At 44.2% G+C, this 60,948-nt stretch overlaps 1 protein-coding gene across 1 annotated transcript; it reads left to right on the forward strand.

Moving 5' to 3' along the window:
* Window positions 1–41,836: 41,836 nt before the first annotated feature.
* LOC118366581 (epidermal growth factor-like protein 6) lies at window positions 41,837–58,843 on the forward strand. Its single transcript, XM_052492988.1, has 12 exons — window positions 41,837–42,104; window positions 44,994–45,100; window positions 45,786–45,878; window positions 46,270–46,389; window positions 46,832–46,951; window positions 48,158–48,292; window positions 48,388–48,510; window positions 51,965–52,210; window positions 57,425–57,499; window positions 57,588–57,683; window positions 57,919–58,181; window positions 58,392–58,843. The coding sequence occupies exons 1-12, from the start codon at window positions 42,031–42,033 to the stop codon at window positions 58,497–58,499; spliced, it is 1,560 nt and encodes a 519-aa protein (XP_052348948.1). The 5' UTR covers window positions 41,837–42,030; the 3' UTR covers window positions 58,500–58,843.
* Window positions 58,844–60,948: the final 2,105 nt, after the last annotated feature.

The following is a 60,948-nucleotide window of genomic DNA, read 5'->3' on the forward strand; positions in this document are numbered from 1 at the left end:
ACCTAGCACTGTTGTTTGATTAGCTGTGTTTCTGTAGTACAGACACCTAGCACTGTTGTTTGGTTAGCAGTGTTGCTGTAGCGCAGGCACCTAGCGCTGTTGTTTGGTTAGCAGTGTTTCTGTAGTACAGACACCTGGCACTGTTGTTTGATTAGCAGTGTTTCTGTAGTACAGGCACCTGGCACTGTTGTTTGATTAGCAGTGTTTCTGTAGTACAGACACCTAGCACTGTTGTTTGGTTAGCAGTGTTGCTGTAGCGCAGGCACCTAGCGCTGTTGTTTGGTTAGCTGTGTTTCTGTAGTACAGACACCTAGCACTGTTGTTTGGTTAGCAGTGTTTCTGTAGTACAGGTACCTAGCGCTGTTGTTTGGTTAGCAGTGTTTCTGTAGTACAGGTACCTAGCGCTGTTTGGTTAGCAGTGTTTCTGTTGCACATGAGAGTTTGAAAAACAAATGGCCACTGGACTGATGCAAATAATCATGATATCATTCTGCCAGGTAAGCATAGCCTACTTTGTCGCTAGTTAACATTTCATTGAGAAGGTTTTTGGAAAGCCTTTCCATCTATCAGAAGCCAGTTAGGCCTATTACTAGCATCACTATATCCTGTTCCTTAATTGTTTGAAACGTGGACATTTACTTCATATTATGATGCATGTCTTAGGTAGCCTATTGCCAAAATCCCATTGAAAATGTGAAGAAATAATAGTTGATCACTGGCTCCTGAGTGGCACAGTGGTATAAGGCACTGCATTGCAGTGCTAGGGGCATCACTACAGACACCCTGGTTCGAATCCAGACTGTATCATAACTGGCTGTGATTGGGGTCCCATAGGGCAGTGCTCAATTAGCCCAGCGTCGTCTGGGTTTGGCCGGTGTAGGCCGTCATTGTAAATAAGAATGTGTAACTGACTTGCCTAGTTAAATAAAGGTAAAATCTAAACAAATGTAGCTGAACGTTTCCATTTTGTTCCATGAGCCTTATTTTTCATTAAAAATGGACCTGATTTTTAAGGGTTGATGATCAATGTTTTCCCTCATCGCTATTATTTGATCCTATTATAAGTACCTCCACTACGCTACATTGATACACATTGTGGTGAGTAAGAGGTGGGTATACGCAATGCCCTCTGAAAAATACATGGGTGTATCGGTGTATACACTCCACTGTCCCTGAAGAATGTTAAGGTGAAAGAGGCAATTTACCAATCCAGGTAGGCAGACGTCTCTGCAGGTATAACACACATCTGGTATGGGCGGCATTTAGAAACTGGACAACAATTGTGGACAACAATAATGGACAACAATTGTGGACAACAATAATGGACAACAATTGTGGACAACAATAATGGACAACAATTGTGACAACAATAATGGACAACAATTGTGACAACAATAATGGACAACAATTGTGACAACAATAATGGACAACAATTGTGACAACAATAATGGACAACAATAATGGACAACATTTTACATTTAAGTCATTTAGCAGACGCTCTTATCCAGAGCGACTTACACAATTGTGGACAACAATTGTGCTGAAGTTGTGATTACTTTGGCTTTGTATTATAAAATACAAAAATCTGTTATGTTCGTCACTAAAGTGACTCAAAATCATAACGCTCTCAAATGACACAATTCAGCCAATAAGGAATACATTGTGTCATTATACACATTGCCAGAATGTGTACGGCAGTGTGCAATGGAAACATCCCCTGACTATGAGAGAAACACGACTTACAATACCCATCTAACCTTTGAGGAAATGCCATTGTTGAAATGCCTTATTCTCCTCGTCTGAACATACACTCGCATTGTACATGCCCAAAGACATTCATCCATTGATGAGTAATTATGATGGTTATGAAACTAAAATTAGCAGAGAGTTTTACTGTTGGCTTCAGTAGTTGTTTATAGGCAGATGGCTTTATCTACACGCATGGGAAACCCAGAGAGCCCATGTTTGTTTATGTTCGAGTGTGGGTTTCCATCTGGGTTGTATTTCATGGGAAAAACAGGTTTCTCAAGGACACTGTCTCAACAACACAAAGCTATTCTTGTCTCCATTTAGCCTACCACAATTTGATAATGATCAACATTAGTTGATTAACATTTGTTGAAATGAGTGGTATTCACAGTACACTCACTGCACTGTAGTCATTGAAAGTGGGGACACGGTCAAGTTAAATAAAGGTTAAATATATATCTTTTCTTTAAATTGGATAATTAGGGCAACACCTCTAGTTGTACTAGTTAGACTGGCCTCATCAATGATTAACCCAGTCAATGGGCAGGGGTGGGAAAGAGTCCTGAAATTTTACTGAAATCAAATCAACTTTTATTGGTCGTGTACACATATTTCTGCAGATGTTTATCGCAGGTGCAGCGAAATGCTGATGTTTCTAGCTCCAACAGTGCTAATACAAAACAAATATACATAAATACCCTAAATCTAAATAAAGAAATGAAGAAACATCAGAACGAGCAATGTCAGAGTCCGGAATGTACATTTCTATGTATATAATGGTGTGTATAGACATTTTCGACATTATAGGAATAGAAAAGGTGTATACAGCAGTAGTTGTATAGGATGATCCTTGACTAGAATACAAGATATACATATGAAGTGGACAGCAGTAGTTATATAGGATGATCTTTGACTAGAATACAGTATATACATATGAAGTAGACAGCAGTAGTTATATAAGATGAACCATGATTACAATACAGTAGATACATATGAAGTGGACAGCAGTAGTTATATAGGATGAACCATGACTAGAATACAGTATATACATATGAAGTGGACAGCAGTAGTTATATAGGATGAACCATGACTACAATACAGTAGATACATATGAAGTGGACAGCAGTAGTTATATAGGATGAACCATGACTACAATACAGTATATACATATGAAGTGGGTAAAACAGTAATGTAAACAGTATTAAAGTGACCAGTATTCAATGACTATGTACGTAGGGCAACAGTCTCTAAGGTGCAGAGTAGAGTACCGGGTGGTAGCCGGCTAGTAACAGTGACTAAGATTCAGGTCAGGGTACTGAGTGGAGGCCGGCTAGGTGGTGACTGGAGATAGAAGCTGTTTCTCAGTCTCTCAGTCCCAGCGTTGATGCAGCTGTACTGCCTTCACCTTCTAGTAGCATGGTGAACAGACCGTGGCTTGGATGGCTGAGGTCCTTGATGATCTTCTTGGACCTTCCTGTGAACACCGGGTGCTGTAGGTGTCCTGGATAGTCCTATTCCTGTCCTGACAGACGATCATAGAAAACACATCCTATTAGGATTACTGTTATTTTATAGATTTTTCTTCAAACTAGTTCAGTCCTCACGTAATTAGTAATGCAAGGGAAATGTGTTTGTTTTTTGTCGGTGAGTAACATTCTAGCCAAACATTCTAATGTACTGTCTTCGCAATAGATTTCTATCTCGCTCAGTGCACTGGTTAATTGATCAGAGGGTTTTTAGATGAAATAAACAATGCACTTCTACCAGTGAAAAGCCCTTGCCCAGGGGAAGTGGATAACTAGCTGCGTGAGATGAGAGCACTCAGCACGAGAGGGTGCTTCTGAATCAGTTTCAGTTTACCTCGATCCAAACGCTGACTCGTACTACTGCGGTGAAACCATCAGCACCGGGTCAAGGGTCGTACCACACAAAAAGGCCATGGCCATTTAACATATTCATTGACTGGCTGACAACATAGAGTATGTCACAGAGACTATAATAAAATGACAGTGCTATGTATTCTGATTTATGTTCAACCTTCTTTATATATTCAAGAGTAATGGCTACATTAATTTGTATTAGACTACTTTTTGACCCTTGTTATAAAAACTGTACTGAAAGTGGATCAATTTATTCTTTAAATCACATGATTCAACCTAATGCCACCTTGTTTACTGCCAATATCTTTGTGTGCAGAATTTGATACTCAGGTGTTGCACAGCTAAGGAATGCTCAACACAGTTATTTAATAATTTGATAGCCGGTTATTATGTTTTGTTTGGCTTGGTAATAACAGGGCCATGAGGATGGCATAAAGGCAGAGAGACCTCCCCAAGCTGTTTGTTAATTCTCTGTAGGCTGCAGGGGAATATAAAGAATAGACTATTACAGGCCAACAGAGCTTCCTCTCACAGGAAGCTACTCCCACAATCCTTTTCCCCAAAGGTACAGAATGAGCAGAGAAGTCAAACAGTTCCCAACAATTGCCTCCAGCTCACCAGAGAATACACTGCACACTAACATTCTGGAGGGGACCTTGACCAGAAAACCAGTTTCATATCTTTGATAAAATATTCAACAGTGCATTTACATGTAATCTATTAAGGTTTACTAAAGCATACACAATCACTGGGGCTACTGGAATATTTTGAATAATATTTTACAATGTCAAGTCAACGTGTAAAAAGACTCCATATATTTCATACTATGGTCCAAAAGTTGGTATTTCCAAGTGATTTCTTTCAGTGTTTTTTTCCCAGACGGTGATGTGATCACATAGCTATCTCACTGTGGACTGACGCCCATGCCCATATTAGGACGTGGGAGACAAAAAAAACAGACCTTTTTTCTGTAGAGGAATTTGTCTGTTTCTCTATTGATCTGTCCACACACAAAGGTAGCCTGTTTCTGAATGGTTCGAGTGACAAACACTGATCCTGTGCACCCAATCAGAAGGAGGAGGTGTGAAAACACTGGAAAATGACTTCTTAAGGATGGGAGAGCAGTAAAAAATCAAATCAATCAAATCAAATGTATTTGTCACATACACATGGTCAGCAGATGTCAATGCGAGTGTAGCGAAATGCTTGTGTTTCTAGTTCCGACAATGCAGTAATAACCAAAGAGTAATCTAACCTAACAATTCCAAAACTACTACCTTATACACACAAGTGTAAGGGGATAAAGAATATGTACAGAAAAGATATATGAATGAGTGATGGTACAGAGCGGCATAGGCAAGATGCAGTAATGGTATCGAGTACAGTATATACATATGAGATGAGTAATGTAGGGTATGTAAACAAAGTGGCATAGTTTAAAGTGGCTAGTGATATATGTGTTACATAAAGATGCAGTAGATGGTATAGGGTACAGTAAATACATATACATATGAGATGAGTAATGTAGGGTATGTAAACATTATATTAAGTAGCATTGTTTAAAGTGGCTAGTGATACATTTTACATCAATTTCCATCAATTCCCATTATTAAAGTGGCTGGAGTTGAGTCAGTGTGTTGGCAGCAGCCACTCAATGTTAGTGGTGGCTGTTTAACAGTCTGATGGGCTTGAGATAGAAGCTGTTTTTCAGTCTCTCAGTCCCTGCTTTGATGCACCTGTACTGACCTCGCCTTCTGGATGATAGCAGGGTGAACAGGCAGTGGCTTGGATGGTTGTTGTCCTTGATGATCTTTATGGCCTTCCTGTGACATTGGCTGGAGTAGGTGTCTTGGAGGGCAGGTAGTTTGCCCCTGGTGATGCGGTGTGCAGACCTCACTACCCTCTGGAGAGCCTTACGGTTGTGGGTGGAGCAGTTGCCGTACCAGGCGGTGATACAGCCCGACAGGATGCTATCGATTGTGCATCAAATCAAATCAAATGTATTTATATAGCCCTTCGTACATCAGCTGATATCTCAAAGTGCTGTACAGAAACCCGGCCTAAAACCTCAAACAGCAAGCAATGCAGGTGTAGAAGCACGGTGGCTAGGAAAAACTCCCTAGAAAGGCCAAAACCTAGGAAGAAACCTAGAGAGGAACCAGTCTATGTGGGGTGGCCAGTCCTCTTCTGGTTGTGCCGGGTGGAGATTATAACAGAACATGGCCAAGATGTTAAAATGTTCATAAATGACCAGCATGGTCGAATAATAATAAGGCAGAACAGTTGAAACTGGAGCAGCAGCATGGCCAGGTAGCCTGGGGACAGCAAGGAGTCATCATGTCAGGTAGTCCTGGGGCATGGTCCTAGGGCTCAGGTCCTCCGAGAGAGAGAAAGAAAGAGAGAAGGAGAGAATTAGAGAACGCACACTTAGATTCACACAGGACACCGAATAGGACAGGAGAAGTAATCCAGATATAACAAACTGACCCTAGCCCCCCGACACATAAACTACTGCAGCATAAATACTGGAGGCTGAGACAGGAGGGGTCAGGAGACACTGTGGCCCCATCCGAGGACACCCCCGGACAGGGCCAAACAGGAAGGATATAACCCCACCCACTTTGCCAAAGCACAGCCCCCACACCACTAGAAGTTTGTAGAAGTGTAGAAGTGTAGAAGTTTGTGATTGCTTTTGCTGACAAGCCTAATTTCTTCAGCCTCCTGAGGTTGAAGAGGCGCTGCTGCGCCTTCTTCACGACGCTGTCTGTGTCGGCGGACCAATTCATTTTGTCCGTGATGTGTACGCCGAGGAACTAAAAACTTACTACCCTCTCCACTACTGTCCCATCGATGTCGATAGTGGGGTGCTCCCTCTGCTGTTTCCTGAAGTCCACAATCATCTCCTTTTGATTTGTTGACGTTGAGTGTGAGGTTATTTTCCTGACACCACACTCCGAGGGCCTTCACCTCCTCCCTGTAGGCCGTCTCGTCGTTGTTGGTAATCAAGCCTACCACGGTAGTGTCGTCCGCAAACTTGATGATTGAGTTGGAGGCGTGCGTGGCCACACAGTCATGGGTGAACAGGGAGTACAGGAGAGGGCTCAGAACGCACCCTTGTGGTGCACCAGTGTTGAGGATCAGCGGGGTGGAGATGTTGTTACCTACCCTCACTACCTGGGGGCGGCCTGTCAGGAAGTCCAGTACCCAGTTGCACAGGGCGGGGTCGAGACCCAGGGTCTCGAGCTTGATGACGAGTTTGGAGGGTACTATGGTGTTAAATGCTGAGCTGCAGTCGATGAACAGCATTCTCACATAGGTATTCCTCTTGTCCAGATGGGTTAGGGCAGTGTGCAGTGTAGTTGAGATTGCATCGTCTGTGGACCTATTTGGGCGGTAAGCAAATTGGAGTGGGTCTAGGGTGTCAGGTAGGGTGGAGGTGATATGGTCCTTGACTAGGCTCTCAAAGCACTTCATGATGACGGAAGTGAGTGCTACGGGGCGGTATTCGTTTAGCTCAGTTACCTTAGCTTTCTTGGGAACAGGGACAATGGTGGCCCTCTTGAAGTATGTGGGAACAGCAGACTGGGATAAGGCTTGATTGAATATGTCCGTAAACACACCAGCCAGCTGGTCTGCGCATGCTCTGAGGACGCGGCTGGGGATGCCGTCTGGGCCTGCAGCCTTGCGAGGGTTAACACGTTTAAATGTTTTCCTCACGTCGGCTGCAGTGAAGGAGAGTCTGCAGATTTTGGTTGTGGCACTGTATTGTCCTCAAAGTGGGCAAAAAAGTTGTTTAGTCTGCCTGGGAACAAGACATCCTGATCCGTGACGAGGCTGGTTTTCTTTTGTAATCCGTGATTGACTGTAGACCCTGCCACATACCTCTTGTGTCTGAGCCATTGAATTGTCACTCAACTTTGTCTCTATACTGATGCTTAGCTTGTTTGATTGCCTTGCTTAGGGAATAGCTATACTGTTTGTATTCGGTCATGTTTCCGGTCACCTTTCCCTGATTAAAAGCAGTGGTTCGCGCTTTCAGTTTCACACGAATGCTGCCACCAATCCACGGTTTCTGGTTTGGAAATGTTTTAATCGTTGCTATGGGAACGGCATCATCAATGCACTTTCTAATGAACTCGCTCACCGAATCAGCGTATTCGTCAATGTTGTTGTTGGACACAATGCCGAACATATCCCAATCCACGTGATTAAAGCAGTCTTGAAGTGTGAAATCAGATTGGTCGGACCAGCGTTGAACAGAGCTGAGCGTGGGAGCTTCTTGTTTTAGTTTCTGTCTGTAGGCAGGAGGCAACAAAATGGAGTCGTGGTCAGCTTTTCCAAAAGGAGGGCGGGGGAGGGCCTTATATGTGTCACGGAAGTTAGAATAGCAATGATCCAAGGTTTTACCAGCCCTGGTTGCGCAATCGATATGCTGATACAATTTAGGGAGTCTTGTTTTCAGATTAGCCTTGTTAAAATCCCCAGCTACAATGAATGCAGCCTCAGGATATGTGGTTTCCAGTTTGCAAAGAGTCAAGCGAAGCGAGGCGGCCATCTCTGTCGGCGCCGGAAGTACTCTGTACAGTTTATGATGGAGACCTATATTTCCCTCACCAACTTTAAACATCAACTATCTGAGCAGCTAACCGATCACTGCAGCTGTACATAGTCCATCTGTAAATAGCCCACCCAATCTACCTTCCTCATCCCCATACTGTTTTTATTTGATTAACTTTTCTGCTCTTTTGCACACCAGTATCTCTACTTGCACATCATCTGCTCATTTATCACTCCAGTGTTAATCTGCTAAATTGTAATTATTCGCTCCTATGGCCTATTTATTGCCTACCTCCTCATGCCTTTTGCTCACACTGTATATAGTATTTTTTTTTTCTACTGTGTCATTGACTTGTTTATTGTGTTATTGGCTTGTTTATTGTTTACTCCATGTGTAACTCTGTGTTGTTGTCTGTATCACACTGCTTTGCTTTATCTTTGCCAGGTCGCAGTTGCAAATGAGAACTTGTTCTCAACTGGCCTACCTGGTTAAATAAAGGTGAAAAAAAAATAAAAAAAATAAACATGATTCCATGTTGTTGTCATTGTATCAATTTTATTAATGTCTGAAGCCAGTGTTTCTGTTTCCTGAGTGTTATCATATATACTGTCCAGCTATCCAGCCTCTGGGAGTTTACTCCAGCTCCTATTGCAGAAATTAATCCAAATGAGTCAAGTTATATACTGTTATATACTGTATATAATACCATGTAATGATACATATCTGGCCATATGGCAACACTATATGTTTTTAAAATGTTATTTCATTTATTTTATTTATTTAACCTTTATGTAACTAGGCAAGTCAGTTATGAACAAATTCTTATTTACAATGACGGTCTACCAAAAGGCAAAAGGCCTCCTGCGGGGACGGGGGCTGGGATTAAAAAAACAGAAAAAACCAAAAAAATAGGACAAAACACACATCACGACAAGAGAGACAACACAACACTACACTAAGACAACAACATAGCATGGCAGCAACACACAACAACACAACACTACACTAAGACAACAACATAGCATGGCAGCAACACAACACTACACTAAGACAACAACATAGCATGGCAGCAACACACAACAACACAACACTACACTAAGACAACAACATAGCATGGCAGCAACACAACACTACACTAAGACAACAACATAGCATGGCAGCAACACACAACAACACAACACTACACTAAGACAACAACATAGCATGGCAGCAACACAACACTACACTAAGACAACAACATAGCATGGCAGCAACACACAACAACACAACACTACACTAAGACAACAACATAGCATGGCAGCAACACGCGACAATACAACACTACACTAAGACAACAACATAGCATGGCAGCAACACACAACAACACAACACTACACTAAGACAACAACATAGCATGGCAGCAACACACAACAACACAACACTACACTAAGACAACAACATAGCATGGCAGCAACACACAACAACACAACACTACACTAAGACAACAACATAGCATGGCAGCAACACAACACTACACTAAGACAACTACATAGCATGGCAGCAACACAACACTACACTAAGACAACAACATAGCATGGCAGCAACACGCGACAACACAACACTACACTAAGACAACAACATAGCATGGCAGCAACACACAACACAACACTACACTAAGACAACAACATAGCATGGCAGCAACACAACACTACACTAAGACAACAACATAGCATGGCAGCAACACAACACTACACTAAGACAACAACATAGCATGGCAGCAACACGCGACAACACAACACTACACTAAGACAACAACATAGCATGGCAGCAACACGCGACAACACAACACTACACTAAGACAACAACATAGCATGGCAGCAACACACGACAACACAACACTACACTAAGACAACAACATAGCATGGCAGCAACACACGACAACACAACACTACACCAAGAGAACAACATAGCATGGCAGCAACACGCGGCAACACAACACTACACTAAGACAACAACATAGCATGGCAGCAACACACGAAAACACAACACTACACTAAGACAACAACATAGCATGGCAGCAACACACGACAACACAACACTACACTAAGACAACAACATAGCATGGCAGCAACACACGACAACACAACACTACACTAAGACAACAACATAGCATGGCAGCAACACAACACTACACTAAGACAACAACATAGCATGGCAGCAACACAACACTACACTAAGGCAACAACATAGCATGGCAGCAACACACGACAACACAACACTACACTAAGACAACAACATAGCATGGCAGCAACAAAACACTACACTAAGACAACAACATAGCATGGCAGCAACACGCGACAACACAACACTACACTAAGACAACAACATAGCATGGCAGCAACACACGACAACACAACACTACACTAAGACAACAACATAGCATGGCAGCAACACAACACTACACTAAGACAACAACATAGCATGGCAGCAACACGCGACAACACAACACTACACTAAGACAACAACATAGCATGGCAGCAACACAACACTACACTAAGACAACAACATAGCATGGCAGCAACACGCGACAACACAACACTACACTAAGACAACAACATAGCATGGCAGCAACACGCGACAACACAACACTACACTAAGACAACAACATAGCATGGCAGCAACACGCGACAACACAACACTACACTAAGACAACAACATAGCATGGCAGCAACACACGACAACACAACACTACACTAAGACAACAACATAGCATGGCAGCAACACAACACTACACTAAGACAACAACATAGCATGGCAGCAACACAACACTACACTAAGGCAACAACATAGCATGGCAGCAACACACGACAACACAACACTACACTAAGACAACAACATAGCATGGCAGCAACACAACACTACACTAAGACAACAACATAGCATGGCAGCAACACAACACTACACTAAGACAACAACATAGCATGGCAGCAACACAACACTACACTAAGACAACAACATAGCATGGCAGCAACACAACACTACACTAAGACAACAACATAGCATGGCAGCAACACGCGACAACACAAAGGGACAAAGGGATTTCTGACTGAGTAAGATGTCGTGTCAGACCTGTTTCCTTAGGGCTACATAAGACATAAGACTGTTGAAAGTGGGCTAATCTTTGGTTTGTAACTTGCTAGAAGTCTTAAAAAGATGGAAGTGGCTTCTATCTACCATACAGAAGAATGCTCTCAAACAATGTTAAAGTCTGCTGCATATTTTTTAATTTGACCTTTATTTAACTAGGCAATCAGTTAAGAACAAATTCTTATTTTCAATGATGGCCTAGGAACAGTGGGTTAACTAACTGCCTGTTCAGGGGCAGAACGACAGACTTTGGGGATTTGATCTTGCAACCTTCCAGTTACTAGTCCAACGCTCTAACCACTAGGCTACAACCACAGTAAAGGCTCCTGAAGTATGGTACTGTGGAATTCTGTGGAATCTCTTTGGGAGAAATATTCCTTGGAAATCAGCTATTGCCAGTGGAGTCTTCATCAGATTAGCCAAGCAGACATTTCCTTGTTGAACTGAGAGAGATGCAGCTGGTGCAAAGTGACATTTGCATGCAACCTTTCATCTGAAGGAAATTTGCCCTGCTGAGAGCAGTAGCACTCCAGCTGTGAACCTGGCACACACACACACTCACGCAGGCAGGCACTCACGCACACTTACACGCACACACACCCACTTACTCGTGCACAGTTAAAATCAAAATCAAATCAAATTTTATTTGTCACATACACATGGTTAGCAGATGTTAAATGCGAGTGTAGCGAAATGCTTGTGCTTCTAGTTCCGACAATGCAGTGATAACCAACAAGTAATCTAACAATTCCAAAACTACTGTCTTATACACAGTGTAAGGGGATAAGGAACATGTACATAAGGATATATGAATGAGTGATGGTACAGAGCAGCATACAGTAGATGGTATCGAGTACAGTATATACATATGAGATGAGTGTGTAGACAAAGTAAACAAAGTGGCATAGTTAAAGTGGCTAGTGATACATGTATTACATAAGGATGCAGTCGATGATGTAGAGTACAGTATATACATATGCATATGAGATGAATAATGTAGGGTAAGTAACATTATATAGGTAGCATTGTTTAAAGTGGCTAGTGATATATTTACATAATTCCCATCAATTCCCATTATTAAAATGGCTGGAGTTGGGTCAGTGTCAATGACAGTGTGTTGGCAGCAGCCACTCACTGTTAGTGGTGGCTGTTTAACAGTCTGATGGCCTTGAGATAGAAGATGTTTTTCAGTCTCTCGGTCCCAGCTTTGATGCACCTGTACTGACCTCGCCTTCTGGATGATAGCGGGGTGAACAGGCAGTGGTTCGGGTGGTTGATGTCCTTGATGATCTTTATGGCCTTCCTGTAACAACGGGTGGTGTAGGTGTCCTGGAGGGCAGGTAGTTTGCCCCGGTGATGCGTTGTGCAGTCCTCACTACCCTCTGGAGAGCCTTACGGTTGAGGCGGAGCAGTTGCCGTACCAGGCGGTGATACAGCCCGCCAGGATGCTCTCGATTGTGCATCTGTAGAAGTTTGTGAGTGCTTTTGGTGACAAGCCAAATTTCTTCAGCCTCCTGAGGTTGAATAGGCGCTGCTGCGCCTTCTTCACGGCAGCTGTCAGTGTGAGTGGACCAATTTAGTTTGTCTGTGATGTGTATGCCGAGGAACTTAAAACTAGCTACCCTCTCCACTACTGTTCCATCGATGTGGATAGGGGGTGTTCCCTCTGCTGTTTCCTGAAGTCCACAATCATCTCCTTAGTTTTGTTGACGTTGAGTGTGAGGTTATTTTCCTGACACCACACTCCGAGGGCCCTCACCTCCTCCCTGTAGGCCGTCTCGTCGTTGTTGGTAATCAAGCCTACCACTGTTGTGTCGTCCGCAAACTTGATGATTGAGTTGGAGGCGTGCGTGGCCACGCAGTCGTGGGTGAACAGGGAGTACAGGAGAGGGCTCAGAACGCACCCTTGTGGGGCCCCCGTGTTGAGGATCAGCGGGGAGGAGATGTTGTTGCCTACCCTCACCACCTGGGGGCGGCCCGTCAGGAAGTCCAGTACCCAGTTGCACAGGGCGGGGTCGAGACCCAGGGTCTCGAGCTTGATGACGAGCTTGGAGGGTACTATGGTGTTGAATGCCGAGCTGTAGTCGATGAACAGCATTCTCACATAGGTATTCCTCTTGTCCAGGTGGGTTAGGGCAGTGTGCAGTGTGGTTGAGATTGCATCGTCTGTGGACCTATTTGGGCGGTAAGCAAATTGGAGTGGGTCTAGGGTGTCAGGTAGGGTGGAGGTGATATGGTCCTTGACTAGTCTCTCAAAGCACTTCATGATGACGGAAGTGAGTGCTACGGGGCGGTAGTCGTTTAGCTCAGTTACCTTAGCTTTCTTGGGAACAGGAACAATGGTGGCCCTCTTGAAGCATGTGGGAACAGCAGACTGGTATAGGGATTGATTGAATATGTCCGTAAACACACCGGCCAGCTGGTCTGCGCGCATGCTCTGAGGGCGCGGCTGGGGATGCCGTCTGGGCCTGCAGCCTTGCGAGGGTTAACACGTTTAAATGTCTTACTCACCTCGGCTGCAGTGAAGGAGAGACCGCATGTTTCCGTTGCAGGCCGTGTCAGTGGCACTGTATTGTCCTCAAAGCGGGCAAAAAGTTATTTAGTCTGCCTGGGAGCAAGACATCCTGGTCCGTGACTGGGCTGGATTTCATCTTGTAGTCCGTGATTGACTGTAGACCCTGCCACATGCCTCTTGTGTCTGAGCCGTTGAATTGAGATTCCACTTTGTCTCTGTACTGACGCTTAGCTTGTTTAATAGCCTTGCGGAGGAATAGCTGCACTGTTTGTATTCAGTCATGTTGCCAGACACCTTGCCCTGATTAAAAGCAGTGGTTCGCGCTTTCAGTTTCACGCGAATGCTGCCATCAATCCACGGTTTCTGGTTAGGGAATGTTTTTATCGTTGCTATGGGAACGACATCTTCGACGCACGTTCTAATGAACTCGCACACCGAATCAGCGTATTCGTCAATATTCCCATCTGACGCAATACGAAACATGTCCCAGTCCACGTGATGGAAGCAGTCTTGGAGTGTAGAGTCAGCTTGGTCTGACCAGCGTTGGACAGACCTCAGCGTGGGAGCCTCTTGTTTTAATTTCTGCCTGTAGGCAGGGATCAGCAAAATGGAGTCGTGGTCAGCTTTTCCGAAAGGGGGGCGGGGCGGGGCCTTATATGCGTCGCGGAAGTTAGAGTAACAATGATCCAAGGTTTTACCACCCCTGGTTGCGCAATCGATATGCTGATAAAATTTAGGGAGTCTTGTTTTCAGATTGGCTTTGTTAAAATCCCCAGCTACAACTCCTCCCCCAGCCCATCCTCCCCCAGCTCGTCGGAACATGGCAGGACATGCACACTAAAGCCAAACGCAAACAGCCAGAGATTGCTCAACACAAGGAATCCCTGTCTGACAGGTCAGTACCAACACAGTGTCTCTGCAACATTAGAGGCTTGTTGGACACAGCCATTAGGAATACACATTGGCAAACAGGCCCTGACATACTGCGATGGCAATCTCCCTCTGTAGCTTTGTGTGCAAGGACAGAGTGAGGTCACGCGCTCAGAACTCAGTAGCGGCAGACATTTTTTTTGCATGCACTACAGGCGGCTATATTGGTCCACTAATACAGGACTAGTAAAGAGACAGCAGAGGGACATTCTGAGGCCCATGGGTAGAGACAGCAGAGGGACATTCTGAGGCCCATGGGTAGAGACAGCAGTGGGACATTCTGAGGCCCATGGGTAGAGACAGCAGAGGGGAATCCTGGGAAAAGGGGTGTAGCTAGGCTGCATGGTCTCTGTGACACCAGCCTCTATCATGGTATATCTGACTGGCTCATCTGATTCTTATCTTCAACTATCTGTCATCTGTAACAGGGGTATGTGTGTTTGGGGGGAAGGGGGGTGAAGAGGGGGAGGGTGACTTGACATGGATCATAAAATCAAAGCTAAGGGTGAAATGCAGAGAAAGAGAGTGAAAGCGTGTTATTTCATGACTGTAGAATATTTCTCAATTTATGGTTAAAGAGTTGGATTGAAGGAAGGTGAATCTAAGGATGAATACTAACTTTGAACAGGAAAAACAAACCCTGAATTATTGCTTTGCCTTGGTGCTAAAGTTGACATTGTTGAGAATATTGAGTCAAACAGTGGTTGACAATATGTGGGCAGCACTGTCCCATGACTCCTGAATGAATACATCAGATAACATGACACTGTAGGTGTGAGGGTTACCATGCCAACACCATGCCATCACCTGCATTGCTTGCTGTTTGAGGTTTTAGACTGGGTTTCTGTACAGCATTTTGTGATATCAGCTGATGTAAAAAGGGCTTTATAAATACATTTGATTGATTGATTGATTGATTGGTTGATTGATTGATTGATTGATTGATTTATTGATTGATTGATTGATTGATTGATGAGGGGACAACAGCAGATCCACCTCAGAAGATTCTCAGTTGGTCTACCTTCACATTACCTTCTACCTTCACATTTTATTTGGATAGTCCATATGTAGATGCTCTACAGATGGTCATACTATCAACAAACTATGTGTTGATAAGCAACTGACTACAGTATATTGATAAGCAACTGCTTGCTAAGGTTACTATTAGGGTTAGGATAAGGTTTCGAAAAAGGATTAAGGTTGAGTTAGGGTAAGGGTTAGGATAATGGTTAAGGTTGAGTTAGGGTTAGGGTAAGGGTTAGGATAATGGTTACGGTTAGGGTTAGGGTAGGGTAAGGGTAAGGTTTAGGATAATGGTTAAGGTTAAGTTAGGGTTAGGGTAAGGGTTAGGATAATGGTTAAGGTTAAGTTAGGGTTAGGGTAAGGGTTAGGATGATGGTTAAGGTTGGGTTAGGGTTAGGGTAAGGGCTAGGATAATGGTTAAGGTTGAGTTAGGGTAAGGTTTAGGATAATGATTAAGGTTGAGTTAGGGTTAGGGTAAGGGTAAGGGTTAGGATAATGGTTAAGGTTGAGTTAGGGTAAGGTTTAGGATAATGGTTAAGGTTGAGTTAGGGTAAGGTAGCCCCCGAATAGCAGCACTGTAGAAACTATTACACTCAACGGAACGACTTGATTAGTGTAGTGTCAACAACGCAGCCACTGCCAGCTAGCCTACAAAGTCAACAACGCAGCCACTGCCAGCTAGCCTACTTCAGCAGTACTGTATCATTTTAATCATTTTAGTTAATAAGATTCTTGCTACGTAAGCTTAACTTTCTGAACATTCGAGACGTGTAGTCCACTTGTCATTCCAATCTCCTTGCATTAGCGTAGCCTCTTCTGTAGCCTGTCAACTATGTGTCTGTCTATCCCTGGTCTCTCCTCTCTGCACAGACCATACAAACGCTCCACACCGCGTGGCCGCGGCCACCCTAATCTGGTGGTCCCAGCGCGCACGACCCACGTGGAGTTCCAGGTCTCCAGTAGCCTCTGGAACTGCCGATCTGCGGCCAACAAGGCAGAGTTCATCTCAGCCTATGCCTCCCTCCAGTCCCTCGACTTCTTGGCACTGACGGAAACATGGATCACCACAGATAACACTGCTACTCCTACTGCTCTCTCTTCGTCCTCCCACGTGTTCTCGCACACCCCGAGAGCTTCTGGTCAGCGGGGTGGTGGCACTGGGATCCTCATCTCTCCCAAGTGGTCATTCTCTCTTTCTCCCCTTACCCATCTGTCTATCGCCTCCTTTGAATTTCATGCTGTCACAGTTACCAGCCCTTTCAAGCTTAACATCCTTATCATTTATCGCCCTCCAGGTCCCCTCGGAAAGTTCATCAATGAGCTTGATGCCTTGATAAGCTCCTTTCCTGAGGACGGCTCACCTCTCACAGTTCTGGGCGACTTTAACCTCCCCACGTCTACCTTTGACTCATTCCTCTCTGCCTCCTTCTTTCCACTCCTCTCCTCTTTTGACCTCACCCTCTCACCTTCCCCCTACTCACAAGGCAGGCAATACGCTCGACCTCATCTTTACTAGATGCTGTTCTTCCACTAACCTCATTGCAACTCCCCTCCAAGTCTCCGACCACTACCTTGTATCCTTTTCCCTCTCGCTCTCATCCAACACTTCCCACACTGCCCCTACTCGGATGGTATCGCGCCGTCCCAACCTTCGCTCTCTCTCCCCCGCTACTCTCTCCTCTTCCATCCTATCATCTCTTCCCTCTGCTCAAACCTTCTCCAACCTATCTCCTGATTCTGCCTCCTCAATACCTCCTCTCCTCACTTTCTGCATTCTTTGACTCTCTATGCCCCCTATCCTCCAGGCCGGCTCGGTCCTCCCCTCCCGCTCCGTGGCTCGACGACTCATTGCGAGCTCACAGAACAGGGCTCCGGGCAGCCGAGCGGAAATGGAGGAAAACTCGCCTCCCTGCGGACCTGGCATCCTTTCGCTCCCTCCTCTCTACATTTTCCTCCTCTGTCTCTGCTGCTAAAGCCACTTTCTACCACTCTAAATTCAAAGCATCTGCCTCTAACCCTAGGAAGCTCTTTGCCACCTTCTCCTCCCTCCTGAATCCTCCCCCCCCCCTCCTCCCTCTCTGCAGATGACTTCGTCAACCATTTTGAAAAGAAGGTCGAAGACATCCGATCCTCGTTTGCTAAGTCAAACGACACCGCTGGTTCTGCTCACACTGCCCTACCCTGTGCTCTGACCTCTTTCTCCCCTCTCTCTCCAGATGAAATCTCGCGTCTTGTGACGGCCGGCCGCCCAACAACCTGCCCGCTTGACCCTATCCCCTCCTCTCTTCTCCAGACCATTTCCGGAGACCTTCTCCCTTACCTCACCTCGCTCATCAACTCATCTCTGACCGCTGGCTACGTCCCTTCCGTCTTCAAGAGAGCGAGAGTTGCACCCCTTCTGAAAAAACCTACACTCGATCCCTCCGATGTCATCAACTACAGACCAGTATCCCTTCTTTCTTTTCTCTCCAAAACTCTTGAACGTGCCGTCCTTGGCCAGCTCTCCCGCTATCTCTCTCAGAATGACCTTCTTGATCCAAATCAGTCAGGTTTCAAGACTAGTCATTCAACTGAGACTGCTCTTCTCTGTATCACGGAGGCGCTCCGCACTGCTAAAGCTAACTCTCTCTCCTCTGCTCTCATCCTTCTAGACCTATCGGCTGCCTTCGATACTGTGAACCATCAGATCCTCCTCTCCACCCTCTCCGAGTTGGGCATCTCCGGCGCGGCCCATGCTTGGATTGCATCCTACCTGACAGGTCGCTCCTACCAGGTGGCGTGGCGAGAATCTGTCTCCTCACCACGCGCTCTCACCACTGGTGTCCCCCAGGGCTCTGTTCTAGGCCCTCTCCTATTCTCGCTATACACCAAGTCACTTGGCTCTGTCATAACCTCACATGGTCTCTCCTATCATTGCTATGCAGACGACACACAATTAATCTTCTCCTTTCCCTCTTCTGATGACCAGGTGGCGAATCGCATCTCTGCATGTCTGGCAGACATATCAGTGTGGATGACGGATCACCACCTCAAGCTGAACCTCGGCAAGACGGAGCTGCTCTTTCTCCCGGGGAAGGACTGCCCGTTCCATGATCTCGCCATCACGGTTGACAACTCCATTGTGTCCTCCTCCCAGAGCGCTAAGAACCTTGGCGTGATCCTGGACAACACCCTGTCGTTCTCAACTAACATCAAGGCGGTGGCCCGTTCCTGTAGGTTCATGCTCTACAACATCCGCAGAGTACGACCCTGCCTCACACAGGAAGCGGCGCAGGTCCTAATCCAGGCACTTGTCATCTCCCGTCTGGATTACTGCAACTCGCTGTTGGCTGGGCTCCCTGCCTGTGCCATTAAACCCCTACAACTCATCCAGAACGCCGCAGCCCGTCTGGTGTTCAACCTTCCCAAGTTCTCTCACGTCACCCCGCTCCTCCGCTCTCTCCACTGGCTTCCAGTTGAAGCTCGCATCCGCTACAAGACCATGGTGTTGCCTACAGAGCTGTGAGGGGAACGGCACCTCAGTACCTCCAGGCTCTGATCAGGCCCTACACCCAAACAAGGGCACTGCGTTCATCCACCTCTGGCCTGCTCGCCTCCCTACCACTGAGGAAGTACAGTTCCCGCTCAGCCCAGTCAAAACTGTTCGCTGCTCTGGCCCCCCAATGGTGGAACAAACTCCCCCACGACGCCAGGACAGCGGAGTCAATCACCACCTTCCGGAGACACCTGAAACCCCACCTCTTTAAGGAATACCTAGGATAGGATAAAGTAATCCTTCTCACCCCCCCCCCTTAAAAGATTTAGATGCACTATTGTAAAGTGGCTGTTCCACTGGATGTCATAAGGTGAATGCACCAATTTGTAAGTCGCTCTGGATAAGAGCGTCTGCTAAATGACTTAAATGTAAATGTAAAATGGTTAAGTTTGAGTTTGGGTAAGGGTTAGGATAATGGTTAGGGTTGGGTTAGGGTTAGGGTAAGGTTTAGGATAATGGTTAAGGTTGAGTTAGGGTAAGGGTTAGGATAATGGTTAAGGTTGAGTTAGGGTTAGAGTAAGGGTTAGGATAATGGTTACGGTTGAGTTAGGGTTAGGGTAAGGTTTAGGATAATGGTTCAAATCAAATCAAATCAAATCAAATGTATTTATATAGCCCTTCGTACATCAGCTGATATCTCAAAGTGCTGTACAGAAACCCAGCCTAAAACCCCAAACAGCAAACAATGCAGGTGTAAAAGCACGGTGGCTAGGAAAAACTCCCTAGAAAGGCCAAAACCTAGGAAGAAACCTAGAGAGGAACCGGAACTGGTTAAGGTTAGGGTCACAGCTAGAGCTACGGTTAGGGTTAGTAGATAGTTTAATTGCTACAGATGGACAATTCAAATAAAGCAATACCCTTTAAATGTGTTTGTTTTGGGCTCGTGTTTAAGCAATTATCCCTAAGTCATAGTCACAAGTTCAAATGGCGAAATGCTAATGTCTTCTGCATTTTCAAAAGTTACATCGAGAAATGAAAGAATTGGCCTCCCGTTGTGCTCAGTATCGCCCTCGTGCAGCAGAGCTACACTGCAACATTGACTGGAGCCCTGTGGGGTAATCTACACGGCTGCAGCCTTGTCTACCTCTCTGAGCACACAACAGGAAGCATGCATAACTTTGATACAGAATCGATTGGAACAGTTTTGAACAGTACTTCTTAAAAGCAACAAAACAAAATGACCACCATGTGTTTTTTTCCCATGAAATGGTGTCTTATGTGTGCCCAATAGTTATTATTGTTAACTATTTCTATGGAAAACATTATTTCTATGACAGATTTAGGGCCAACTAAGGCTCTTTTCAGTTGGGTAAGATCCACTCTTCCTTTGATGCTCTAGTGCTTAATGTTAAAGTCTGATTTTCAACTTGTCATTGAGCCAGAACAGCACAGGAAGTGCCATTAACAAACCCTCCGAGGTCCCTTAAGTGCCATCACTTCCACTCCCTTCCACTTCAGCAGTCATGCACACTTCTCATGTTCCTTTTACAGGCTCTACTCCATCACACCAGTCCTCTTTACAGGCTCTAATCCATCACACTAGCCATCTTTACAGGCTCTAATCCATCACACTAGCCATCTTTACAGGCTCTAATCCATCACACCAGTCATCTTTCCAGGCTCTAATCCATCACACCAGTCATCTTTACAGGCTCTAATCCATCACACCAGTCATCTTTACAGGCTCTAATCCATCACACCAGTCATCTTTACAGGCTCTAATCCATCACATCAGTCATCTTTACAGGCTCTAATCCATCACACCAGTCATCTTTACAGGCTCTAATCCCTCACACCAGTCAAATTTAACAGTCTACAGTGTAATACAGGCTCTAATTCATCACACCAGTCAAATTTAACAGTTCACGTTGTCATACAGGCTCTAATCCATCACACCAGTCTTCTTTAACAGTCTACAGTGTAATGCAGGCTCTAATCCATCACACCAGTCTTCTTTAACAGTCTACAGTGTTTGTCTTCCCACCATGAGAAGAGTCCATGGGGCGTCAGTGTAGCCTTGAGGTTTGAGCGTTGGACTAGTAAACGAAAGGTTGCTAGATCGAATCCTTGAGCTGACAAGGTACATATCTGTCATTCTGTCCCTGAACAAGGCAGTTAACCCACTGTTCCTAGGCCGTCATTGAAAATAAGAATTTGTTCTTAACTGACTTGCCTAGTTAAATAAAGGTAACACACACACATATAGACTTGTGGCTCTACAGCAATCATGTTACTGCTTGTTTAGGTTCTGGTTCTGGAGATACTACAGTCTAAAGATAAAATGTGCAGTCAGTCCTCCAAAACACAACAATAACATTATGACTACCCGGCTAGTCCTTATCAAGAAGTTTGAAAGTTTCTTCAAATTCAGTCGCAAAAACCGTCAAACGCTATGATGAAACTAGCTCTCATGAGGACTGCTACAGGAAAGGAAGATCCAGAGTTAACTCATTAAAGTTACCAGCCTCAGAAAATGCTTCAGCAAGTTCATGTAAAATTAACTGCTAAGAGGAGACTGCACGATTCAGGCCTACCTGGTTAAATAAAGGTGAATTTTTTTTTTTTTAAATTAATTGCGGCAAAGAAACCACTACTAAAGGACACCAATATGAAGAAGAAACTTGCTTGGAACTTGCGTGGAAAACTGTCCTTTGTTTGGATGAGCCTAAATTTGAGATGTTTGGTTCCAACCTCCGTGTCTTTGTGAGAAGCAGAGTAGGTGAACGGATGATCTCCGCATGTGTGGTTCCCACCGTGAAGCATGGAGGAGGAGGCGTGATGGGGTGGAGGTGCTTTGCTGGTGACACTGTCATGATTCATGTAGAATTCAAGGCACACTTAACTAGCATGGCTACCACTGATTTCTGTAGTGAAAAGCCATCCCATGTGGTTTGATCTTAGTGGGATAATCATTTGTTTTTCAACAGGACAATGACCAACACACCTCCAGGCTGTGTAAGGGCTGTTTGACCAAGAAGGAGAATGATGGAGTGCTGCATCAGATGTCCTGGCATCCACAATCACCTGACAACCAAATTGAGATGGTTTGGGATGAGGTGGAACGCAGAGTGAAAGAAAAGCAGCCAACAAGTGCTCAGCATACCAAATCAAATCAAATGTATTTATATAGCCCTTCGTACATCAGCTTATATCTCAAAGTGCTGTACAGAAACCCAGCCTAAAACCCCAAACAGCAAGCAATGCAGGTGTTGAAGCACATTGGCTAGGAAAAACTCCCTAGAAAGGCCAAAACCTAGGAAGAAACCTAGAGAGGAACCAGGCTATGAGGGGTGGCCAGTCCTCTTCTGGCTGTGCTGGGTCGAGATTATAACAGAACATTTCCAAGATGTTCAAATGTTCTTAAATGACCAGCATGGTCAAATAATAGCACGTCCGGTGAACAGGTCAGGATTCCATAGCCGCAGACATAACAGTTGAAACTGGAGCAGCACGGCCAGGTGGACAGGGGACAGCAAGGAATCATCATGCCAGGTAGTCCTGAGGCATGGTCCTAGGGCTCAGGTCCTCCGAGAGAGAGAGGAAGAAAGAGAGAAAGAGCGAATTAAAGAGAGCATACTTAAATTCACACAGGACACCGGATAAGCATATGTGGGAACTCCTTCAAGACTGCTGGAAAAGCATTCCCGGTGAAGCTGGCTGAGAGAATGCCAAAAGTGTGCATAGCTGTCATCAAGGCAAAGGGTATTTTAACACTTTTTGGTTACTACATGATTCCATGTGTTATTTCATAGTTTTGATGTCTTCACCAGTATTCAACAATGTAGAAAATAGTAAAAATAAAGAAAAACTCTTGAATGAGAAGGTGTTTTAAAAAGTTTGACCGGTAGTGTATGTGGGAACTCCTTCCCGACTGTTGGAAAAGCATTCCAGGTGAAGCTGGTTGAGAAAATTCCAAGTGTGTGCAAAGCTGTCATCAGTGCAATTTATGTATTTGTTATTTATTTTACCTTTATTTAACTAGGCAAGTCAGTTAAGAACAAATTCTTATTTACAACAACGGCCTACCAAAAGGCAAAAAGGCCTCCTGCAGAAATGGGGGCCAGGATTAAAAATAAAAATAAATTAAATTAAAGTATAGGGAAAAACACACATCACGACAAGATAGACAACACAACACTACATGAAGAGAGACCTAAAACAACAAATATTAACTTGGTACAAGGAGTAATTCAACTACGGGCGGCAGGGTAGCCTAGTGGTTAGAGAATTGGACTAGTAACTGAAAGGTTGCGAGTTCAAATCCCTGAGCTGACAAGGTACAAAATCTGTTGTTTTGCCCCTGAACAGGCAGGTAACCCACTGTTCCGAGGCCGTCATTGAAAATAAGAATTTGTTCTTAACTGACTTGGCTAGTTAAATAAAACTACCGTAGCTCTACAATACAATTCCAATGTGTGTGTTGTTTTCATTCATTGTTTGTGAGTAAGAACACTGCCAGGTAGCATAGACAGGAAGTGGTTAACAGCAGGAGACACATGCTGACGGCAAGACTCCTGCAACAGTAACATCTGGGCCTTGTTGTCGACAAGTATGCTGTGTGTGCTCTAACCTACCCAAGCGTCAGACATACAATTACATTGCATTTACAGGACTATATGCTATTCATGGCAGTCATGTTTCTCAATGTACATTTCCTCCCTTGTTCATAAGCAGCTTAGTGTAGAGATTTGAGGTTAGGTTAGGTACGGTACTGTCTGCAACAAGCAACCACTATGTCCTGTGTAGCTGACGGGTACTGTAGGCCCAGAACAATCTCTGGACCTGGGAGTATAATGAAAGAAAACAAACAATAATTCTGTGCAAAAAGCCCCGAAAGTGATGAGATGTTTATCTTCTCAGGACAGCCACAGTAGAGATTCCATGTATTACTACATTCCATAGATAAGTATAAACCCTGTAGTGGCTTCAGACGGCTTGATGAGAACTGTCAGAGGAATGTTCTTATCTGTTACCCATCCCTGCTTCTAAAGCTTGTCTGTAGTGTTAGTCCTACAGCCTCTAGGCCAGATACAGCTTGTCTGTAGTATTAGTCCTACAGCCTCTAGGCTAGATAAAGCTTGTCTGTAGTATTAGTCCTACAGCATCTAGGCCAGATACAGCTTGTCTGTAGTGTTAGTCCTACAGCCTCTAGGCCAGATACAGCTTGTCTGTAGTATTAGTCCTACAGCCTCTAGGCTAGATAAAGCTTGTCTGTAGTATTAGTCCTACAGCATCTAGGCCAGATACAGCTTGTCTGTAGTGTTAGTCCTACAGCCTCTAGGCCAGATACATCTTATCTGTAGTATTAGTCCTACAGCCTCTAGGCCAGATACAGCTTGTCTGTAGTATTAGTCCTACAGCCTCTAGGCCAGATACAGCTTGTCTGTAGTATTAGTCCTACAGCATCTAGGCCAGATACAGCTTGTCTGTAGTATTAGCCCTACAGCCTCTAGGCCAGATACAGCTTGTCTGTAGCATTAGTCCTACAGCCTCTAGGCCAGATACATCTTGTCTGTAGTATTAGTCCTACAGCATCTAGGCCAGATACAGCTTGTCTGTAGTATTAGCCCTACAGCCTCTAGGCCAGATACAGCTTGTCTGTAGTATTAGTCCTACAGCATCTAGGCCAGATACAGCTTGTCTGTAGTATTAGCCCTACAGCCTCTAGGCCAGATACAGCTTGTCTGTAGCATTAGTCCTACAGCCTCTAGGCCAGATACATCTTGTCTGTAGTATTAGTCCTACAGCATCTAGGCCAGATACAGCTTGTCTGTAGTATTAGCCCTACAGCCTCTAGGCCAGATACAGCTTGTCTGTAGTATTAGTCCTACAGCCTCTAGGCCAGATACAGCTTGTCTGTAGTATTAGTCCTACAGCTCTAGGCTAGATAAAGCTTGTCTGTAGTATTAGTCCTACAGCTCTAGGCTAGATAAAGCTTGTCTGTAGCATTAGTCCTACAGCCTCTAGGCCAGATACATCTTGTCTGTAGTATTAGTCCTACAGCCTCTAGGCCAGATACAGCTTGTCTGTAGTATTAGTCCTACAGCCTCTAGGCTAGATAAAGCTTGTCTGTAGTATTAGTCCTACAGCTCTAGGCTAGATAAAGCTTGTCTGTAGCATTAGTCCTACAGCCTCTAGGCCAGATACATCTTGTCTGTAGTATTAGTCCTACAGCCTCTAGGCCAGATACAGCTTGTCTGTAGTATTAGTCCTACAGCATCTAGGCCAGATACAGCTTGTCTGTAGTATTAGCCCTACAGCCTCTAGGCCAGATACAGCTTGTCTGTAGCATTAGTCCTACAGCCTCTAGGCCAGATACATCTTGTCTGTAGTATTAGTCCTACAGCATCTAGGCCAGATACAGCTTGTCTGTAGTATTAGCCCTACAGCCTCTAGGCCAGATACAGCTTGTCTGTAGTATTAGTCCTACAGCCTCTAGGCTAGATAAAGCTTGTCTGTAGTATTAGTCCTACAGCTCTAGGCTAGATAAAGCTTGTCTGTAGCATTAGTCCTACAGCCTCTAGGCCAGATACATCTTGTCTGTAGTATTAGTCCTACAGCCTCTAGGCCAGATACAGCTTGTCTGTAGTATTAGTCCTACAGCCTCTAGGCTAGATAAAGCTTGTCTGTAGTATTAGTCCTACAGCTCTAGGCTAGATAAAGCTTGTCTGTAGCATCAGTCCTACAGCCTCTAGGCCAGATACATCTTGTCTGTAGTATTAGTCCTACAGCCTCTAGGCCAGATACAGCTTGTCTGTAGTATTAGTCCTACAGCCTCTAGGCCAGATACAGCTTGTCTGTAGTATTAGTCCTACAGCCTCTAGGCCAGATACAGCTTGTCTGTAGTATTAGTCCTACAGCCTCTAGGCTAGATACAGCTTGTCTGTAGTATTAGTCCTAACACAGGGATGGATCCTAATCAAAATACATTGTGAGGATCTACAAGCTACAGACTACAGGATCCATCTAACCGTTAGAGCATTGGACTAGTAACTGGAAGTTCAAATCCCCGAGCTGACCAGGTACAAATCTGTCGTTCTGCCCCTGAACAGGCAGTTAACCCACTGTTCCTAGGCCGTCTTTGAAAATAAGAATTTGTTCATAACTGACTTGCCTAGTAAAATAAAATACTACAGTATCAACTTTTAACATGCTGAAGACCAACTCCTGTGGATATATTATTGTAGCGTAAAGCCTGTCTGTTGTGAAATAAGGTAACTAGTGGCCAATGCTGTAAAAAGTAGGCTACAATCTGAATATTGCTACAAAACAACGTCCAATGCAGTGTGTGTGTTTGCATATGTGTGTGTGTGTGTGTGAGTTTGTGTGTCTGTTCTTCCTAAGCCTGTTCGAGCTCTTGAGACAAAGCCTCTTTTGCACTTTGACTTCTGTCTTCCTCTCTTTGTAAAGTGTTTCTGTTCGCTTCATAGCTGGCTCCTTCCTGTCCGCATAGGGCACCAGTTCAGTTGGAATCTGTGGGTGCTTCATAGCTGGCTCCTTCCTGTCCGCATAGGGCAACAGTTCAGTTGGAATCTGTGGGTGCTTCATAGCTGGCTCCTTCCTGTCCGCATAGGGCACCAGTTCAGTTGTAATCTGTGGGTGCTTCATAGCTGGCTCCTTCCTGTCCGCATAGGGCACCAGTTCAGTTGGAATCTGTGGGTGCTTCATAGCTGGCTCCTTCCTGTCCGCATAGGGCACCCGTTCAGTTGGAATCTGTGGGTGCTTCATAGCTGGCTCCTTCCTGTCCGCATAGGGCACCAGTTCAGTTGGAATCTGTGGGTGCTTCATAGCTGGCTCCTTCCTGTCTGCATAGGGCACCAGTTCAGTTGTAATCTGTGGGTGCTTCATAGCTGGCTCCTTCCTGTCCGCATAGGGCACCAGTTCAGTTGGAATCTGTGGGTGCTTCATAGCTGGCTCCTTCCTGTCCGCATAGGGCACCCGTTCAGTTGGAATCTGTGGGTGCTTCATAGCTGGCTCCTTCCTGTCCGCATAGGGCACCCGTTCAGTTGGAATCTGTGGGTGCTTCATAGCTGGCTCCTTCCTGTCCGCATAGGGCACCCGTTCAGTTGGAATCTGTGGGTGCTTCATAGCTGGCTCCTTCCTGTCCGCATAGGGCACCAGTTCAGTTGGAATCTGTGGGTGCTTCATAGCTGGCTCCTTCCTGTCTGCATAGGGCACCAGTTCAGTTGTAATCTGTGGGTGCTTCATAGCTGGCTCCTTCCTGTCCGCATAGGGCACCAGTTCAGTTGTAATCTGTGGGTGCTTCATAGCTGGCTCCTTCCTGTCCGCATAGGGCACCAGTTCAGTTGTAATCTGTGGGTGCTTCATAGCTGGCTCCTTCCTGTCCGCATAGGGCACCCGTTCAGTTGGAATCTGTGGGTGCTTCATAGCTGGCTCCTTCCTGTCCGCATAGGGCACCAGTTCAGTTGTAATCTGTGGGTGCTTCATAGCTGGCTCCTTCCTGTCCGCATAGGGCACCAGTTCAGTTGTAATCTGTGGGTGCTTCATAGCTGGCTCCTTCCTGTCCGTATAGGGCACCAGTTCAGTTGGAATCTGTGGGTGCTTCATAGCTGGCTCCTTCCTGTCCGCATAGGGCACCAGTTCAGTTGGAATCTGTGGGTGCTTCATAGCTGGCTCCTTCCTGTCCGCATAGGGCACCAGTTCAGTTGGAATCTGTGGGTGCTTCATAGCTGGCTCCTTCCTGTCCGCATAGGGCACCAGTTCAGTTGGAATCTGTGGGTGCTTCATAGCTGGCTCCTTCCTGTCCGCATAGGGTACCAGTTCAGTTGGAATCTGTGGGTGTTCCACACCAGCTCTATGAGGGAGTCCTCAAATGGAAGCTCTTTTTTTTTACTAACTTTCAACACAAAATGTTGAATACGAATACTTCTTGTGATGTTTCACAAAAGTTTGAGATGAATCATACAGATTTTCATACAGGACACACATCTATGTTGACAAGAAAGATTCTCTCAACGAGGAAGTGTTGCTGTAGGGTGCTTATGGTTAAACGCAAATCTTCAGAAATGCTGTGTGAGGTCATATCCTTTCAGCGCAGTTAAAGCTATCAATAACCTGGATATGTTCTATTGTTCAGTTGGCTCTGAGTCTTGTCACATTATCCAATAGGACTAGAAACAGGAAATTAAATGTGGTCGTTCTCATTTTCACTGACTCAAAGGCTTATGAACCCCTAGACAACGACCCTGTCCTGAGCCATTGTGTACGCTCACATTTTTTGACCAAACATTCGGGTAATTTAGGGCAAGCTTCATATTCAGTACCGGATATTGATATTGAATCAATGTAGTTTGTATTGCTACAGCATTAGTTCAGCATTGGACTACCCGAGTGCCACAACGCTCAAAGGCAATGCATCTCAGTGCTCGAGGTGTTACTACAGACACCCTGGTTCGATTCCAGGCTTTATCACATCCGGCCGTGATTGGGAGTCACATAGGCCGTCATTGTAAGTAAGAATTTGTTCTTAACTGACTTGCCTAGTTAAATAAAGGTTCAATTAAAAATGTAAATTAAATTAAAATAGAAAAATGTCATGCCTATTATATCTATGAGGGAAAACTAGCTCAAGGCTTGAAGCCCTCAACTCTGACCCTTAGGACCTGACCTGGTTAAGGGGTCAAACTGACTGCAGTCATTTGAGCCATACGCTCTTGTTGACCTGAACAGAAAGTGAGCTACTGTTCATCTTTTCCAATATGTCTCACTTCCTGTCTCAGTTTCTTAAGACTTCTGATAGGTGTTGTTCTCCCAATAGAGTGGCATGGTTAGTTAATGCAGCTTTGCCCTTTGATGGTACAGACATGACCCAAAACAAGACATAGACTTCCGGCGCCGACAGAGATGGCCGCCTCGCTTCGCGTTCCTAGGAAACTATGCAGTTTTTTTTTTTTTTTTTTTTACGTGTTATTTCTTACATTAGTACCCCAGGTCATCTTAGGTTTCATTACATACAGTCGAGAAGAACTACTGAATATAAGATCAGCGTCAACTCACCAAGAATATGACTTCCACGAAGCGGAATACGCTGATTCGGTGTGCGAGTTCATTAGAACCTGCGTTGAAGATGTCGTTCCCATAGCAACGATTAAAACATTCCCTAACCAGAAACCGTGGATTGATGGCAGCATTCGCGTGAAACTGAAAGCGCGAACCACTGCTTTTAATCAGGGCAAGGTGACTGGTAACATGACTGAATACAAACAGTGCAGTTATTCCCTCCGCAAGGCTATCAAACAACCTAAGCGTCAGTATAGAGACAAAGTAGAATCTCAATTCAACGGCTCAGACACAAGAGGTATGTGGCAGGGTCTAAAGTCAATTACGGACTACAGGAAGAAAACCAGCCCAGTCACGGACCAGGATGTCTTGCTCCCAGGCAGACTAAATAACTTTTTTGCCCGCTTTGAGGACAATACAGTGCCACTGACACGGCCTGCAACGAAAACATGCGGCCTCTCCTTCACTGCAGCCGAGGTGAGTAAAACATTTAAACGTGTTAATCCCCTCAAGGCTGCAGGCCCAGACGGCATCCCCAGCCGCATCCTCAGAGCATGGCCACGCACGCAGTCGTACGTTTGCGGACGACACAACAGTGGTAGGCTTGATTACCAACAACGACGAGACGGCCTACAGGGAGGAGATGAGGGCCCTCGGAGTGTGGTGTCAGGAAAATAACCTCACAAAACTAAGGAGATGATTGTGGACTTCAGGAAACAGCAGAGGGAACACCCCCCTATCCACATCGATGGAACAGTAGTGGAGAGGGTAGTAAGTTTTAAGTTCCTCGGCATACACATCACAGACAAACTGAATTGGTCCACTCACACAGACAGCATCGTGAAGAAGGCGCAGCAGCGCCTCTTCAACCTCAGGAGGCTGAAGAAATTTGGCTTGTCACCAAAAGCACTCACAAACTTCTACAGATGCACAATCGAGAGCATCCTGGCGGGCGGTATCACCGCCTGGTACGGCAATTGCTCCGCCCACAACCGTAAGGCTCTCCAAAGGGTAGTGAGGTCTGCACAACGCATCACCGGGGGCAAACTACCTGCCCTCCAGGACACCTACACCACCCGATGTTACAGGAAGGCCATAAAGATCATCAAGGACAATAACCACCCGAGCCACTGCCTGTTCACCCCGCTATCATCCAGAAGGCGAGGTCAGTACAGGTGCATCAAAGCTGGGACCGAGAGACTGAAAAACAGCTTCTATCTCAAGGCCATCAGACTGTTAAACAGCAACCACTAACACTGAGTGGCCGCTGTCAACACACTGACTCAACTCCAGCCACTTTAATAATGGGAATTGATGGGAAATTATGTAAAATATATCACTAGCCACTTTATACAATGCTACCTAATATAATGTTTACATACCCTACATTATTCATCTCATATTAATATGTATATACTGTACTCTATATCATCTACTGCATCCTTATGTTATACATGTATCACTAGCCACTTTAACTATGCCACTTTGTTTACATACTCATCTCATATGTATATACTGTACTCGATACCATCTACTGTATGCTGCTCTGTACCATCACTCATTCATATATCTTTATGTACATATTCTTATCCCCTTACACTGTGCATAAGACAGTAGTTTTGGAATTGTTAGTTAGATTACTTGTTGGTTATTACTGCATTGTCGGAACTAGAAGCACAAGCATTTCGCTACACTCGCATTAACATCTGCTAACCATGTGTATGTGACAAATACATTTGATTTGATTTTATTTGATTTGGCATGACCCAAAACACTGTGAAGAATTTTATTCTCCTGATATGAGTGGTTAGTTAAAACACATTACTGTGTCTTGACCCTACCCTGATGCATAAGCCTAAGTGCAAAGTAGTTGATATAAGGGGAGTTAGCTGTTGTGAAAGCTTCAAGGAAGTGCAGCTAAGAGAGCTACTCAGGAATGACTCACCCTCACCAGAGGACCAAGTGGTATGTACTGTGGGATATCTGGAATGTGTATTAGATCTCCAAACACTAATAGTTAGAAAAGGACAATTCAAAGTTTACACTGAAAGGTCTTGTCACATTTGTGTCTTCTTTTTCCTGATTAGCTTGATAACATCTGCTAAGGGGAAAGGCACACCTTAACTCAAAGGACACAGCTTTCATTTGAGCCGACGTTGGTTATTGGAAAGGAAAGGGAAATTGCTTGGCAGAGGCCTGGGGTAAAATCCAGGCTCATTTGACTCAAGGGGATCTGAGGTCTCTCATCACCATGGACAGTGGTAGGGTTTGGTGATTAAACACAGAAAACAAATAGCACATTCCTCAAATATCTAACCCTGAAGCTCAACGGGAATACCTGAATAGCTGCAGGAGAACGAATACAACACGTCTTAGCTTTGCAGGGGATTCAGAGTAGCCACATTGGCCTAGGTTGATGTGTTTCACTCTTGTGGGGTCTAGTCTAGCGTGAGTACATGTCTCTCAGAGAGGAAAATAATACTGTGAATCATCAGAGAGATGAATTATAAAGTCAGTGTGAAGTCAGTGAACGCACAGCCAATGAGAGCTCTACATCCTAACACAACACTGGCTGAAGGCACAGCCAATGAGAGCTCTACATCCTAACACAACACTGGCTGAAGGCACAGCCAATGAGAGCTCTACATCCTAACACAACACTGGCTGAAGGCACAGCCAATGAGAGCTCTACATCCTAACACAACACTGGCTGAAGGCACAGCCAATGAGAGCTCTACATCCTAACACAACACTGGCTGAAGGCACAGCCAATGAGAGCTCTACATCCTAACACAACACTGGCTGAAGGCACAGCCAATGAGAGCTCTACATCCTAACACAACACTGGCTGAAAGCACAGCCAATGAGAGCTCTACATCCTAACACAACACTGGCTGAAAGCACAGCCAATGAGAGCTCTACATCCTAACACAACACTGGCTGAAGGCACAGGCAATGAGAGCTCTACATCCTAACACAACACTGGCTGAAGGCACAGCCAATGATAGCTCTACATCCTAACACAACACTGGCTGAAGGCACAGCCAATGAGAGCTCTACATCTTAACACAACACTGGCTGAAAGCACAGCCAATGAGAGCTCTACATCCTAACACAACACTGGCTGAAGGCACAGCCAATGAGAGCTCTACATCCTAACACAACACTGGCTGAAGGCACAGCCAATGAGAGCTCTACATCCTAACACAACACTGGCTGAAGGCACAGCCAATGATAGCTCTACATCCTAACACAACACTGGCTGAAGGCACAGCCAATGAGAGCTCTTCATCCTAACACAACACTGGCTGAAGGCACAGCCAATGAGAGCTCTACATCCTAACACAACACTGGCTGAAGGCACAGCCAATGAGAGCTCTACATCCTAACACAACACTGGCAGAAGGCACAGCCAATGAGAGCTCTACATCCTAACACAACACTGGCTGAAGGCACAGCCAATGAGAGCTCTACATCCTAACACAACACTGGCTGAAGGCACAGCCAATGAGAGTTCTTAATCCTAACACAACACTGACTGAAGGAACAGCCAATGAGAGCTCTACATCCTATCACAACACTGGCTGAAGGCACAGCCAATGAGAGCTCTACATCCTAACACAACACTGGCTGAAGGCACAGCCAATGGGAGCTCTACACCTTAACACAACACTGGCTGGGAACATGGAGTTTAGTGGATCAAACTGAAGAACCAAGGTTTTTGGAAGCAGACATGAGATACTATTGTCCAATAACTGCAATCTTGATCTTATTTCAGTTCACATGACATATAATTTCACAATGTGAAACACTGACACACACTTACAGATGTGGGATCTTAATTTGATCACTCTTTTGTTTCTGAGAATTTGTATCAACCCCTGCAAATTCCTTTCCTGAATTCACATAATAATTCACATTTCCTGTTGCTTCATAATTATGTTCCTTTTGTAGCAAACTGGTCAATTTAAGATCCTACATATGTAGGTGCAGTATACAGTCATAAGATCTATAACTTCATAGCTTCCTCTATTGCCTCAATGGACCAGGCTCTCAGGACAAGAATCCTGGAAGTGAACGGAATGAGCTGGCTTGTCTGTGACTATGACAGAGCTAATGAGCCACCATTAGCCAACCAGAATGAATAAGTAATGGACAGACATGCTACAAAACTCCAGGGAGGGCCTGCCCGAGTATCTTCATCAAGCACCCGCTAATAACATGGCACAATAGTGTTTGCTGGATAATTAATGAGCAGATAACGGCAGGTGTCCAGCCGATGAGTGTTTAGCCCGTCACACGAGACATAGTGGAGTGAGAGTAGCTCCCTGATCTCATGGAGAGGCTAGCTGCCAGTCCTGCGGTCTGACTCACTGCATGACTGAGTTCCAGTGCCTGTTAGAATCATGGATAGGCCTAAAGCCATTAAGACGTGAGGACAAAAGATGTTCATGGTTTAACTTGACCTATGGCCTTTAACAGATGTGTTCGGTTGAGGTTCATGACACCTTGGCTTGATGACCTGACTGAAAAATGCAAAGACAAATGTGATCGCAACTACGGACGAAAGAAAGTTACAGCTAACGCAAGCCAAATGTAACTGTGACTGAGTACAACCAACAGAGCACAATCTGAAACTACTGTATACCACCAGCAGTGTTGGGGAAGCTACTCTGAAAATATAGTTTACCAAGCTGCCAATTACTTCACTCTGGAAGAAGTTAAGATAACACTAAAGCTGGCCTTTAAGAAAAATATAGTTTACTGAATTAAATTAGTTGGAAAAAGTAGTTCTACTACATCCAAACTACATTGTGATGAATTATCATATCTAAATCTGAACCGTCATAGACTACACATTCCAACACATTCCACACTGTGGAGTCTGATGTTAACAGAATGTGTCATTTGGCCGTTTTAAACACAACAACTATGAATGAGGCAGGTCTGATAGCGAAAAATAAAGGAATTCTAGCCGTCTTCCCCAATTTTTTGTTGTTGCAAAAACAGTAGTGTGTAGTTCCAGTAGTTAGCTACACTGCTACGTGGTAAAACAGTAGTGTGTAGTTCCAGTAGTTAGCTACACTGCTACATGGTAAAACAGTAGTGTGTAGTTCCAGTAGTTAGCTACACTGCTACGTGGTAAAACAGTAGTGTGTAGTTCCAGTAGTTAGCTACACTGCTACGTGGTAAAACAGTAGTGTGTAGTTCCAGTAGTTAGCTACACTGCTACGTGGTAAAACAGTAGTGTGTAGTTCCAGTAGTTAGCTACACTGCTTCATGGTAAAACAGTAGTGTGTAGTTCCAGTAGTTAGCTACACTGCTACATGGTAAAACAGTAGTGTGTAGTTCCAGTAGTTAGCTACACTGCTACATGGTAAAACAGTAGTGTGTAGTTCCAGTAGTTAGCTACACTGCTACGTGGTAAAACAGTAGTGTGTAGTTCCAGTAGTTAGCTACACTGCTACGTGGTAAAACAGTAGTGTGTAGTTCCAGTAGTTAGCTACACCGCTACATGGTAAAACAGTAGTGTGTAGTTCCAGTAGTTAGCTACACTGCTACATGGTAAAACAGTAGTGTGTAGTTCCAGTAGTTAGCTACACTGCTACATGGTAAAACAGTAGTGTGTAGTTCCAGTAGTTAGCTACACTGCTACATGGTAAAACAGTAGTGTGTAGTTCCAGTAGTTAGCTACACTGCTACGTGGTAAAACAGTAGTGTGTAGTTCCAGTAGTTAGCTACACCTCTACATGGTCAAATAGTAGTGTTTAGTTCCAGTTGCTAGCTACACTGCTACATGGGGGGGAAAAGTAATTAACTATTGAAAACATTACCAAGATTATTTATTTAGTTCAACTACCACCAAGCTACTGCAAAATGTAATTTAATTAAATTACTAGTTACTGGAAACTCCAGGCAGTCACTGGTGGACATACTCAGTGCTCAGCCAGAATCCTCTTCGGATGTTCCCAAGGTTACATCTGTTGTTACAGAGTTCAGCCTCTCCCTGTCCCTGTAGCAGCACTGTCCCCAGCCCAGCCACATCCCCATCATAGCACACTGTGATGAAAGACACCTTAAAAAAAACATCAGGCCCAGCTTACAGGATGAGGCTCCTAATAGCAGTGGGCCTAAATACATTTCTTATCATTGTAAATGAAAACTGATCATTGCGTAAAGACGTTTCTGCTTTGAGGGGGTTCCATGGATAAGGTGCTTGATCTACGAGGAACAACAGTCCATGGTAATTCTGACATCATATTAATTGCACACAGCAGAACCAAAAAGCTATGCCAATTGTAGACAATGAAGCTGGACAGAAATAAATGATTCAGCACTGTTTTATTTAGTGTTTGATCCCAACACTCAACCCGTAACTGAGCACTGTTGATCTATTTCATCCTCTATGGTCTATGCCTCTATGGCCTTTAATTTAACACCAGTCACTGTAGTTGTTACAATCACACACACACACACACACACACACACACACACACACACACACACACACACACACACACACACACACACACACACACACACACACACACACACACACACACACACACACACACACACACACACTACTCATCTCATCTCCCACACATGGCAGGATGTGGTCTTGTCGACTCTACTTTCAAAAGCCGTCTTCTCTCTCCTTTTATAGTCAAAGACATGTTCACCATGTTAACATCACAGGCCATGTCACAGTGTGGGACACCTGACAGAACATGTAAGGTGATGCACCCTCTATTCAGTGTACTAGCAGAGGTTTACCCCGCTGACTATGCACAGGAACACCCATATAGATCCATGGAACATACAGCAGTGTTCTGATTCTACTTTGATAAGAACACCCATATAGATCCATGGAACATACAGCAGTGTTCTGATTCTACTTTGATAAGAACACCCATATAGATCCATGGAACATACAGCAGTGTTCTGATTCTACTTTGATAAGAACACCCATATAGATCCATGGAACATACAGCAGTGTTCTGATTCTACTTTGATAAGAACACCCATATAGATCCATGGAACATACAGCAGTGTTCTGATTCTACTTTGATAAGAACACCCATATAGATCCATGGAACATACAGCAGTGTTCTGATTCTACTTTGATAAGAACACCCATATAGATCCATGGAACATACAGCAGTGTTCTGATTCTACTTTGATAAGAACACCCATATAGATCCATGGAACATACAGCAGTGTTCTGATTCTACTGCATTATCCCTTGAATATCAGACTGTAGGCTTCCTGATAGTGATCTGCAGGCCTGTAGTTAATTGGTGTGAGAAGCTAAACTGAAAAATAGAAGTAATGTAGAGGCCTACATGTGAATTCCAGGAAGTAGCCTGAAAAACATCCTGAAAGAAGTTGGCAATGACTCCACAGTATTGTAAAACACCTCACTGGAGTAAAAAGTATCATGCAAATATGATACCACTTTAGGCCTTATGTAACAGTTCTCTTCTCTGACACTGATATGATCAAAAATTCACTTAATTGCGTAAACAAACAATTACATTGTTTTGTTTGCAGGGGCAGGGAGAAGGAAGTATGGTGGTGAAATGGGTTCACTTTCAACATACTGAACGATCTGACAAATGATGCTGTTACAGTGTAAAGCCTGCTAGTGTCGGCATCACATGGACAGCCAAAGGGAGGAATGGTCAGCACTTCTCTTTGTAATCTTTCATGTCGTATTCTCATACAGGAAAATATCCAACTTCATCTTGGCAGACTGAAAAAGAAGCAGACAGAGACCTCTGGCGATAGACATTTTCAGATGGTTGAATAAGTTAACTCCACCTGGTAAAATTCCACTCTCAAAGAATTGACATTTCTACCCCGAGGCCAAGGTCGTAGGTTAAGACAGCACAGAACGTCATTTACCAGGAATTAGAGAAACAAAACTAGACTTATTGAACGATGAGCAAATACAAATCATTACATGACCACAATTATGTACATACTGTACTGATTACTGTATCCCTCAGATGCATGTGGGCCCACATCGGTATAATGTCTTAAGAATGCTGCGATGAAGGCATTGTACACTAAGGAAACATGCATTTTGATGGAATTGAATGTCTCTCACTAAATACAATGAATAGAATGTCCATCTCCAGACAAATTTCATTTGAAGTTATCTTTTTCATTAGGTTATCATGAATAGATTTTCAACCTGCGAGGATAAATCTGTCTATAAACAACAGGATTTGGTCTATGTGGTAGGTCTATCTTTTCGTTTCAGCCCATACAATCCAATCCTGTTGCAGCAACGTAATTAGAAGCTCTGAGTTTGACTAGTTCAGGACTCCCCCATGTGGAGAAAACTGTCACAGGAAAATAAGAAGAGGAAAGTTTGTAAATCAAGTTGTTTTGGCCCATACTTTCATCGAATAGCACCAAAACATAGTCATCGTTGGTTTGACTCATGTAGCTACATACTGTATCATATAGACTATTGTGTTAATTAGCTCCCTTTGTACTGTAAGACATTGACATCTTAATTCTCTGTAAGATATTTCAATCTTAATTTGGTATTTCCATGGTTACATAAAGGATAAGAGGATCAACTCATTCATTTTCATATTTCCCTTTTCTGATGCATATTCCAGCAACACTTCATACAGTCTCATCTCCTTCAAAATGAAGAACACAGTCCAGACATCTGCCAGATGGACGCCGTACAATAAAGGTTTATAGCACATTCACTAACTATTGAACAGTGGAATGAAGAGCAGAACGGTCAATGGAGAGTCACCATCTGTCCAGACGGCTTAAAGACACTCAGATGAAACAGACGCCTCCCTGGATCAAAGTCATGGGGCCAGTGGGGGCCAGAAGGGCCCGTGTCCAGTGGGAAACCCCCGGGTGTTTCCTCGGACAACGCCCCCACCCCAGATTGGCCCCGAGGACAGAGGAGGGTGATGTTGTTGTGGGAATAATCCCTTCATCACAGCCAGCTGAGCCAGTCAGACATGCAGACGGAGAAAGCAGGCTCCATCACCTGTCAGCCTGGACTGCCCAGAGCCTGGACACCAGGAAACAGCTCCAGTGTCCACTGCCTGTATGACCGACATAACTCACATGCCTGAGATGTTCACCATAACGTGGCACTGGCTAGATGAAGCCATGTAGACACTGGCATACAGGGTGTCGGTAGCGGAGTGTGAGTCGTAGAGATGCTGTACTCCTACTCACATTCTTGTCATGTGTGAATTTCTGAAACCCAAAAATGTCCTCCTTATCAATCTTAATGTCAAAGTGCAATATGTACTGTAGCTGAACGTGAAACAGTGCAGGGAGAGGGCCAACGTGTCAACTGAGTTCAGTTGAATTACTGCAATTATATATCTTGCCTCTGGGGGGAAAAAATAATTTGAAACAGGTCCAGGATATCAAAGGGCGATTCCAATATTCTCAAAAGGTACTTTGTTACAGGCACAATCAGTTGTACCTCCCTCATCTTTCACACGTTGATAGGGTTGCACTAGCAGTAAGAATTGTGTTCTCTAACTTCACTTATACAAGCTGAACAAAGGGATTTAGTAATGTGGGGTCGTCTCCTTCAAGTTTCCAGACTTTATCCATCCCGTGCATTATTATTATTATTTCACATATCAAATACATGTCCTCAGTCAAACATTCCAGAGATAGAGGCTGACGTGTGAAAGATGAGGGGGCTTGGTGGAAACACCTGGGCCAAACCAGGCAGTAGTTTCTGAAAAGTGGCAGATTTACGATCTCACTTTCATCTCATCTCAGCGATGATAAGAATAAGAGGAAGTGTCATAGATTATTATTTGACACTGGCCAAAATCTTTGCTCCCAGGCTTCCAAGCTTCACATATACTGTATCATGCGTGTCTGCCATAGGCCTACTTGAGGAAAATATTTTCCTTGTGCTATATTTGACTTCAGTTTCCTTCCTTAATGTATTACAACCATGTACATGTATAAGACTATATAGAACATTATCCTTGCAAGCCAGAGGACAGGACACATTCCTAAAGCAGGCAGTCATACAGAACATCTCAGAGGTCTGATTAGATCTATATTCCTAGCCAAGATCTGGGCTCGTCTCGTTTTCCTTTCGCAGACTTGCTAAGCCATGTCCCTCCTTCTCAGCAGTCACCTCTCTAGACCGCCCCCAGGATTGCTTTTACCGATTATCTCTGTAAAAGAATAAGCCTCTTTTGCTTTGAACTCAGAGACTGAGATTTATGCTCAAGTCAAGGTAATGGTGTACATCAGGACTGTGCCATGTTGAATCATGTTACTGGAGGCCTATTACTGGAGGCCTATGTTACTGGAGGCTATAAGTTACTGGAGGCCTGTTACTTGAGGCCTATGTTACTGGAGGCCTATGTTACTGGAGGCCTATGTTACTGGAGGCCTAGGTTACTGGGGGCCTATGTTACTGGAGGCCTATGTTACTGGAGGCCTATGTTACTGGAGGCCTGTTACTGGAGGCCTATATTACTGGAGGCCTATGTTACTGGAGGGTATAGACTTTTTCCTTAAACTTTTCTACCAAACTGTGAATCAAATAGTTATGATCAGGTAAATTTAACATATAACCTGATACAATGTTATTGTTGATACCCCTTTGGCTACTGGACTACTGAAATAATGAGGAAACACTTTTCTGGCATTCCCTTTTTCAGAGCTCCCCACAAACTCCGGCCTCCCCCAGCTTTGGTTGTGGTTAGCTACAGTACTGTATATATCCTAGAATGGCAGAGAGATCACAGGGCCGTATTTTACAGCTGAGCTACACCATCTGTCCGTGAAAAAAGCGTTATTCTCCTCATGTGAAAGCAATTTCCCTTCTACCTCCCAAGTCCTTGTTTGAAAGCTTGGAGGTAGACTGACTCGTTGGAAGGTGTGTTTCCAGGGTTTAGGCAATACCGCACAAAGCTTTCCAACATAAAATGTCGCTGCTCCATAAATCATTAGCAGAGAGGGAAAGAACAGGAGGGGGATGCAGATGGGATAGTGATACTCTAGATAGGTTTTAAAATGGATGAAAAGAGCTCTGAGAAATATCAGCAACTTATGGACAAGTTTAGATATATTCCCTCTAATGCCCCAAAATATGTTTACAATATGTTTAGTAAACTTTTAGGACAAAGCCATCCAATAAGAAAAGTTAATAGCACATGGCGGTGGTTCACTGAATTTAATGCTAAACCTGACAAGCAAATATTCCAACAGCATCATTGTAGGTTGTGTATTCTGGGTGCAGAGACAGAGCTAGACCAGATGTTAGAGTTCACTTTGAAAAGTTTGCAAACTCATTTTAAGGGCTTTTAAGTCTTGACATGAGCTTTTCTTAAACTTCGTATTAGCATTCATGAAAGAGAGCAGGGCTTTATGGGTGCTGTTAATTAAAAAAAAAAATATTCAGCATTTATTTAACTAAGTTAGCTAGTTGAGAACAAGTTCTCATTTACAACTGTGACCTGGGCAAGATAAAGCAAAGCAACACAAACAACACCACAGAGTTACACATGGAATAAACAAATGTACAGTCAATAACACAATAGAAAAATAAAGTCTATATACAATGTGAGCAAATGGCGTAAAGAGGTAAGGCAATTAATAGGCCATAATAGCGAAGTAATTGCAATTCAGCAGATTAACACTGGAGTGATAGATGTGCAGATGATGATGTGCAAGTAGAAATACTGGTGTGCAAAAGAGCAGAAAAGTATAATAAAAACAATATGGGGATGAGGTAGGTAGATTGGATGGGCTATTTACAGATGGGCTGTGTACAGCTGCAGCGATCGGTTAGCGGCTCAGATAGCTGGTGTTTAAAGTTAGTGAGGGAAATATAAGTCTCATAAGCAGGATATCAAAGGGAAGGGCAGCTCCTAATGATAGGCTTGGGCACATCTGGGCACAGCAATTAACACAGGCAATCCAGCTAATTAGCAACCAGGACAATGTCAGAGCAAGGCATGACATCAAGAGCCAAGATGGGTGAAACATGTGGTATCACCATGAAGAAGCAGATTGACACAGATTGACACTGTAGAACCAGGGTGGTGCAGGAGGTGAAGTTCACAGGTCTCCTGTATATGGTGTTAAATAAGCAGGCAGTATTACGCTATGCATCTTATTTCATTGGTTCCCTATATGCTTTAAGTATAGCTGCAATGGTGATCACAGATCTGCCCCTGCTGGTTGAACTATTGCAGGAAAACAATGATCATGTAGAGATGTTTGGTGTTCCCCTGACGTACAGCCACCAGACCCTCCAGACCCTTCTTCCCATGCTAAGACCCCAGTGTCACTCATTGTAATGGAAACCTACCTCTGGAATTTCAGCCAAGAGAGAGAAAGAGAGTGAGAATGGGAGGAAGAGAGAGAGGGGGGACCTGACATATGGGCCTCAGATCACAGAGACGGCTATCAGGAGAGTGAAAAAGAGCGAGAAAGAGAGAGAGAGCGAGAGGTCTACGTACTAGATGGGAGAGAGAGAGCGAGAGAGAGAGAGAGAGAGAGAGAGAGAGAGAGAGAGAGAGAGCGAGAGAGAGAGAGAGAGAGAGAGAGAGAGAGAGAGAGAGCGAGAGAGAGAGAGAGAGAGAGAGAGAGAGAGAGAGAGAGAGAGAGAGAGAGAGAGAGAGAGAGAGAGAGACAACGTGAGCTGTACCCAGTCAGAGACATGAATCCCCTCAGCTGGATCGTTGTACTTCTCTTCCTGTTCTACTCTTCCTCTGGGAGTGGCGCCGTCAACAGGTTAGTGAGCAATCAATCAAGACCGCTGTAGGAAATGATCCTCAAAGACATACTGTATGAAGTAATGGTCAAGCAATGTACTGTACTTCATGCTTTTGTTATTGTATCCATTCACTTTGAAGCCTGCAGCAGGTGTAAAACTCAGTGTTTATTGGTAGGATTCATTCTAGATAGTAAAGGATTCAGTCTGGACATTCCATTCCAAAGCAATTGTTGCATCCCTAGCTAACTCTCCTAACAGCTACTGGCTAACACTCTGGCCAGACACAGCTGAGTGTTGTACGTGTTGTAAATGCATTATGGGTGTTTACTTTTACAGTAAAAGCAGTCGGCTCATACTGAATCCCCATCACCAGTAGCCGTGCTCATAAGAAATGTGACACACACGCGTTAGTCATTTAGCAAACACTACCCAGAGAGACTCAGTTTAGCTCATGACAATCACAGACATGTCATTGTTTAAATCCTACTACTACATCCTACTAAAATGTTATATTTCAATATGTACATGGGGAAAAGGGGTTGTTTTGTTGCCATGCAAGTACTGTCAGGCTGTCTGTGCCTTGGCCAGGGACTCTGTGAAGTATGGAGGCTGTGTCAGCTAAATGTTGCTCCTGATATGGTAACTGTTAATCAACTGTTAAGGACAGCTGTCACACTATGCGGCCCCTGGCCCTCTTCTCCTGTGGGCTGTTCTGATTGATTTGTAACAGGACTCAGATTTCTCCAGACCCCTTGGAGCCAGGGGCTGCTTCTAGGAAGCCATGCAAACATCTGGAACATTTGAGTTTGGCACTGCGCTAGAGGTTAGAGGTCAGAGGCTAGAGGGCTCACCAGATCATGTGTAGCAACTATAAGACATAGATTTGATTCAGATCAGAAATGTTTCCCCAGCCAGATCTGCTTTTCAAAAGCTTAAGTTTTTCTGCTTATGAAAGGAAAAGTAGCAGATCTAATTTACAGTTTAAAACACACGTGCAATGCAATCATATGGACATTATTTCCAAAGGGTTGACTTGTTGACAGTCAGGGGGAACAACATTAAGTGTGATCAGATGGAGGGGGGCATGCAATTGGAGGAAATAGGTTCCTGCTTGAGGTATTCATGTAACACTGTAAGGACTCTGTAAGGAGTAACTGATGAAGTAGAAGTATAGAGGGTAACATGCTATTTACCTCCCTTTCTCCCAGATAGGAGGGAGGCTCCTTTTTCTCCCAATAGGAGGAGCTCTTTTCTCCCAATATGTGGGAACCAAGGGGAACTTGGTGTAATTAGCTAGGATGTCTGCAGGTCTGCGTTTGGGAAGACTAAATGACACTTTGGGTGTCGAAGTTGATTGTCAACAAAAAGCACATGGGACATGTTTAGGGATATAATTATCTCCTCTATTTGCAGAATATTTACTGCAATTTGTGTACGTTCATTTGGGCATTTGTTTTCTTCTGCGATCACTTGTAAAATGATGATCAAACAACGTATTATGATCAAATTTTACTCACCAATTGTATTATTCCTAATCAAGAGTAGTCAATCAACTAACATTCAACTGTCCGTCAAGGAATGGAGACCAGTTCATGCAGAGATTTAACAGGGTAGATAGAGTTGTGTGTCACCTATGTCCTTGTGTGTCCTTGTGTGTCCTTGTGTCCCTGTGTGTCCTTGTGTGTCCTTGTGTGTCCTTGTGTGTCCTTGTGTGTCCCTGTGTGTCCTTGTGTGTCCTTGTGTGTCCCTGTGTGTCCTTGTGTGTCCCTGTGTGTCCCTGTGTGTCCTTGTGTGTCCTTGTGTGTCCTTGTGTGTCCCTGTGTGTCCTTGTGTGTCCCTGTGTGTCCTTGTGTGTCCCTGTGTGTCCTTGTGTGTCCCTGTGTGTCCCTGTGTGTCCTTGTGTGTCCCTGTGTGTCCTTGTGTGTCCTTGTGTCCCTGTGTGTCCTTGTGTGTCCTTGTGTGTCCCTGTGTGTCCTTGTGTGTCCTTGTGTCCCTGTGTGTCCTTGTGTGTCCTTGTGTGTCCTTGTGTGTCCTTGTGTGTCCCTGTGTGTCCCTGTGTGTCCTTGTGTGTCCCTGTGTGTCCTTGTGTGTCCCTGTGTGTCCTTGTGTGTCCCTGTGTGTCCCTGTGTGTCCTTGTGTGTCCCTGTGTGTCCTTGTGTGTCCCTGTGTGTCCTTGTGTGTCCCTGTGTGTCCTTGTGTGTCCTTGTGTGACCCTGTGTGTCCTTGTGTTTCCTTGTGTGTCCTTGTGTGTCCCTGTGTGTCCCTGTGTGTCCCTGTGTGTCCTTGTGTGTCCCTGTGTGTCCTTGTGTGTCCCTGTGTGTCCCTGTGTGTCCTTGTGTGTCCTTGTGTGTCCCTGTGTTTCCTTGTGTGTCCCTGTGTGTCCTTGTGTGTCCTTGTGTGTCCTTGTGTGTCCCTGTGTGTCCTTGTGTGTCCCTGTGTGTCCCTGTGTGTCCTTGTGTGTCCCTGTGTGTCCCTGTGTGTCCTTGTGTGTCCCTGTGTGTCCTTGTGTGTCCCTGTGTGTCCTTGTGTGTCCCTGTGTGTCCCTGTGTGTCCTTGTGTGTCCCTGTGTGTCCTTGTGTGTCCCTGTGTGTCCCTGTGTGTCCTTGTGTGTCCTTGTGTGTCCTTGTGTGTCCTTGTGTGTCCCTGTGTGTCCTTGTGTGTCCCTGTGTGTCCTTGTGTGTCCTTGTGTGTCCCTGTGTGTCCTTGTGTGTCCCTGTGTGTCCTTGTGTGTCCTTGTGTGTCCCTGTGTGTCCTTGTGTGTCCCTGTGTGTCCCTGTGTGTCCTTGTGTGTCCTTGTGTGTCCCTGTGTGTCCCTGTGTGTCCCTGTGTTTCCTTGTCTGTCCCTGTGTGTCCTTGTGTGTCCCTGTGTGTCCTTGTGTTTCCTTGTGTGTCCTTTAACTGTACAGGCACCGCAGACAAGTCCCCACCGGTGGCCAACCAGGTGTGTGTGGCGATGGCAGGAGACTGGCGTGTTGCTATGGCTGGAGAAAGAACAGCAAGGGACAGTGTGAAGGTAAGTATTTCAACAAAACAACTTGTGTTTACGTTTGGTTGAGATGTACTGTATGTGGTTACGTTTGGTTGAGATGTACTATATGTGGTTAAGTTTGGTTGAGATGTACTATATGTGGTTACGTTTGGTTGAGATGTACTATATGTGGTTAAGTTTGGTTGAGATGTACTATATGTGGTTAAGTTTGGTTGAGATGTACTATATGTGGTTAAGTTTGGTTGAGATGTACTATATGTGGTTACGTTTGCTTGAGATGTACTTTATGTGGTTAAGTTTGGTTGAGATGTACTATATGTGGTTACGTTTGGTTGAGATGTACTATATGTGGTTAAGTTTGGTTGAGATGTACTGTACAATTGTCTTTGTATTGCTCTGGTCATCAATTTAACTTGTTCTATGTAACTTTCTCTGATTGAAAATATCACATACTGTAAATAGATACAGTATTCAATGAATGAAAAACTAAAGTCTGAGAATTCAAAAATTGTTTTCCACAATATAACGGGTTTTCCCCGTTTGTTCTTCTTTGCGGCTGAGTATTTTCCTGCAGCAGAAGAAACGTAGACTAAATGACCTCAGGGGGAGTAAAACTGGCATAGCCACTGTGTTGTTTCAGGTAACCAGTTTAACCCTTCTTATTGTTCCCACTGCTGCCTCTATGTCTCTCCTTTAAATACTTTATCAGCTCAGTGTGAACATGGTTGCAAGCACGGAGAGTGTGCTGGCCCCAACAAATGCAAGTGTTACCCAGGATACACCGGAAAGATGTGCAACCAAGGTCAGTAGGGTGACTACGGTCAATGGAATGCGAGTCAAAGTGGTCTCTTGATAGAGAACAACTTGAAGCTCAGATTTGCAGTCATTTTCCATCTCTATTCCACAAGCCCCTGATAGATCTCTTGATACCTCAATATTTAGATATCAAAACAATTAATTGTCTGCCAATGTAGAATAGTTCATCTGGAGAAACCCAAACTGTATACAATATGTTGGCCCTGGAACTAGGTAAGGTACGATGTCCGTGGGACAATATTCAAGCATTATGATTCAGGGAAACCATCATAGATTTAGAGAAGCACCCCGGTGCATCCTTGCTGATGTCTAGATGATACCTATAGCCATACATACATGTCCCTACATGACGGAGGATTGACTGTCTCTCTGTTCAGACCTGAATGAGTGTGGCCTGAAGCCCCGCCCCTGTGAGCATCGCTGTATGAACACCCACGGCAGCTACATCTGTTACTGCCTCAACGGATACACTCTGATGCCTGATGGCTCCTGTACCAGTGAGTGGAAACTGTAACCCCGACTGTACCTGCTAGGGGGAACTGTAACCCTGACTGTACCTGCTAGGGGGAACTGTAACCCTGACTGTACCTGCTAGAGGAAACTGTAACCCTGACTGTACCTGATGGAGGAAACTGTAACCCTGACTGTACCTGCTAGAGGAAACTGTAACCCTGACTGTACCTGCTGCTATTCACTCTGAGATATCACTGTTAGTTCTAAATGTTCTACACAGAACCTTTAGTGTTCAAAAAGAAGTTCACTCTCCTGTGTGTGTGTGTGTGTGTGTGTGTGTGTGTGTGTGTGTGTGTGTGTGTGTGAACCTGTGTGTGTGTGTGTGTGTGTGTGTGTGTGTGTGTGTGTGTGTGTGTGTGTGTGTGTGTGTGTGTGTGTGTGTGTGTGTGTGTGTGTGTGTGTGTGTGTGTGTGTGTGTGTGTGTAGACTCCAGGACGTGCTCCCTGGCACACTGTCAATATGGCTGTGAGGATGTACAGGGGGAGATCCGTTGTCTCTGCCCGTCTGCGCGGCTGCAGCTAGGGCCAGACCAGAGGACCTGTGTGGGTGAGTACCACTACCTTGGACCACCGACCCTGACACCATATCACTTCGTGAGGAGTTCAAACCGGTCCTTACTGGATCTCTCCACCTCATAGATCATTAAGTGCTGCACACAATAGAAGGTGTGGACTTCTTAGAGATTTGTAAAACTCTGATTTGTAAATCTCATTCTGCGGTTTCACATTCCTGCTCTGTCGCAAGGCTTCTCGCATAAGAACTTAATCATCTGTAGCAGCCTGTAGGTTAAAATGGGGTAGTGATGTGGGTTAAAATGGGGTAGTGATGTGGGTTAAAATGGGGTTGTGATGTGGGTTAAAATGGGGTAGTGATGTGGCTTAAAATGGGGTAGTGATGTGGGTTAAAATGGGGTAGTGATGTGGCTTAAAATTGGGTAGTGATGTGGGTTAAAATGGGGTAGTGATGTGGCTTAAAATGGGGTAGTGATGTGGGTTAAAATGGGGTAGTGATGTGGCTTAAAATGGGGTAGTGATGTGGGTTAAAATGGGGTAGTGATGTGGGTTAAAATGGGGTAGTGATGTGGGTTAAAATGGGGTAGTGATGTGGGTTAAAATGGGGTAGTGATGTGGGTTAAAATGGGGTAGTGATGTGGGTTAAAATGGGGTAGTGATATGGATTAAATGGGGTAGTGATGTGGGTTAAAATGGGGTACTGATGTGGGTTAAAACGGGGTAGTGATGTGGGTTAAAATGGGGTAGTGATGTGGGTTAAAATGGGGTAGTGATGTGGGTTAATATGGGGTAGTGATGTGGGTTAAAATGGGGTAGTGATATGGGTTAAAATGGGGTTGTGATGTGGGTTAAAATGGGGGTTAAATGAGTGATATGGGTTAAAATGGTTAAAATGGGGTAGTGATGTGGGTTAAAATGGGGTAGTGATGTGGGTTAAAATGGGGTAGTGATGTGGGTTAAAATGGGGTAGTGATGTGGGTTAAAATGGGGTAGTGATATGGGTTAAAATGGGGTAGTGATGTGGGTTAAAATGGGGTAGCGTTTCCTCCCACAAAACTGCTTGATTTGAGTGGGAGGAGCCTATCTTCACACACACACGTCCATTGTTTTGCTAAACTTAAGTGTCTGTAAGGAATGGTTTACATTGATCCAAATATTAACCCTTCACTGCAATGGAGAATAAATAAGTGAAGTCATTCATTTCATGTTCAGCCTCTTTCTTCCCATCCTTTGCCTTTAGATATTGATGAATGTGTAACAGGAAAGAACCTGTGCCCATACAACAGGCAGTGTGTCAATACGTTTGGCAGCTACTACTGCAAGTGTCAGAATGGCTATGACCTGAAGTATATCAATGGCAAATATGACTGTGTAGGTAAGGTATACAATCATTTCATATATACAACACATTTTGGTATTAATAATTCTGTGAGGAGATCAGCTAATCAAATCATCTAATTTCGTTTTCAGACAATGACGAGTGTGCTGCCAACACAAACAAGTGCAGCCACCGCGCAGTCTGTCTGAACACTCAGGGATCCTACAAGTGCAAGTGCAAGCAAGGCTTCCGTGGCAGTGGTTTTGAATGCTCTGGTGAGACCTGAAAATATTTACTATTCATCAATCATCAAAACATTCTGAGAATGAAATCTATTTCCTGGAAAATGTGATGTGCACGGGGGCCAGATTCGGACAGTGTTGATTTTCCAGACTGCATACACTATATTCAGCTCTTATATGTAGGCCGTCAATATAAATAAGAATGTGTTCTTATATGACTTGCCTAGTTAAATAAAGGTTAAAATAAATCCCTTTCAGTGATTTTACAATTGCATATTTCATCTGTGCTCTTAAAAGCATCAGCAAACATGAGCACTGCCAAAGCCAGTTTCCCATTTGCAGAGAACCTTTGCACTCTACAGATGTTACTTAGGGAGAGGCCCTGATTCAAATCACACCTGTGTAAATATCTGAACCCAGCCATCTGAAGAACAGAGGAAAGGAGAGGCATGTCTGTCTGTCTGTCTGTCTGTCTGTCTGTCTGTCTGTCTGTCTGTCTGTCTGTCTGTCTGCCTGCCTGTCTGTCTGTCTGTCTGCCTGTCTGCCTGCGAGCGAACAGGAGAGCCACAGTGCACTCTCTGAACCAGGAAGTAGATTATGTTTCCTAGGTGACATGATAGGTGCAACAATGCCTCAGGGCTTTGTGTAAATGAAAATGCCTTTATATTTTTTGTAGTCAACCCCTATTATCAAAGCTCGTGGGACCAGGGAGACAAAGGCAGTGCATATGATCATTTCCTAAATGGTGAGATGTGTATGGAATGCAACAAGGTTTTCCACTTCATCTGTTCGCCGCCTACCATCTTGCTTTGTGAAACCCCCTCCCTCTCCCATGGTTCAAGGCTAGGTTCTGTCCCCACCACACACAGCTTGTTCTGCCATGTAGAACTCAGCATGAAACCATTTCAGACTTTAAAATGACGTACATAGAGCAGTAAATTAGATACAGTATACAGTGCATTCGGAACGTATTTTTTACACATTTTGTTACATTACAGCCTTATTCTAACATATATGACATTGTTTGTGTTCCTCATCAATCTACACCCAATACCTCATAATGACAAGGCAAAAACAGGCGTTACATTTTTTTTTTTTTGCAAATGTATAACAAATTAAAACTCAAATATCACATTTACATTAGTATTCAGACCCTTTACTCAGTACTTTGTTGAAGCACCTTTGGCAGCAATTACAGCCTCGAGGCTTCTTGGGAATGACTCTACAAGCTTGGCACACCTGTATTCTGGGAGTTTCTCCCATTCTTCTCTGCCGATCCTGTCAAGCTCTGTCAGGTTGGATGTCGAGTGTCGCTGCACAGCTGTTGTGGGGCGGCAGGGTGGCCTAGTGGTTAGAGCGTTGGACTAGTAACCGAAAGGTTGCAAATTCGAATCCCAGAGCTGACACGGTCTGTCTGTCGTTCTGCCCCTGAACAAGCAGTTAACCCACTGTTCCCAGGCAGTCATTGAAAATAAGAATTTGTTCTTAACTGACTTGCCTAGTAAAATAAAGGTAAAATAAAATAAAATGTTCAGGTCTCTCCAGAGATGTTCGATCGGGTTCAAGACATTAAAAGACTTGTCCCGAAGCCACTCCTGCGTTGTCTTGGCTGTGTGCTTAGGGTTCTCTCTAGAGCAGGTTTGCATTAACAATCTCTCTGTACTTTGCCTTTTGGCAACTCCAAGCGGGCCTTTTCCTGAGGAGTGGATTCTGTCTGGGAACTACCATAAATGCCTGATTGGTAGAGTGCTGCAGAGATGGTTGTCCTTCTGGAAGGTTCTCCCATCTCTACAGAGGAACTCTGGAGCTCTGTCAGAGTGACCATCGGGTTCTTGGTCACCTCCCTGACAAAGGCCCTTCTCCCCTGATTGCTCAGTTTGGCTGGGCAGCCAGCTCTAAGACAAGTATTGGTGGTTCCAAACTTCTTCCATTTTAGAATTATGGAGGCCACTGTGTTCATGTCCAATCATTTGAATTTACCACATTTGGACTCCAATCAAGATGTAGAAACATCTCAAGGATGATCAATGGAAACAGGATGCACCTGAGCTCAATTGAGTCCCATAGCAAAACCCACTGGCTCCATGTAATCTACAAGACCCTGCTAGGTAAAGCCCTTATCTCAGCTCGCTGGTCACCATAGCATCTCCCACCTGTAGCACACGCTCCAGCAGGTATATCTCTCTAGTCACCCCCAAAACCAATTCTTTCTTTGGCCGCCTCTCCTTCCAGTTCTCTGCTGCCAATGACTGGAACGAACTACAAAAATCTCTGAAACTGGAAACACTTATCTCCCTCACTAGCTTTAAGCACCAACTGTCAGAGCAGCTCACATATTACTGCACCTGTACATAGCCCACCTATAATTTAGCCCAAACAACTACCTCTTTCCCTACTGTATTTAATGTATTTATTTTGCTCCTTTGCACACCATTATTTTTATTTCTACTTTGCACATTCTTCCATTGCAAATCTACCATTCCAGTGTTTTACTTGCTATATTGTATTTACTTTGCCACCATGGCTTTTTTTTGCCTTTACCTCCCTTCTCACCTCATTTGCTCACATCGTATATAGACTTGTTTATACTGTATTATTGACTGTATGTTTGTTTTACTCCATGTGTAACTCTGTGTCGTTGTATGTGTCGAACTGCTTTGCTTTATCTTGGCCAGGTCGCAATTGTAAATGAGAACTTGTTCTCAACTTGCCTACCTGGTTAAATAAAGGTGAAATAAATAAAAATAAATAAAAAAAATAGCAAAATGTAAGAATACTTATGTAAATAAGGTATTTCCATTTTTTTATACATTAGCAAACATTTCTAAAAACCTGTTTTTGCTTTGTCATTATGGGGTATTGTGTGTCGATTGATGTGGAAAAAGTCAAGGGGTCTGAATACTTTCCGAAGGCACTGTATATGGCTGAGTCTGGCTGTCATGCTTCCCATGCATGGAGTGTGATGTTCCTGTTTGCCGTCCTACCCTCAATGCTCATCTGTCTATGAAAACATGTTTACACATAAGCAAATGCTTGTATCTCAATGAACAAGGTAAGTTATTAAGAACAAACTACAGTGATATACTGTCTGACATATGTTTTGTCAATTGTCTTTATATTCTATGTTGTCTTTATAATCTATAATGGTTTTATAATCTATAATGTCTTTATAATCTATAATGTCTTTATAATCTATAATGGCTTTATAATCTATAATGTCTTTATAATCTATAATGTTTTTATAATCTATAATGTCTTTATAATCTATAATGTTTTTATAATCTATAATGTTTTTATAATCTATAATGTCTTTATATTCCATAATGTCTTCATAATCCATAATGGTTTTATAATCTAGAATGGTTTTATAATCTAGAATGGCGGTGTAACCCCAGAATATACACCTAAACTCTTGTATAATTGCATCAGATTCCACCTCTGTAGTTCCAGATGTATGACATGGTTCTTCTTCCTGCAACTATCCCAGAGTCCCCAGTGAGGCTGCCAGGGAAGCTGGACAAAGAGCAGATCAAGAACGTCATCTCCGAGCCCAAGGTGACCGTACCCCCTCAGATCCGCTTGCAGCCCTTCGACTATGACGGGGAGACCTATATGGGTGGCTCAGAGGAGGTGGGCCAGGTGGGCTTTACTGATGTAGGGGAGGAGGAAGAAGAGGAAGATGAGGAGAAGACAGATGTGGACAACAAGCTTAATTCAAGAGGAGATGTTTTCAGTAAGCCTTATTTCCCTCTAAACTCTTTCCCACTCATCCACCTATTTATTGCCATCGTGGGTGGTCCCAAATCTGATTATTCCAACACTGATAATATGGAAGTTCGTACACCATTACTGCTGTGGTAATGTGCAGCGCTCGTAGTTATTCAGAAATAAAATCCCTCAGTTGTTTCAATAATTTGTGATACTGTACATACGGTTCTCTTGACCCTGTTAAATTTAGGATGGTTACACATTTTCTATGCCCCCAAATGACACTATACAGGACAACTTCAAACACATAACTATGCAAAATTCGGAGATGGATGGTCACAGGGTTAGTGCGATGACATTGCTAAGGTAGTCAAATATTTAGAAACAACTTTACAAACCTTATCATGTTGTCAAAAGACAGATGGCAATGTTGTCAGTAGCTAGCAAAGTTTGTCAAAAATAGCGTGCAATGCTAACGTTAACTAGCTAAAATCCAGTGGCTTCCCCTCAATCTTAGCTAGCTAGCTAACGTTATACTGCATATAAAGTCAATCTGGTGGTATTAAAATGATGACGAGGTTTTTCTGCTATTTATTTGCCTCCGTTTGAATGCCATTGTATTTCCATGACAGTGTAATGCCATTTTGATTACATCTTCATCTTCATCAGTAGTCTACATCTTCATCTTCATCAGCAGTCTACATCTTCATCAGCAGTCTACATCTTCATCAGTAGTCTACATCTTCATCAGTAGTCTACATCTTCATCAGCAGTCTACATTTTCATCAGCAGTCTACATTTTCATCAGCAGTCTACATCTTCATCAGTAGTCTACATCTTCATCAGTAGTCTACATCTTCATCAGCAGTCTACATCTTCATCTTCATCAGTCTACATCTTCATCTTCATCTTCATCGTAGTCTACATCTTCATCTTCATCAGCAGTCTACATCTTCATCAGCAGTCTACATCTTCATCAGTAGTCTACATCTTCATCAGCAGTCTACATCTTCATCAGTAGTCTACATCTTCATCAGCAGTCTACATCTTCATCAGTAGTCTACATCTTCATCAGCAGTCTACATCTTCATCAGCAGTCTACATCTTCATCAGCAGTCTACATCTTCATCAGCAGTCTACATCTTCATCAGTAGTCTACATCTTCATCAGCAGTCTACATCTTCATCAGTAGTCTACATCTTCATCAGCAGTCTACATCTTCATCAGCAGTCTACATCTTCATCAGCAGTCTACATCTTCATCAGCAGTCACTGAAGATGCGTTGAGTTGAATGATCATTAAATATTAAATACATTATTATTAAATATATTATTTTAAAAATGAAAAGAATATGGCACCACAACAAACCTGCCAAGAGAGGGTTGCCCACCAAATCTCACAGACCAGGCAAGGAGGGCATTAATCAGAGAGGCAACAAAGAGACCAAAGATAACCATGAAGGAGCTACAAAGCTCCACAGCGGAGATTGGAGTATCTGTCCATAGGACCACTTTAAGCCATACAATCCACAGAGCTGGGCTTTACGAAAGAGTGGCCAGAAAAAGGCCATTGCGTAATGACAAAAATAAGCAAACACATTTGGTGTTCACAAAAAGGCATGTGGTAGACTCCCCAAACATATGGAAGTAGGTACTCTGGTCAGATGAGGCTAAAATGTAGCTTTTTGGCCATCAAGGAAAATGCTATGTCTGGCGTAAATCCAACACCTCCCGTCACCCCGAGAACACCATCCCTGTTTTTCATCGGCAGGGACTGGGAAACTGGTCAGAATTGAAGGAATGATGGATGGTGCTAAATACAGGGCAATTATTGAGGGAAACCGGTTTCAGTCTTCCAGAGATTTGAGACTGGGACCGAGGTTCACCTTCCAGCAGGATAATGACCCTAAGCATACTGCTAAAGCAACCCTCGAGTGATTTAAGGGGAAACATTTAAATGGCTTGGAATGGCCTAGTCAAAGCCCAGACCTCAATCCAATTGAGAATCTGTAGTGTGACTTAAAGATTGCTGTAAACCAGCAGAACCCATCCAACTTGAAGGAGCTGGAGCAGTTTTGCCTTGAAGAATGGGCAAAAATCCCAGTTGCTAGATGTGCCAAGCTTATAGAGACGTACCCCAAGAGACATGCAGCTGTAAAATTGCTGCAAAAGGCGGCTCCACAAAGTATTGACTTTGGGTGGGGCCAATAGTTATGTTTCACAATAAAAAATATTTTGTATCTCAAAGTGGTAGGCATGTTGTATAAGTCAAATGACACAAACCCCTCCAAAAATCTATTTTAATTCCAGGTTGTAAGGCAACAAAATTGAAAAAAATCCCAGGAGGGGTGAATACATTTGCAAGCCACTGTAAACAACCTCTCCGTCAATGTCGGCGAAACAAAGGATCTGATTGAGGACTCCAGGAAGAACCAGGCTAGGCATGTCCTCATCCTCATCAACAGGGGCTGCCGTAAAGACATCAAGTTCCTCGGTGTACAGATCTCCAAGGAGCTGAAATTATCAAACCATACGGACACCGTGGTGAAGAAGGCACGACAGCGACTCTTTAACCCCAGGAGGCTGAAGAAATGTGCCCTGTCCTGAAGGCCGTCACAGTAGTCTACAGGAGCACCATCGAGAGCATACTGTCGGGCTGCATCACAACCTCGTACAGCCACTCCACCACCGCTGACCGCAAGGCTCTACAGAAGGCGGTACGCTCAGCCGAACGCACCATTGGGTGCTCACTCCAAGACACCTATAACGCCAGGTGTCACAGGAAGGCCAAGAAGATCATCAGGGACCTCAGCAACCAGCCTGGTCTCCCTGTTTCCATCATTCAGACATGGGCAGTACAGGAGCATCATGGCTAAAACAAACAGACTGGTCAATAGCTTCTATCCCCAGACCATCAGGCTGGTTTAGTTAGCTGGACTAATTGGCTGGATTGAGTCCCTTACTTCTATCAAAGCTGTAGCATGGTGGCAGCCTGTCAGGCAGCATTAGCTTGAGGAGTACCATTCCACAATAAAAAAAAATCAGTTTCAAGCCCTTGGACCTGTGTGTCATGATTCAGCCTGTTGCTTCATGTTCTATGCACTGAGTAGATATATGGCTCAACATGAACGATTCCCTATCAGTAAAACAGAGAAACGGCCTCTGTTTCACATATTAGATTCACATCTTGCAAATACATATTCAAACCTTGCAAAGGTTATAAATAGCTAATGTGGTTAGAGGAGGAGCCATCAACACATTAGAAGAGTTCTTACTGTGTTACCTCCTGTTCTAAATAAGATGTAGCAAAGAGGAAGTTTAACTAAGATACAGTTTAATGCTGCATGTGGTTCAATACGCTCTATGCATTTTGGTTGTGATGTCATCAAAACAGATCTGGTTCTGGTGTTTGAAACAGTATTATTTTTCTCCCCTGTCATTTGCCATTGACCTTTTCAAGGGAGACTAAAGACAGGAAAAACTGCTGTGCAAACATAAGTGCTGACTACCGGTTGAGGCCATCGGTCAAACTGTCACACACGACAACTTCTCTAACCTTCTCCTTCTCTGGCCATGCGCTGAAACGGAAGGTTGAAAAGCAAGCATGAAGACAGCATAGAGATGAGTATAATCAGGAAAGCATGAAGACAGCATAGATATGAGTATAATCAGGCAAGCATGAAGACAGCATAGAGATGAGTATAATCAGGAAAGCATGAAGACAGCATAGAGATGAGTATAATCAGGCAAGCATGAAGACAGCATAGAGATGAGTATAATCAGGCAAGCCTGAAGACAGCATAGATATGAGTATAATCAGGCAAGCATGAAGACAGCATAGATATGAGTATAATCAGGCAAGCATGAAGACAGCATAGATATGAGTATAATCAGGCAAGCATGAAGACAGCATAGAGATGAGTATAATCAGGCAAGCATGAAGACAGCATAGATATGAGTATAATCAGGCAAGCATGAAGACAGCATAGATATGAGTATAATCAGGCAAGCATGAAGACAGCATAGATATGAGTATAATCAGGCAAGCATGAAGACAGCATAGATATGAGTATAATCAGGCAAGCATGAAGACAGCATAGAGATGAGTATAATCAGGCAAGCATGAATAAAAGCAATAAAATAAGACTCATGCCAAATCAGTCATTTTGTTTAGAAATAAGAAGATGCTTAGCTCTTGGTATAAAACACATGTACACATAAAGGTGTCTCTGCAGTCTAATGTTTTGTCCCTGACGGAGACATGGATCACCCCAGAGAACTTAATCTGACTAGGTTTTCTCTCATAGTCCGAGAGCGTCTGGTCGTCGCAATGTTGGCACAGGTCTACTTATTTCTCCTAAATGGAGATTTGGACCAAAATAGCTAGAATTATTGGCTCTGCATCTTACGATCAAAACCCATACGAGGGTGGGCAAAGGATCACTTGTGCGATGGTATACCTCTCAGTGAGACAGTAACAAGGATACCGCTCACCACTACTGTTGATCTCTTTATGGGAAACAAGTCTGATAGTAGCCTGATCTTTCGGCAGGACGACTCAGAAGGCAAGAGGAGACAGGCCCTGAGACATCCAACAGCTCCAGGGAGGAATTTTAGTCCGCCGCCATGTGAGCGCCTCAGGATACACACAGATCTCCCTGTGCTTGCAGAGACATGTGTTATCATCCCTCAGAACAGCTGTTCAGCAAACAGAGTCATTGAAAGAGAGAGTCTGTCATTACCTCCTCAAACACCAGCCCCCTCTGGCTGGTCAGGGTTTAATTAACAAAGTTGCATACATCTGGTTGTCTAGGGAAACTCGGTGAAGGGGGAAGTTTGTTGGGGGAGCTTTAAGATGTTTCAGTTTTAATATCCTACGGTTAAAATGCACCATTCTGACAGATGAATGGCAGCAGGGCAGGCTTCCACTTGCAGGTTAAAAAGCCCCTTACTGGCTTTTGTTTTATGAGGGGAAATCTCTCAACTGCATAATCATCTGGAAGATTTTCAGGAATCACATATCTTCAGAAGAATGCTTGTAACTAAAATAGAGCTATATTATTAAGTAAATTAAATGATCTGCTTAGACAATGTTTTACATAAACAATAATCAAGGCTGTTGATATCCTGTTTGAATGTCATGTCTTTATTTTTTTTTTTGCTTTTTGCAAAAGTTAATTACATTATTTTTTACATTTTATGTACCTTATCTTAAAAGAGTTATCTGTCTCCCAAATCAGTTCCAGAGGACTTTGAGTCAGTATTTGGTCCTGCAACGGATGTCAAAGAGATCGAAATAGCTCCAGGACAGGAAGGTAATCCTTGCTTTACTTGTTAACATAATGTGGGTAACCTTACCTTCATAATCCCTGTGAATTGTTGACATCTGACTGTGCCTTCCAGAGTTCTTCATGGACTGCAACTTCGATCAGGGCGTGTGTGAGTGGGTGCAAGACAAGGACGATAGCTTTGACTGGAGCGTGTCCTACCATGAAAATGGTACAAATTATACTATTAATTGGGCATAAATAGTATTTACCTTCTATATTTGCCATGTAGTTTCATACAATGACCGATAAGGTAAATCCTCTATTGTTCAAATGATTGTCTGAATCTATCTTCCAGAAGTTGATCTTTGCTGTGCTTAATCTATGTATTCCCGAATAGCTGTTAGTCATACGTTAATGACTATCAGTGACCAGCCTGTGTCCATTCCCTGGTCCCTAACCCCCAGGTATGGAGTACTACATGGCTATGAGTGGTCTTCTGGGAGAGAAGAAGGACCAGGCCAGGCTAAAGCTGCTCCTCAGTGACCGGGCCCAGCAGGGAGGCTTCTGCCTCACCTTCAACTACCGCGTGATGGGCAGCCAGGTGGGCACGCTGCGGGTGCTGTTGAACAACAGCACCGAACTTGTGTGGGAACGGAACCACAGCCGCAGTCAGGATTGGCAGACAGAACTGCTCACTGTAGCCTGGAAGAACCAGGCCCCAGAATCTGTGAGTCGCCATTCCATTCCGAACACCTAGAATGACAAAGGACTCGAATGGCGCCGGTGTATGTTCTGTGAAAAAGGGATTTACCAGCTCAATGTTGTTCATTTAATCACCACACTTGCCAAATATGTCCACTGTCGAAGGGAACAAAATACACCGCACAAGTCACAATTTCCAAAACATCTAATCAACATCTTTGCTGTCATTCTGCAGATCATCTTTGAAGCTGAACGTGGAAATGGAGTTGGGGGAGAGATTGGGCTGGACAACGTGGTGCTGACCTCAGGCTACTGTCAAGAGGAAGACACACCCATCTTTTAAACTGTGAACTCTGAACCTGTAGAAATCAGTCCAGTGTGTTTGACACAGACCTCAGAGGCAGAGCAAGCATCAGTCTCTCTCTTTAGTCTACTCTTTTTGGAGAGCAGACACACATCTTCCTAAAAACCAAACTAAGGGTGTATTTCTTTTTGTTGCTGTACTGTACAACAAGTATTAAGAAAAATGTGTATTTGCAGAATGTTTGGCAGTTCAGCCGTCCACATAGGAAAGCGTTGCTGAGGGATTGAGCATCATTGGTATGTGCAGGGATTTCATCTGCAAGTTTACAAGCTTTTCCTTTCATTTGAGCCACCAATTTGTCCACAAATAAATGATCCACTACATACAGTTCCGTTTTTCAATAATGTTCACAAATGTTTTGAAATATGGTCCTTCTGTAGCACAGTTGGTAGAGCATGGCGCTTGTAATGCCAGGGTAGTGGGTTCGATTCCCGGGACCACCCATACGTAGAATGTATGCACACATGACTGTAAGTCGCTTTGGATAAAAGCGTCTGCTAAATGGCATATATATATAAATATATTCAATTATTTTCACATAAATGGCAGGATATGGCAGGCTTATCTACAACAACAAAAAACATTATATTGTGTTGCTTTTTCTTTTTCTAAGTGACATTTTGCAGTTAGTTGCAATATATAAAAATAAGATAGACTAAGACTTGTAACATGTAGTTACATGAACCCTAAATAGTAATATCAGATTCATCAAGAAGTCTTCCCTTGAACCCTACATGCTTTATAATTATAGTACGGTAAAAAAAAGGTAAAAAAATGTAACAATGCATAACTGCTGTAAATTGAGCTTTTATATTGTATTACATAAAAAATAAAAAAAACATTTTTATAAGGGCTCTGTTCATGTTTTTTCTTTCATGGTCTTTGCCCGAGGTCACTAGCTGCTGCTTGTCACTGATTCTATGGGACCCTGTATACTGAAACTGTCACAACCTCTCGCACACCTTCAATCTTGACCTTGTCATAGCTGCTAGAAAGTTGTTGTTCCCTCAATCTCAATCTCTCACAGAAAGTCACACATGTTCACTTTTAAAAAAAAAAGCAGTGTTGGAGTAGTGGAAAAGCCTTTTGTAGGGTTTGTGTCACATGGACATTGCAAAAGAAGAATGCTATTTACTTGGCCAGGAGGACTCAAATAGACCACAACAGACAATGAAAAGATTAGACCTACAGGCATGAAATCAACTACCAGAAAATGTCAACTATGGGGCTTACAGTTCATGGAGGAATTTTTTTTTTAAATGAGCTTTTGTGCACTCACACAAAAAATTATCGTAAACAACTTACCAGGGTAATGCTTTATCTTTAACTTTGTCTATCCTATGGTCTCTGGTCAAAGATTCTACCAAAGGTATCTAGATTTGGTAGTCTCCCTGGTGTCAGGTTTGGTCCTACCGTTTGGTGTTTGGTCCTATCTACTGTGTGGTGTCTGGTTTGGTCCCAACATGTGGGGTCTGGTCTGGTCCCACCATGTGGTGTCTGGTTTGGTCCCAACATGTGGGGTCTGGTCTGGTCCCATCTACCGTGTGGTGCCTGGTTTGGTCCCAACATGTGGGGTCTGGTCTGGTCCCACCATGTGGTGTCTGGTTTGGTCCCAACATGTGGGGTCTGGTCTGGTCCCATCTACCGTGTGGTGCCTGGTTTGGTCCCAACATGTGGTGTCTGGTCTGGTCCCATCTACCGTGTGGGGTCTGGTCTGGTCCCATCTACCGTGTGGTGCCTGGTTTGGTCCCAACATGTGGTGTCTGGTCTGGTCCCACCATGTGGTGTCTGGTCTGGTCCCAACATGTGGTGTCTGGTCTGGTCCCAACATGTGGGGTCTGGTCTGGTCTGGTCTGGTCCCATCTACCGTGTGGTGCCTGGTTTGGTCCCAACATGTGGGGTCTGGTCTGGTCCCATCTACCGTGTGGTGCCTGGTTTGGTCCCAACATGTGGTGTCTGGTCTGGTCCCACCATGTGGTGTCTGGTCTGGTCCTACCATGTGGTGTCTGGTCTGGTCCCACCATGTGGTGTCTGGTCTGGTTCTACCGTGTGGTGTCTGGTCTGGTCCCACCATGTGGTGTCTGGTCTGGTTCTACCGTGTGGTGTCTGGTCTGGTCCCACCATGTGGTGTCTGGTCTGGTTCTACCGTGTGGTGTCTGGTCTGGTCCCACCATGTGGTGTCTGGTCTGGTTCTACCGTGTGGTGTCTGGTCTGGTCCCACCATGTGGTGTCTGGTCCTACCATGTGGTGTCTGGTCTGGTCCTACCATGTGGTGTCTGGTCTGGTCCCACCATGTGGTGTCTGGTCTGGTCCTACCATGTGGTGTCTGGTCTGGTCCCACCATGTGGTGTCTGGTCTGGTCCTACCATGTGGTGTCTGGTCCTACCATGTGGTGTCTGGTCCTACCATTTGGTGTTTGGTCCTACCG

Source organism: Oncorhynchus keta, chromosome 34 (genome assembly GCF_023373465.1).
Source record: "Oncorhynchus keta strain PuntledgeMale-10-30-2019 chromosome 34, Oket_V2, whole genome shotgun sequence".
Taxonomy (NCBI): Eukaryota; Metazoa; Chordata; class Actinopteri; order Salmoniformes; family Salmonidae; genus Oncorhynchus; species Oncorhynchus keta.

Bases quoted from the DNA above. Each gene is read 5' to 3' on its own strand.
- LOC118366581 (XM_052492988.1), top strand. From the start codon at position 42,031: ATGAATCCCCTCAGCTGGATCGTTGTACTTCTCTTCCTGTTCTACTCT. The intron at 52,211-57,424 runs GTAAGCCTTATT...CTCCCAAATCAG, and splicing joins TTCAAGAGGAGATGTTTTCA to TTCCAGAGGACTTTGAGTCA. The intron at 57,684-57,918 runs GTACAAATTATA...CCTAACCCCCAG, and splicing joins CGTGTCCTACCATGAAAATG to GTATGGAGTACTACATGGCT.